At 40.7% G+C, this 72,089-nt stretch overlaps 1 protein-coding gene across 1 annotated transcript; it reads right to left on the bottom strand.

The window, feature by feature from the left end:
• Positions 1-14,844: 14,844 nt before the first annotated feature.
• On the bottom strand, positions 14,845-57,260 carry LOC115144691 (cholecystokinin receptor-like). Its single transcript, XM_065026109.1, has 5 exons — positions 56,893-57,260; positions 48,016-48,264; positions 20,038-20,299; positions 16,404-16,531; positions 14,845-15,984 (listed from the first exon to the last, which is right to left on the bottom strand). The coding sequence occupies exons 1-5, from the start codon at positions 57,062-57,064 to the stop codon at positions 15,419-15,421; spliced, it is 1,377 nt and encodes a 458-aa protein (XP_064882181.1). The 5' UTR covers positions 57,065-57,260; the 3' UTR covers positions 14,845-15,418.
• Positions 57,261-72,089: the final 14,829 nt, after the last annotated feature.

Genomic DNA, 72,089 nt, shown 5'->3' with positions numbered 1-72,089 from the left:
TCCATGTCTCATTTGTCTTAAATCTTAAAAATGCTTCTTTAACCTGTCTCCTCCCCTTCATCTACAATGATCAATAAGGGATCATAGCTTTCACCTGGATTCATCTGGTCAGTTGTTGTCATGGAAAGAGCAGGTGTTCATAATGTTTTGCTCACTCACTGTAGTTGCACCTGGGCGTGCTTGATGAGCTGGCACTCTCATCGTTGCCACGAAATGCCAACTCATGTTTACCTCGGTAGCATGTAGCATTAATTAACTAGGTGTTTTAAAATGTCTTAGATCTCTTTCACCTTTGCATTGTGCAAGATGTTCATTCAATGCCAGATCTATCTATGAGCTGCCAAATGTCTTAAGCGTTATCTGCCTTTGGCTGTGAGACACAGATTTCTCATGCTTCTTGAGTGCTATAAGCAAGTTGTTCAAATCGCAGTAACAGGTTATTGTCCACACATTGTCGCTGGTGGGGAACAGCAGCCAGGGGAAGCAGTAGAGTCGGCTGCTAGCACCGCAGCTACAGAGCCAGTCGTTCTGTTGATACCACTCAGTTTGAAATAATTGTGTATTTTCTGTCCCTTCCTTTGATGTAGGTCCCTAAGCTCAGTTGTTGTTCTTCCATCCCTGGCCCTATTTCGCTAGAAAATCCAACTTTGAAAACGGTTTCAGATGCAATATGTTGGTAATCCTTGTCTAGGATAGGGGGCAGCATTCGGAATTTTGGATGAAAAGCATGTACAAATTCAACCGCCTGCTACTCATCCCCAGAGGATAAGATATGCATATTAGTATATTTGGATAGAAAACACTCTGAAGGTTCTAAAACGGTTTGAATCATGTCTATGAGTATAACAGAACTTATTTGGCAGGCGAAACCCAGAGGACAAACCATTCATATTTTTGCTTTTGAGGTCACTCTCTTTTTAATGGGTTTTCATTGGGTATCCAGATTTCTAAGGGACCTTATTCCAGGTCCCACCACTTCCACTGGATGTCAACAGTCTCTAGAAATTGGTTGAGATTTTTCCTTTGTGTAATGAAGAAGTAACACTGTTCAGAACGAGGCTAGAGTGAAGAGGACTCTTGACCTGAAAGCTAGCTACAGTTTGTTTTCCTCCTGCATTGAACACAGATCATCCCGTCTTCAATTGTATAGATTATTTATGGTATGAAATACCTAAAGTTGTATTAGGTTTACAGGTAACTTTTGAGATACTTTGTAGTCATGTTGCGCAAGTTGGAACCTGTGTTTTTCTGGATCAAACGTGCCAAATAAATTGACATTTTGGATATATAACGACGGAATTAATCGAACAAAAGGACCCTTTGTGATGTTTATGGACATATTGGAGTGCCAACAAAAGAAGCTCGTCAAAGGTAAGGCATGAATTATATCTTTATTTCTGCGTTCTTTGTGTCGCGCCTGGAGGGTTGAAATATGCTCGTCAGTGTTTGTTTACTATGGTGCTATCAAATCAAATCAAATTTATTTATATAGCCCTTCGTACATCAGCTGATATCTCAAAGTGCTGTACAGAAACCCAGCCTAAAACCCCAAACAGCAAGCAATGCAGGTGTCAGATAATAGCATTGTTTGCTTTTGCCGAAAGGCCTTTTTGAAATCTGACATGTTGGCTGGATTTACAACAAGTGTAGCTTTAATTTGCTATCTTGCATGTGTGATTTCATGAAAGTTTGATTTTTATAGTAATTTATTTGAATTTGGCGCTCTGCATTTTCACTGGCTTTTGGCCAGGTCCACATATCCCAGAGAGGATAACAAACCTTCTTACCATCTAATGTACAGTACCTCTTGTTCTCCTGCTTTCTTTTCTCCAAACCACGTCACTTCACCGAGCTGACAGGTGTGTATATTGAGATATACTTTACATAACTCTAGAGGTGTGTTCAAGCCATTAGCCATTAGCCTAGTGTAACATACTTTTATTTCCCTGAAGCATGAATATAGTCAAGTGTTTCAGTCTCTCCAAATTGGAACATTGTTAAAGTGTGTGTCCACGTCAGCCTTTTACGACTATTACACAACATTACTGCCATAAATTCCAGCTTTTAAAAATTCAAGTGTAGAGAGAGAGAGAGAGAGGTGCAGGTGGGGGACATTAAGGGCTCAATTCAATTCGTTTTGCTGAGGTTCAGCACTATATTTAAAGAGAAATTCCGTCTGAGCCGACATATGTAGTATTTATCGTCAATCAGCCTCTGCGAACTCGGGAACATTCCCTTCAAAATGATATCACGCTATAGCGCTGAACTTGAGCAATACATAATTGAATCAAGACCCTTAGAAAGATAGAGAGAGAAGAACAAACATTTTCAGCAAAAGAGAGGGAGAAGGAGAGAGAGAGAGGAGGACATCTAAACGGAAGAGAGAGAGAGAGAGAGAGAGAGAGACAAAGGTAGGAATATTTACAGAAATGAGAGAAGGGAGAAGAGAACAATTTATATAGAAAAGGAGAGTGGGGTACACCTGAGAGTGCATCAGGGCCAGGAGAGAGATAAATGTCTGTCTCGTTAGGCTGATTGGGAGAGTGAGAGTCCATTTGCTTGGAGTGCTGGATCTGACGTTAGTAATGCACCCTGAAGCGGCCCACAGACATAACACATGGGGATGGAGGCAGGAGACTAATGGACACTATGCATCTATTCCAAACGTGTTTTGTTTGTGTAACATTATAGAAAAATACATACTATTTACTGTTTGTAAAGGTAATGGGGAAGGTAATGGGGAAAAAAGGTTCATACTTAAGGCTATGTTTCATTTTTGACATCATGCTATATATATACTGTAGATATTGAAATCCTTCTGTGGATTACACCTGCATCTACTCTGGAAGATTTGACAGGTGTAAGAGTATGACATATATAAACCTAATGATAAGATGCCATGTGCTCTGACAGAACGTATTTATTCTTTAAACGTTATGTTGGAGAAACAAATCATCACCTTAAACCTATTAAGGATCGGCCCCTTTTATCCAATTTTCGCATAAAATGACATACCCAAATATATCAGCCTGCAGCTCAGGCCTTGAAACAAGGATATGCATTGTCTTGGTACAATTTGAAAGGAAAAACATTGCAGTTTGTGTAAATGTGAAATAAATGTAGGAGAATATAACACATTAGATATGGTAAAAGATAATACAAAGAAAAAAAACAGTTTTTTTTGTTGTACAATCATCTTTGAAATGCCTCCAGTATTGTACAATCATCTGTCTCAGCCGCCAGTATTTATGCTGCAGTAGTTTATGCTAGGGTCAGTTTGTTATATCTGGAGTACTTCTCCTGTCCTATCAGTTGTCCTGTGTGAATTTAAGTGTGCCCTCTCTAATTCTCTCTTTCTCTCTTTCTTTCTCTCTCTCGAGGACCTGAGCCCTAGTACCATGCCTCAGGACTACCTGACATGATGACTCCTTGCTGTCCCCAGTCCACCTGGCCGTGCTGCTTCTCCAGTTTCAACTGTTCTGCCTGTGATTATTATTATTTGACCATGCTGGTCATTTATGAACATTTGAACATCTTGGCCATGTTCTGTTATAATCTCCACCCGGCACAGCCAGAAGAGGACTGGCCACCCCACATAGCCTGGTTCCTCTCTAGGTTTCTTCCTAGGTTTTGGCCTTTCTAGGGAGTTTTTCCTAGCCACCGTGCTTCTACAACTGCATTGCTTGCTGTTTGGGGTTTTAGGCTGGGTTTCTGTACAGCACTTTGAGATATCAGCTGATGTACGAAGGGCTATATAAATACATTTGATTTGATTTGAAAAGAATGGCCATAATGTATTATTCCAGCCCAGGTGCAATTTAGATATAGCAGTGTATGTGCAACGTTTTAATCTGATCCAATGAACCAAAAAGTTGTATCAAGACTGCCCAAATGTGCCTAATTTATTTATTAACAACTTTTCATGTTCAAAACTGTGCACTCTCCTCAAACAATAGCATGGTATTCTTTCACTGTAATAGCTACTGTAAATTGGACAGTGCAGTTATATTAACAATACTTTAAGCTTTCTGACAATATCAGATATGTCTATGTCCTGGAAAATGTTCTTGTTACTTACAACCCCATGCTAATCACATTAGCCCTTCGTTAGCTCAACCGTCCCATAGGGGACCCACCAATCCTGAAGAAGTGTTAACATACTCTGCTCAAATAACAAAACACAATTTCAAACACCTGCTGAAAGACAAGTTTTGACAAGTTGCATCCCAATATCATCTCTTGAACTCTCTTGGAAATTGCTTTCACTGTGACAGGACCAGTGTCTTTGATAGATAACTGTTAGAAATGTATTGCTCCAGTTTTTTGAGTAAAGTATGTTACTATGGCAATACATTCTAAAAAGGTTAGGTTTTTTTCTCTTTTTTTTGTTTTGTTATACCTTCGTTTCCTATACTGTACCTATCTGAAAGTCCTGTTTCATTCAACATTGAGCTTTTCCCCAGTCATGGTTGAGAAAGAGTAAGAGAACGTAGTGGAAAGAGAAAACCAACACATATTTCCAACATTGACCAAAATGGGGTCCATTGAGGATTGAGAAACAGGTTTTTGAAGACTCCCATTATCAGAGTAATGTGTGGATGAGCAGGTGGAATCTCATGCATTTATGCACACACACACAAACGTTTCCAAAAGTGCTCTCCCGCACACCCACCCAAACTGACAAAAATGTATCCAGCCCCACTGGCACGGGAAAACACATTTGATACAATGGTTGTGATACAACTGATATTTTGGTGATGCAACAGAGTTTGTCTTGACAAATATTTTTTACACAATCATTGTGCGTTGTCTGTTTTGTCAAATGAGTTGTACATCAGTTGTACAAATTGAGTGTGTACTGGCCCACTGCCTCACTTTAAATGCCCTTCACCTGAGGGGGTACCACATCAAAGGGTGCTTTGAGACCTGACCCTGATGTTAGCATGAAAGGCTGGCCTCTATAGAGCTTTATTTAGTGTTGACCACACGCAAAAGCTTTCAAAAGCCTGGCCTGACTTCACACAGTCCTATAAACTGCCCCAAGAGAGACCCTGTTTTATGGTGTCCGCAGCATCCAGAGAAGTTACATCAAATGAGGAAATACCGTTCAGTGCTGGTTGGATTCAAATCCCCATGAACACGCACACACCCGCACACACAGACACAGACAGAGCCACACACAGACAAACACACACAAAACACACAGTGTATGTTTAATGACAGACCGCCTATCTGAGTTGCCCAAACATTTTATTGCTTTTTCTTTTAAATATAATTTTACACGAAACAGAAATAAACACAGAAAGCTGAAAACATTACAAAGTGGGGACACTGACCAGAAACCTGAAAACATTACAAAGTGGGAACACTAACATTTACACGTAATAATTTACACCAAAAGTTGGCCTGGCATGGACAAATAAGATTGACACAGAAAACAAATACAGTATAACGCTGTCAAAAATGAATGACAGAGTCAATTGTCCAGATTTGACGGTTGCAGGTTACTACACAGACACAGACAGTAATTCTGTCTGAAAAGTACTTCAAAAGTCAACCAAGTAAGAACTGAACCATGTACAAAAGCATCTTATTTTTCCACATCTGTTAGATGTCAGTCAAACTGCACAAATGCGAAACCTATGTTTTGGCATTAACCGAGTAAGTGTTAAGGTTTGGGTTAAGTTTAGGCATTAGGGTTAAGCTTAGGGATATTAATTTTTTTATTTATTCGTTATTTTACCAGGTAAGTTGACTGAGAACACGTTCTCATTTACAGCAACGACCTGGGGAATAGTTACAGGGGAGAGGAGGGGGAAGAATGAGCCAATTGTAAACTGGGGATTATTAGGTGACCGTGATGGTTTGAGGGCCAGATTGGGAATTTAGCCAGGACACCGGGGTTAACACCCCTACTCTTACGATAAGTGCCATGGGATCTTTAATGACCTCAGAGAGTCAGGACACCCGTTTTAATGTCCCATCCGAAAGACGGCACCCTACACAGGGCAGTGTGTAGAAATATTATTCTTATTTTTAATTCTGAGTGATTAAGGTCAAGGTTTTGGGAAAGGGTTAAAACACAAAATAAATACCTAACACTAGGATTGAATCCGTGATGCTTGGAGCCATAGCGCAATGTTTTAGATTATCCTCATCTACATCGTTGCGATCCGACCAAATGAACAGGCACTCGCATTGCCCCTAGTCAATGGTCGGAAATTGCCATGAAAATATACTGAACAAAAATATACACACAATATCCAACAATTTTACTGAGTACAGTTCACATAAAGAAATCAGTCAATTGAAATAAATGCATTATGCCCTAATCTATGGATTTCACATGACTGGGCAGGGGCATGGGTGGGCCTGGGTAGGCCTGGTTATAGGCCCACCACTGGGGAGCCAGGCCCAGCCAATCAGAATGAGTTTTTGCCCCAAAAATGGCTTTATTACAGACAGAAATACACCTCAGTTTCATCAGCAGTCCACGCAGCTGGTCTCAGACCATCCGACAGGTGAAGAAGCCGGATGTGGAGGTCCTGGGCTGGCGTGGTTACACGTGGTTTGCAGTTGTGAGGCAGGTTGGACGTACTGCCAAATTCATTAAAATGACTTTGGAGGTGGCTTATGGTAGATAAATGAACAGCTCTGGGGATTTTCCTTGAGTCAGTATGCCAATTGCACGCTCCCTCAAAATATTTTAGAGTAGCCTTTTATTTTCCCCAGCACAAGTTACACCTGTGTAATGATTATGCTGTTCATCCGCTTAATATGCCACATCTGTCAGTTGGATGGATTATCTTGATAAAGGAGAAATGTTCACTAACAGGGATGTCATGCACTTTATTTTTGAGAAATAAGCTTTTAGTGCGTATGGAAAATGATGGGATGATGGGATCTTTTATTTCAGCTAATGAAACATGGGAACAACATGTTACATAATGAGTTTGTTTTTTTCTAGTATAATTTGGCTTGCTTTAACATACCTTCACCATTCCAAAAACAGGTTGACAGTGTGTAATCCACTAGACCCATCAGAGAGCAAGATGGATGATTCAAAACACCCCAAATACAGTCATCTGCCCTTACTCCTATCTCAAATAAGTCTATCTCAATAACTCAAAATCCTCAAAAATATGGGAAGATGGTGTGAATATTGTCTTTGAAAAATGACCCTCTATAACACTCATTTGATATAATGTAAAAATGACTTCCAAGATTAAGCACATAGACTTTTATACAGGTACCATTGAATGAACCATGTAATGCACATGATATGGCAGCATCCTTCGAAAATATGCTATTGGCTTACTATTATTTGGCAGAAATTATACATCAAATCACATTTAGATTCCCATTTAAGAAGTATTCAATCAATTGCAGTTAATTCGATTTCAGATAACGTCGCGCACAGTATGTGGCCATCCTATCGCCTCTGACCACAGAACATGAGCCATCGTTTTCCGTTCATTTCCAGACGATTCTACATATATCACCCAGGAGGTGATCAACTGCGCACGTCCGACATTTGTGTTGGTCTGTCTTGTCCCTTTGGTTTCCACAGCAGCATGTCCTGGATGAAGAATGGAGTTGTCACTTGATGTATACATTGTCAGTCTGGCTTTGTGTGCAGGATGACTTTTCAGTCAGTTTTTCCATCAGAATTGAACATGGTCACACCACATGACAGACCGTTTCTATATCTTCTCCCTCCGCCCGAGACACACTGGCATTTCTGTGCAAAACTAAGCCACCTCTGAATGAACTATCAGGAAAGCCACGATCATTCAATTCCGCCTTAAATCAAGTTCTCATTTAGACTGCATTACATGCATTACTCTGTCAATGCGAATATCAAGAAGGAACAGAGCAAAGAAAAACAGCAATAGATCCTAAACTAAATAAGAAGCATGCATCATCTGACTAAGAACAAATGATAGACAAATACAACAAGGCAGTTTAGTCATGTATTGTAAATTAATGATGTCCCCTAGGTAATTTAGTTGGTGCCACATGTGGTGCCTCGAAATGTACAAGACAATTATTGAAAAACTAGGCGAAACCAAGGTCGGTTTGTCCATGGCGCCTGCATTTTTCTCATTTTAACACCTATATAAGAAGAGAGACATGGAGTTTATCCTGAATAAATGTTCTCACAGGAACAAGTGACATGTTCACCTTGGCTAGGGCCATTTAAATTTTACATTTCCATTAAGGGTGCCATGTTGATTTTAGAATTTCTAGAATCAGCCGCAGACATTTTAACACCAGGGTCTTATTCTTGCTCCAATTTTCTATTACCAGGAGACATTTCCCTCAATTACATTGGAGAATTGTGTTTGCGTTTTTATATCTTGGAGGATAAGAACATATTATCATCAAAATGCTGTTTGTAGTTATTGTTGGCTTTGCCGTCTTAGCTCCAACCATATCTACCAATAAAACATTGTTCTTAAAGGCAGAGGAAGGTTTGTAATCCGAGAAAAAAATAAAATAGAGAAATATAAAGTTTTTTTTTTTTTAAAAGACAGATTTGTAGACATAACGTTGTTGTGAATGGTTGTTCCTCTTCTGTATGGTCCTCATTTGTACAGCCTTCGTGAAGCTGACACGACAAGTGAGAGGCACAATGCTATATTTGCTATTCATATTGTGCGTAGGGACGAAGTTAAGTTTAACACAAATTATACAGAACTATTCAAATGGATATTGGCTTTGTGTAACCGGAGCAGAGGATCATGACAAAATGAACAGATTGTGGATAAACAAGGTAACATTGAGGCCAGGGAGAGCAGAAAACGAGAGCGAGAGACAGCCAAGTGATGAATTCCCAGTAACACTTTACTTGAAGCCTGCCGTTATAATGCAGTTATTGTAGGGCTCATAAGACTTATAAAGCATTACACCTACAGGCGATAGGTGGAGCGTTACTGAATTCCCTTCCAGGCGTTTTGTCAGACCAAGATTTAAGAGACACCTACGACTGAGCAAAGTCTATTACAAGGTATGTGCGAGTGTATGCATGTGCCCATTGGTGTCAAATAATCCCCCAAGGTCTCCGTGACATCCCGTTAACGAACGTGGACCCATAAGCATATCACAGCAGTGTCTCTATTTGCCGTTCATATATTCAGCGCCTCTCTGCTGAGAGAGAAAAGGTCCGGTGGTGGGGGGTAGGGTTACGACACGGAAAGAGGTCTATTTTAATTTCCTAAAGGTAGAAAAAGTAAGGTGAAACAGCGGGGGCATTGAAATTGTATGATTGTATAATCCTGCATAGGATTTAGCGCTGATCCTGTGTGTGTGTGTGTGTGTGTGTGTGTGTGTGTGTGTGTGTGTGTGTGTGTGTGTGTGTGTGTGGAAATAAATAAGCATGCCTTTGTGTGTGGCCTTCTGTAGACAGTTTCTGTGCATTTCTGATTTCATGGGGTTGGACACCATAAAACAGCATAATTCAAACGGTGTCAGTTCTTTGCCACATTGTGGATTGTTGGAATGCACAGTGTATTACCACACATTAAAAGGAGGATTTAGTCTTTACCATGGCACAGTCAATAATACAGCGAGAGATCAGTACACAGCTATTTGTAAACCATTTTAAGATGAGGAAGCAATGAGATACGCATTGATACGCTCTCCAAAATACAGCTGTTCATCTATAACCATAAAATGGAAGTTTAGTGCATGTTTAAAGCTGAGCTTGATCAATTTGGCTCTGCTATGGCTGGTGGGTGCGGACATCGCGCAAAAGGCACGCGGAGTACACGGCAGAGAAACTCAAGCATGAAGGGTGACTTGGACTAAAACAACTATTCTGTACCCTTCACGCCCTGATCTGTTTCACCTGTCCTTGTGATTGTCTCCACCCCCTCCAGGTGTCGCTTATTTTCCCTGGTGTATTTATCCCTGTGTTGTTCAAGTCAACCAGCGTGTTTTTCCCATGCTCCTGCTTTTCTATCATTTTTTTTAGTCCTCCCGGATGTTGACCTTTGCCTGTTTTTCTGGACTCCATTCCCGCCTGCCTGACCATTCTGCCTGCCCTGACCTCGAGCCTGCCTGCCATTCTGTACCTCTGGAACTCTGAACTGGTTTTGACCTTTTGCCTGTCCACGACCTTTCTCTCCTTGCCAACCCCTTTTGGATTGTTAATAAACATCTTGGACTTTAACCATCTGCCTCCTGTGTCTGCATCTGGGTCTCGCCTTAGTGCCCTTATAGTACCATTTGTAGCCAGAACACCATTGAGCAAAGAGCAAGTTCACCTTCTACTTGCTACAGGTCAATCGCATGGATGGATCTGAAATATTGTAATGCGCAAACAGGTGCATTGCTACATATTTTTAGCAGTAGTTTACCTCCTGACCAAAAAAATAACAAGGCAAATACTTGCTACAGCAGGTTCAACATGGTTTTTCATATGTTCAACGTGAGGATGGTAGATATACTCTGGCTGTGGTACCTTCCCTCAATAAAAATTTTCAACAGCATTTCAGAGGAGGTAATAACTGTCTGTGGGAAACAGCCATACATTACATTTTACACAAGATTCACACGTTTGCAATTGTAACATGTTCCATGTATTTGAAAGGACATGATAACCTCTTTCCAATACATTTTAAGATTATTTAGGGAGAAAAAAACTGCACTCCAAACAAGCGTTTTACAATTCGGGGCCCCCCGAGTTGCGCAACCGGGGTTGTCCAGGTTACGGGAGGGTTTGGCCAAGGGGCCTTTACTTGGCTCATCCTTGTGGTGGGCTGGGCGCCTGAAGGCTAACTTCAGTCGTCAGTGGAACAGTGTTTCCTCCGACATATTGATGCAGCTACCTTCCAGGTTAAGCAGGTGGGTGTTAAGGAGCGTGCTTAGGCGGGTCATGGTTTGGAGCATGTATGACTCGACCTTCACCTTTCCCGAGCCCGTTGGGGAGTTGCAGCGATGAGACAAGATCGTAATTGGGAGAAAAAGGGGGTAAAATACAAAAAAATGTTTTTTTACAATTCAATTTGTGTTAAAATAAAATGTGCTATTGTGTAATTATTGTATTTCCAACTAGTTTTTAACATGTACTGTACATTTCCAGTAGGCTGTACAATTCCGGTAGGCTTTGCCTGGCTACCCATCCACATCTCCGGCCAAATGCCACACCCACTAAAGTTGGAGTCTGGATTTTGCCTTCTTGAATGCGAACACATTCAATCCGTTCTGGTTGGCCCCCAAAAACTGATGGGTTGGGCCTACACATATATTCACGTCAGCACAAACAACTTCATGGGTAGTAGGTTCAGCGATCGAGCAGCTAAATTAAATTCAGGATGAGTCATCAGGCAACTTCAACACTCAAACTATATAATATTGAGGATAACTTCCTAATATTGAGTCGCAACTCCTTTTGCCCTCAGAACACCCTCGAGTCTACAAAGTATTGAAAGCATTCCACAGGGATGCTGGCCCATGTTGACTCCAATGTTTCCCACAGTTGTGTCAAGTTGCCTAGATGTCCTTTGGGTGGTGGACCATTCTTGATACACATGGGAAACTATTGAGTGTGAGAAACCCAGCAGCGTTGCAGTTCTTGACACACTCAATTAAAAGGCACTTAAATCTTTTGTCTCGCCCATTCACATTCTGAATGGCACACATACACAATGTTTTGTGTACTCAGTGTATGCGGCCTTATGCTATCTTTTCCTCATTGTGTGATACAGTAACACGAAAACATTTACATGACATATACAGCACTACATATGATATCAACATTCCATTTTGTATTTGAAATACATTATATGTTCAGGTAATCAGTCCTATAAATAAACCACACAAACAGTGGGTATCATAAGTATTCACCCTGGGATTTTTTCACATTTTGTGGCATTAATTGTAATTTGTTTGTCTTTCATCTACACAAAATACTCCATAATGTTAAAGTGAAAAGATACATCTACAGATGTGTACAAATTAATAAAACTAAATAACTAAGATAGTTGTTGTTGCATACATTTTCACCCCCTTTCTTTAGGCAAGCCTAAATAAGTTCAGCAGTAAAATATATGGACTAACTGTATGAAATAATAGGGGTTGACATTTTTTAATGACTACCCATTCCTCTGGCTCCCATACATACAACATATGTAAGGGCACTCAGTCAAGTACTGAATTTAGCACAGATTCAACTTCAAAGACCAGGGAGCTTTTTGAAAGCCTCATAAAGAAGGGCAGTGATTGATAGATGGGTAACAAAAACAAATCTGACATTAAGCGTTAAGCTTATAATCAAGTTCTCTCAAAGAGTGTAGTGTATAAAGTCAGAACATCTGTTGTCTCTGCCACTGCCTGTCACCAAGGGAGTACCCCAAGGCTCAATCCTAGGCCCCACGCTCTTCTCAATTTACATCAACAACATAGCTCAGGCAGTAGGAAGCTCTCTCATCCATTTATATGCAGATGATACAGTCTTTGTCTCAGCTGGCCCCTCCTCGGATTTTGTGTTAAACGCTCTACAACAAAGCTTTCTTAGTGTCCAGCAAGCTTTCTCTGCCCTTAACCTTGTTCTGAACACCACTAAAACAAAGGTCATGTGGTTTGGTAAGAAGAATGCCCCTCTCCCCACAGGTATGATTACTACCTCTGTGGGTTTAGAGCTTGAGGTAATCACCTCATACAAGTACTTGGGAGTATGGCTAGACGATACATTGTCCTTCTCTCAGCGCATATCATAGCTCATCCACCACATACAACACCCGTTGCGACTAGAACGAGCTGCAACAAACAGTTTTATCTCAATCTCTTCATTCAAAGACACTTACTGAGAGTTGTGGCTCCTTTGCGTGATTTTTTGTTGTCTCTACCTTCTTGCCCTTTGTTGTCTGTGCCCAATAATGTTTGTATCATGTTTTGTGCTGCTACCATATTGTGCTGCTGCATGTTGTGTTGCTACCATGTTGTGTTGCTACAATGCTGTGTTGTCATGTGTTGCTGCCATACTATGTTGTTGTCTTAGGTCTCTCTGTATATAGTGTTGTGTTGTCTCTTTTGTCATGACATGCATTTTGTCCTATATTTCATTTTTTAATTTTAATTCCCTGTCTCCACAGGAGGCCTTTTGGTAGGCCGTCATTGTAAATAAGAATTTGTTCTTAACTGACTTGCCTGGTTAAATAAATAAAATAAAACAAAAAAGTGAATAATTATGCTGTTGATGATGTATTAAACCACGCAGAAATATCAAAGGTACAGTTGTCCTTCTGAACTGAGCTGCATAACAGGAAGAAAACTGCTCAAGGATGTCACCATGGGGACAGTGGTGACTTTAAAACAGCTACAGAGTTAGATGGCTGTTATGGGAGAAAACTGAGGATGGTTCAACAACATTGTAGTGACTCCACAATAATGACCTAAATGACAGCGTGAAAAGAAGAGTACAAAATATACAGAATAAAACATGCATATGTATGCAACAAGGCACTAAAGTAATACTGCAAAGAAACAGGGCAAAGGAATACACTTTTTGGCCTAAATGCAAAGCCTTATGTTTGGGGTACATCTAACACAACACATCGTTGACGATCTGACGCCTTATTTTCAACGATGGTGTCGGCTGCATTATGGTATACGTACGCTTGATATTGGCAAAGACGAAAATAAATGGGATGGAGCTGAGCACAGGCAGAATCCTAGAGGAAAACCTTCTTAAGTCTGCTTTACACCAGATACTGGGAGAGGAATTCACCTTTCAGCGGGACAATAACCTACAACACAAGGCCCAATCTACACTGTTGCTTGCCATGATGAGTTGCTTGCCATGATGACAGTGAATGTCCCTGAGTGGCCAAGTTACAGTTTTGACTTAAATCTGCTTGAAAATGTATGGCAAAACTTTAAATTGCTGTCTAGTCATGATCCCCAAAACCTTGACAGAGCTTGAAGAATTCTCAAAAGAATAATGGGCAAATATTGTACAATCCCGGTGTACAAAGCATTTAGAGACCCAAGATTACTCATAACCTTCTGATGACCAGGTGGCGAATCGCATCTCTGCATGTCTGGCAGACATATCAGTGTGGATGACGGATCACCACCTCAAGCTGAACCTCGGCAAGACGGAGCTGCTCTTCCTCCCGGGGAAGGACTGCCCGTTCCATGATCTCGCCATCACGGTTGACAACTCCATTGTGTCCTCCTCCCAGAGCGCTAAGAACCTTGGCGTGATCCTGGACAACACCCTGTCGTTCTCAACTAACATCAACGCGGTGGCCCGTTCCTGTAGGTTCATGCTCTACAACATCCGCAGAGTACGACCCTGCCTCACACAGGAAGCGGCGCAGGTCCTAATCCAGGCACTTGTCATCTCCCGTCTGGATTACTGCAACTCGCTGTTGGCTGGGCTCCCTGCCTGTGCCATTAAACCCCTACAACTCATCCAGAACGCCGCAGCCCGTCTGGTGTTCAACCTTCCCAAGTTCTCTCACGTCACCCCGCTCCTCCGCTCTCTCCACTGGCTTCCAGTTGAAGCTCGCATCCGCTACAAGACCATGGTGCTTGCCTACGGAGCTGTGAGGGGAACGGCACCTCAGTACCTCCAGGCTCTGATCAGGCCCTACACCCAAACAAGGGCACTGCGTTCATCCACCTCTGGCCTGCTCGCCTCCCTACCACTGAGGAAGTACAGTTCCCGCTCAGCCCAGTCAAAACTGTTCGCTGCTCTGGCCCCCAATGGTGGAACAAACTCCCTCACGACGCCAGGACAGCGGAGTCAATCACCACCTTCCGGAGACACCTGAAACCCCACCTCTTTAAGGAATACCTAGGATATGATAAAGTAATCCCTCTCACCCCCCCCCCCCTTAAAAGATTTAGATGCACTACTGTTCCACTGGATGTCATAAGGTGAATGCACCAATTTGTAAGTCGCTCTGGATAAGAGCGTCTGCTAAATGACTTAAATGTAAATGTAAATAACTGTAATCGCTGCCAAAGATGTTTGTAACATGTGTTGACTCAGGGGGGTGAATACATGTTTTATTTTCATTAATCTTTAAAAAATGTTCTGTGAGAGTGTTTTGTGTAGATCGTTGGCAAAAAGGTCAATTGAATCAATTTTAATCCCAGTATGTATCACAATAAAATGTGAAGAAATCCAAAGGGGTTGAATATTTATGATGCCCAGTGTAGACCACAGACACTTGACAGTCAATAAAGTATTCCACAAAGAGCATAAACACCTGCAGCTAATCAGATAGGAGCAAACAAGCAAAGAAACGCCCAAGCATTCTGTCGGTTGGTCACAACTACCTGTGTACCCAATGCTACAGCCCCCTGTGTTCCCCCTATACAGGGTCCATATTAGGAATAAGTCCTGCTGAGACTGAGGCTGTCCTAATGTGGACACTGTACCCCTATTCCCCTTCACAAATAATCAGTAGGTCCCCGCGGTGCTCACTGTGGTAAAGCTGATCTTGGACATGGACGAAGGACCAATAGTCCCTGTCACTGTCATCTCATCATCCCTGCCGCCCCGCCTCCCCCTGCGGCGCCGACAGCAGGGCGGACGGCAGTGGGCAAAGGTGGTGATCAACGCCTTGCGGAAGCGTGTATTCATAAAACAATAGATAACGGGGTTAACGCACGCCGATGTGTAGCTCAACAGGTGGATGAACGAGATGGGTGCCCCCGAGAGGAGCCGGTGGGCTGAGCTGATGTGGAAAGCCTTCCACGTGTTGGCCGTGTACAGGGGCATCCAGCAGAGGAAGAAGAGGACGGCAGTGACGATGAGCATGCGGATCACGCGCTTCTTGGCCAAGAGTTTAGCCTCCGAGCTATTGCTTCGAGGGTGCTCGGTGGACACTCTGGGTTTGGGAGGGGCCGGAGTAGGGGTGGTGAGGGTAGACAGCTCCATGGACGGTGGCTTCTTCGGCATCTGGATGTAGCAGCCATCATCGTCCGTGTCGTTGGTCACGGTGGTGTTTACTCCGTTCTTCAGTGCTGTGGAATGTACATGGAAGTCTGTAAGTGGGTCTAAATTGGGTGTAAGTGTGTAGGTGAGTGTATGTGTGTAGGTTGAAGAAAGAGTACATGACTAATAATAGCATAAGCAAAGAGTTGATGACATAAGCCTGCATTGTGGGGAACATGCATTCACAAACAAATAGGCCTTATGAAAACAAAGTTACTGTATGAATGCAAAACCCTTACCCTGGCCCCAGCCTTATTATTTCCGGTTTTAAAAACCCTAAACCTAGTCCTTGCTCTCATTGCTTCCTACACAGCACAACCCTATTTCAAAACCCCAATCCCTAACCCAAAACCTTAACTTCACTTGTGTAACTTTCAATTTGTAAGAAACAATTGAGATGTTCAATCAAATCCACATCAGGATGATACATGTGGTGTAGGAGTCTCACCACTGCTCTCTCTGTTTTGGTCCAGCTCAAACTTCATCCCCCTGCACAGCTCTCTGGAGATGAGTCCATAGGCAACGATCATTACCACCCCAGGGATGAAGAACAAGATTAAAAGCAACAGCATGTACCTGAGAAGAAAGGAGAGAGGGAAAATAGGGAAAATGAGAGAAAGAGAGAGAAAGAAGGAGGGAAAGAGGGACAGGAAGCCAGACAGGAAGAGAAAAAAGTGACTGATCATTGTGGTCATAAAATTGCATAATATTTCAAAGGTGGTCATTAACATTTTACCAATTATCTTTACATCATCCAGATGCTATCAACTTGGCCGTATACAAAAAAAAAGTACAAATCCACTATTGTTCCTTCTAAACACTTTGAGAATTAGTAGAGAGGAAGCCCTTATTTTGTGTTGTGTGAAATTCTAATGGGTGCGTGGGTGTTTTCCTCTTAACATCCTCCATGGATGGTTCCTTTTTCATCTCCCATCAGCCTTTGCAGCAGGTTCTCATTCATTCATTAATGCAGCCTCTGATACTCAAAGCTTTTCATCAGTACTCTGTTTGATAGTGGGTCACATATCAGGGGTGGGGGGACACAAGGTGACAGGAAGCAGGGACATACAGAGAGGAAGTAAATAGAGGTTAGAGGTTTCGGTTCATCTTTTTGTTTAGTCTTTGATCCTGATTCTCTATCGTCAGAGAGGAACATGGAAGGGAGCGAGGAACAGGTGCTACACTAATATTTCTGTTTCACATTATTTGAGGATTCTTCATGGCTGGCATCATTTGTAAGCATAATCATAATTACACACTCTGATTTAATAGCCAAGTTGGGGAGTAGCCCGTAATGGACCCACAGTCCCTGCGGCTGTCAGTCCAACACCTTAGCCATTACACCAAGATGCTCAGCCTCAAATAGGTCTCCAAAGTACAAAAGTAAGTACAAGTTGTGTTTCAATAGCATCTTTTCTGAAGTATATTGTAGTAACTAAAAATGATAGGTATTATATTTTGTGTGCTTGTCGATGACATCTACTGTCACCGCTGCTTTCATAATTTTAAAAATATCAATACACATTATAATATAAATCTGATTAAAATGATTTTACCTGCCACTGTAAAGAGAGTGGCCCCTTCCCCAGACCCCTTCCCTTTTTCCACATGTTGTTAGGTTACGGCCTTATTGTTAAATGGATTAAAAACAAAAAATCCTCATCAATCTACACACAATACTCCATAATGTATATAAAAACATAATATTCAGAGACTCAAAATTGAGCTCAGATGCATCCTGTTTCCATTCATCATCCTTAAGATGTTTCTGCAACTTGAGTGGAGTCCACTTGTGGTAATTTAAATGGACTGGACATGATTTGGAAAGGCACACACCGGTCTATATAAGGTCCCACAGTTGACAGTTTATGTTAGAGCAAAAACCAAGTCATGAGGTCAAAGGAATTGTCTGTAGAGCCCCGAGACAGGATTGTGTTGAGGCACAGATCTGCGGAAGGATACCAAAACATTTCTGCAGCTTTGAAGATCCCCAGGAGCACAGTGGCCTCAATCATTCTGAAATGGAAGAAGTTTGGCCACCTGGCCGAACTGAATAATCGGGGAGTAGGGCCTTGGTCAGGGAGGTGACCAAGAAACCGATGGTCACTCTGACAGATCTCCAGAGTTCCTCTGTAGAGATGGGAGAACCTTCCAGAAGGACAACCATCTCTGCAGCACTCCACCAATGAGGCTTTATGGTAGAGTGGCTAGATGGAAGCCACTCCTCAGTAAAAGGCACATGACAGCCCGCTTGGAGTTTGCCAAAAGGCACCTAAAGGACTCTCAGACCATGAGAAACAAGATTCTCTGGCTGATGAAACCAAGATTGAAGTCTTTGGCCTGAATGCCACATCTGAAGTAAACCTGGCACCATACCTACGCTGAAGCATGGTGGTGGCAGCATCATGCTGTGGGGATGTTTTTCAGTGGCAGGGATTGGGAGACTAGTCAGGATCGAGGGAAAGATGTGACGGTTCACCTTCCAACAGGACAAGGACCCTAAGCACACAGCCAAGACAATGCAGAAGTGGCTTCGGGACAAGTCTTGGAATGTCCTTGAGTGGCACAACCAGAGCCCGGACTTGAACCCGATCGAACATCCCTGGAGCAACCTGAAAATAGCTGCATAGCGACTCTCCCCATCCAACATCAGAGCTTGAGAGGATCTCCCGAGAAGAATGGGAGAAACTCCTCATACAGGTGTGCCAAGTTTGTAGCATCATTCCCAAAAAGACGAGGCCGAAATCGCTGCCAAAGGTGCTTCAACAAAATACTGAGAAATGGGTCTGAAAACTTATGTAAATGGAATTGTTATGTTTTTTATTTATAGATTTGAAAAAAATAGGGTTTTGCATTCATACAGTGCTTTGTTATTATGGGGTTTTGTGTAGATTGATGTTGGGAAGAAAAAATATTTAATAGATTGTAATGTAACAAAATGTGGAAAAGGTCAAGAGGTCGGAATACTTTCCGAATACACTGTATATCCCCAAAGGACTCTTGCGGTTGTAGAGTAAAATAAAAATAAGTATAGTCTGGGGGAGGGGTGGGAGGTTCTGACAGGCCACAATCAGTGAACAACTAAACTCAGCAAAAAATAAATGTCCTCTCACTGTCAACTGCGTTTATTTTCAGCAAACTTAACATGTGTAAATATTTGTATGAACATAACGAGATTTAACAACTGAGACATAAACTGAACAAGTTCCACAGACATGCGACTAACAGAAAGGGAATAATGTGTCCCTGAACAAAGGGAGAGTCAAAATCAAAAGTAACAGTCAGTATCTGGTGTGGCCTCCAGCTGCATTAAGTACTGCAGTGCATCTCCTCCTCATGGACTGCACCAGATTTGCCATTTCTTGCTGTGAGATGTTACCCCACTCTTCCACCAAGGCACCTGCAAGTTCCCAGACATTTCTGGGGGAAATAGCCCTAGCCCTCACCCTCCGATCCAACAGGTCCCAGACGTGCTCAATGGGATTGAGATCCGGGCTCTTCGCTGGCCATGGCAGAACACTGACATTCCTATCTTGCAGGAAATCACGCACAAAACGAGCAGTATGGCTGGTGGCATTGTCATGCTGTAGGGTCATGTCAGGATGAGCCTACAGGAAGGGTACTTTCTAAAACTGCTTCCCTAGCCCTGAGTCAATGCGAACTAATCTGTCCTAAAATAGAATTTCTTTGCGATAATGTTGCTGTGGTGCTCCTAAATGTCCGGCTATGACAATTCTGTTCAGTCTTGCAGGGGGAAAAGGGAAGACTTTACTTTTGGGCAAATGTAATGTCAGTGGAACTATATTGTAAATAGCATAAAATGCCTCATTGCTTCCCTGATCAGAAAATCTTTATTTTGAAACAAATCTATTCAATATAAGCAATCAAACATAAAAACAAACCGAACAAACCCAAGATACTTTTTTGTACAAGGGACTGGCAATCTATGTTCCATTGATGCCTGCTTACTTTGAAACTACCACACGAGAACTGACAATTAGTGTCAGGAACTTATCTATGGGACCAGTCAGAAGCCTGTTCTGACCACTGCACTAGAGGTCTCCAGTCAGAAACTCACTCACCACGTCTGTTCTACCCCACCGCTTGGCCATTCCAGGCGGCACATGTGGCCCGTAGTTCGGTCGGGTTTGGGGAAGGACTTGAGGTTGCTGAACACTGGGTAGGGCACCATCATGACCAACGACAACACCCAGATGGCAGCGATGACCCGGTAGGCGTGGGAACGAGTCTGCCATGCCCGCGACTTCAGCGGGTTGCAGATGGCGCTGTACCTCTCGGTCGCAATGGCGACCAGGCTGAAGGTGGAGATGCTGACGGAGAGCGCTATGGGAACGCAGGGAAGGCGGAGGGGTCAATAAGAGAGAGATTAAAATGACAGTATCAACAGTGATCAGACCTGGGTTCAAATAGTACTTCTGTCTGGAGTGCCAGATGTACGGGGTTTAAACTTTTATCACCATTGAGCAAGGCAAATTCAATTAAGCAGAAAACATATTTGAATGAAAACAAATACTATATTACCAGGTGATACACACCTTCTGTATATTTGAGCAGGCTTGACACATCAGAGAGATACAAGTATGCCACCAAAAAAGTGAAGACAAATGGTGAAACCTCTTTAGCTTATCATTAAGTAAAGACACAAAGTACATTACATTCCAGACAAATAGCCTCACACTGATGGAATCGCACCATTGTCGTTCTGTCCTGCTCAATGTTAGACCTCTGAAGTGCATTATAATACCATAGGACACCCTTGTAATTGGTTTCAAACTTGAATGAAAATCCTTTCGTGAAAATCTTCAACCCAAACTGTGTTTGCCTACATAAATATGTATGAAGCTGCACTGAGGGAGTGCGCTCAATCGGTCTGCAGTCAGACAAGGAGTCAGCAGTGAAGATGAATAGCATTAATAAAGGCATACTGTACCTGCACTAAACCGGCAGCCATTACCCAGCACATGAGGCTCGCTCTAATATATTCCACCCACTAATCCTCCCTCCTTAGAAAGATCCACAACTTTAATACCAGACCCACCTCTGTCGTGACGTGCCTATCATTAATGTGATGACATCTATTTTATCAAATCAATTAACTATGTTAATTATTACGTGATTAAATGAATCATGTAACAATTAACTCAATTGTAACTTGGGGCACTACGGACAAAGTTTGTTTAATGAGTTATCGTTTCCCGAATTAACTCAAGAATTTGACAGAATATACCATTATCATACCAGTCATCCATTAATTATTACCTCATATCAGTCTCATTCTAAATGTTGTTGACTGCAAATCTGCACGAACTCTAGTCTAAATGATCATTCAGCGATACACAAATTGGCTTCATTATGTATTTACTAACTAACTAACTAATCGTACAGAATTACATAAACACACAGGATAGATTACAGGTTGATTAGTAACATAATGCAATGAAAAGTCCCTAGTGGACTAACCCAGTATGACGGCTTGTTACATAATGAAAGGGAGGGCAAGATAACGAGAGCAGGACAGACTGAGTAGGCTGGTGCACACATGTGGAAGCTATGCTCATGAGAATTAATACTTTGCACATGAACGACCGCTCATTCGAAAGCAATTGCAATGTATATATTTACGATTGTATGTCTCAGCAATGTACTGGTCTGATGTAAATTTTGTTATGAGTCCTTAGTAAGCACTCTGGCAAAAGGGGAGTGCCATCCTTTTGGCAAAATGTCTGTGCTCACGTCAGCGTGATTACTGACTGGGTAAAACTTTACATGAGAAACAACGAGGTAATTTAGAAGGCTAAAATCAAAATGTAATCTTCTCACAAATAGTTTTATATTGAATCATATATGTTTTCCAACATTTAGATGTAACTCTGACATATACATTGTGAAAGTTACAATGTTTCCGTTATAACGTCTTTAATGATGATCACAGAATAATTAATTATCTGACATGATTATTGTTTGGATCTCCACTGAACTTCCCAAAAGTTTGGATTTCAAAACTAATGTTCCATTGTCAAATCTTTTGATGCTAAAGTTTTTAACATGAGTCTTTCTCTACACACAAATCATTTTGGACTTCTACATACTGAAGGTCCAGAGAGAGAAAGTTTAAAACTGGTTGTTAAAGTCATATAACCGGCCCCACTCCCCCTCTTCCTCTTTGGTGGGAGAGAGGGGGGGCTATCGTTGATTCTCACCCAGGAGTGAGAGTCATGACAACTCATACTCTATTTCACAATCACAGAAATGCTTTGTTTTCACACTACACTTCTCTGATCAGCAGAAGGCTGCATCCACAGAGGCATTCATTTCATAGGCTAATATATTTTGTTTTTGCATGCACAGTCACAGACAGACAGACACAGACAGACAGACAGACAGACAATTTGACCCTCTTGAGGTTTGGAAACCCCAGCTTTATAGTGAGCACTTGGCAGTATATTTTTCTAAGCACTATATGCAACGTGCGCTCCATGCTAAGATAATAGAATTCTACTCTATCCCTCTGAAGTGAAGATTGTAAAGCTATCTGCTCTGTGCTCAAATTACATTTTAAGTCAGCATACAGTACAATAGTATCGCTTTAATCTCTTACAGGGAATTAATTTACACGTCTGAATTTTTTATTTAACCTTTATTTAACTAGTTAATAAGATTTTTTATTTGATTTACAATGATGGCCTACCAAAAGGCAAAATGCCTCCTGCAAAACACACATCATGACAAGAGAGACATCACAACACTTCCTAAAGAGTGACATAAGACAACAACACAGCATGGCAGCAACACATGACAAGATAGCATGATAGCAACACAACATGGCAGCAGCACAAACATGGTACAAACATTGTTGGTCACAGACAACAGCACAAAGTGCAAAAAGGTAGAGACAACAATACATTGTGTGCTAAGCAGCCACAATGTCAGTAAGTGTGTCCATGATTTAGTCTTTGAATGTAGAGATCGAGATAAAACTATCCAGTTTGAGTGGTTTTTGCCGCTCCAGTCCAGTTTGCAGTTCCTGTTGTTCCTGCAGCAAACTGATCACATTCAAGGAGACACACAGAATCGCCTTCAATAAGTCAACTAAATTCAATTAGCTACAGGTAGAAGTTTGACTTGAACTTTGGAGGAAAGGTCTTCTTTTGTTCTATTTCCACCCATGTTTAAGCATCTGCAGCATCTGTATCATCACTTTGCTAGAGACCTGGGTTCAAATAGTAAGCTGTGCTTAATTGTACTTTCTTGGCACATCGGAACCAATGGGATACTCCCAAAAATGCAAACCCGCGAATCTGGCACTCTAGGCAAGCCCAAGAAAATGATCTAAGTAACACTTTATATTAAGTTGCCCTTACTACTATGTAATTAACACAGTAATAACTGGGTTAACAACATAGTAGATACATATGCTTTAGTGTGTACAGGAGTCATAAAAGTCATAAAAGATGGTGCCGACAGAGAGGGTAGTCGCTTCTAGTCCTTAGGAAACTGTGTAGTATTTAGTTTTTTCATGTATTATTTCTTACATTGTTTGCCCAGAAAATCTTAAGTGTTATTACATACAGCCGGGAAGAACTATTGGATATCAGAGCAACGAAAACTTACCAGCGCTATGACCAGGAATACGAATTTCCCGGAGCGGATCCTTTGTTCATACCACCCAAGGCATTCGAACTGATTCCAGAGTCTGTCCAAAACGACGTCGCTGCAGGAGCGATACACACCACCCACCACTTCTGTGTATTTTACTCGCTAATGTCCAGTCTCTAGATAACAAGCTGGACGAAAATAGGGCTAGGGTTGCTTTCCAGAGAGACATCCGGGGTTGTAACAGACTCTGTTTCATGGAAACAAGGCTCTATGGGGACAAGCTGTTGGAGTCAGTACAGCCACCGGGATTCTTTGTGCGTCGCATTGACAGGAATTAACATCTCTCAGGGAAGAAGAAGGGCGGGGGTGTATGTTTCATGATTAACGACTCATGGTGTATATGTAACAACATACAGGAACTCAAGTCCTTCTGTTCACCGGACCTAGCATTCCTCACATACAAATGCCGTCCGTATTATCTCCCAAGGTAAATCTTGTCCATTATTGTCACTGCGGTGTAAATCGTCCCAAAGACAACACCATGATAGCCCTCAAGAAACTCCATTGGACTATGTGCAAACCTGAAACCATATATCCGGAGGCTGTATTTATTGTAGATGGGGATTTACAAAAGCACATTTGAGAATGAAGCTACCTAAATTCTGTCAGCATATCGATTGTAGTACCCGGGCTGGCAAAAACACTGGATCACTGCTACTCTAACTTCTGCGATGCATCCCCCGCCCTTTGTTCGGCAAATCCGACCACAACTCCATTTTGCGTCTCCCCTCCTATAGGCAGAAATTCATACAGGATGTACCCGTGACAAGGACCATTCAACGCTGGCTTGACCAATCAGAATCCACGCTTCAAGATTGTTTTGATCACGCGGAATGGGACATGTTCCAGGTACCCTCAGAGAATAATATAGATTTATACGCTGATTCAGTGAGTGAGTTTATAAGGAAGTGCATAGAAGATGTTGTACCGTGGATACCGCGGCATTCGCTCAAAACTGAAAACACGAACCACAGCATTTAACCATGGAAAGATGACTGGGAATATGGCCAAAAACAAACAGTGTATTTATTCCCTTCGCAAGGCAATCAAACAAGCAAAACGTCAGTACAGGGACAAAGTGGAGTCGCAAATCAACGGCCCAGACATGAGACATATGTGGTAGGGTCTACAGGCAATCACGGAATACAAAAAGAAAACCAGCCACGTCACGGAGACCGACGTCTTGCTTCCAGACATGCTTAACACCTTCTTTGCCTGCTTTGAGGATAATACAGTGCCACCGACGCGGCCCGCTACCAAGGACTACGGGCCTCCCCTCTACTTCTCCGTGACCGACGTGAGTAAGACATTTAAACGTGTTAACCCTCGCAAGGCTGCCGGCCCAGACGACATCCCAAGCTGTGTCCTCAGAGCATGCGCAGACCAGCTGGCTGGTATGTTCATGGACATATTCCCTCTCTCCCTATCCCAGACTGCTGTCCCCACATGCTTCAAGAGGGCCACCATTGTTCCTGTACCCAATAAGGCAACGGTAACTGAACTGAATGACTATCGCCCCATAGCACTCACTTCTGTCATCATGAACTGCTTTGAGAGACTAGTCAAGGATCATATCACCTCCACCTTACCTGCCCCTCTAGACCCACTGCAATTTGCATACTGCCCCAATAGGTCCACAGACGATGCAATCACCATCACACTGTACACTGCCCTATCCCATCTGGACAAGAGGAATACCTATGTAAGAATGCTGTTCATTGACTACAGCTCAGCATTCAACACCATAGTACCCTCCAAGCTCATCATTAAGCTTGAGGCCCTGGGTCTCAACCCGCCCAGTGCGATTGGGTCCTGGACTTCCTGATGGGCCGCCCCCAGGAGTTGAAGGTAGGAAACAACATTTCCACTTCGCTGATCCTCAACACTGAGGGCCCACAAGGGTGCATGCTCAGTCCCCTCCTGTACTTCCTGTTTGCTGATGACTGCATGGCCATGCACGCCTCCAACTCGATCATTATGTTGGCAGACGACACTACAGTAGTAACAACCTCCCACTCAACGTCAACAAAACAATGGAGATGATCGTGGACTTCAGGAAACAGCAGCGGGAGCACCCCACTATCCACATTGACGGGACCGCAGTGTAGCAGGAGGAATGTTTCAAGTTCCTTGGCGTACACATCACGGACAAACTGAAACGGTCCACCCACACAGACAGTGTGGTGAAGAATTTAACTATAGCCCTCACAAACTTCTACAGATGCACAATTGAGAGCATCCTGTCGGGCTGTATCACCGCCTGGTACGGCAACTGCACCATCCACAATGGCAGGGCTCTCCAGAGGGTTGTGCGGTCTAAACAAGGCATCACCGGGGGAAAACTGCCTGCCTTCCAGGACACCTACAGCACCCGATGTCACAGGAAGGCCAAAAAGATAATCAAGGACAACAACCACCCAAGCCACTGGCTGTTCACCCCGCTGCCATCCAGAAGGTGAGGTCAGTGCAGTTGTATCAAAGCTGGGACCGAGAGACTGAAAAATCTCAGGCAATCAAACTGTTAATTAAACAGCCAACACTAAAACTGAGAGGCTGCTGCCTACATACAGAGTTGAAATCATTTGACACTCTAGTCACTTTATTATTAATGCCACTTTAATAATGATGTTTACATAGTATCTTGCAATTCTCATTCCAGATGTATATACTGTATTTTATACCATCTATTGCATCTTGTCTATTCCGGTCGGTCATGGCCCATCCATACATGTATATGTACATATTCTTATTCCATCCCTTTACTTAGATTTCTATGTATTAGGTAGTTGTTGTGGAATTCTGAGATTACTTGTTAGATATTGCTGCACTGTCGGAACTAGAAGCACAAGAATCACGCTACACCCACAATAACATCTGCTAACCATGTGTGTGACCAATAATATATGAATTGACTTGATTTGATTACCAGTCAAAAGTTGACACACCTACTCATTACAGGGTTTGTTTATTCTGACTATTTTCCAAGTTGTAGAATAATAGAGAAGACATCAAAACTATGAAATAACACGTATGGAAAAATGTAGTAACCAAAAAAGTGTTAAACAAATCACAATATATTTTATTTCACAATAGTCACCATTTACCTTGATGACAGCTTTGCACACTCTTGGCATTCTCTCAACCAGTCTCATGAGTTAGTCACCTGGAATGCATTTCTATTAACAGATGTGCCTTGTTAAAAGTGAATTAGTGGAATTTCTTTCCTTCTTAATGCGTTCGAAACCAATCAGTTGTGTTGTGACAAGGTAGGGTTGGTATACAGAAGATAGGCCCGTTTGGTAAAAGACCATGTCCATAATATGGCAAGAACAGCTCAACTAAGCAAAGAGAAACGACAGTCCATGATTACTTTAAGACATGAAGGTTAGTCAATTTGAAAGTTTCTTCAAGTGCAGTCCCAAAAACCATCTAGAGCTAAAATTAAACTGGCTCTCATGAGGACCGCCACAAGAAAGGAAGACCCAGAATTACCTCTGCTGCAGAGGACAAGTTCATTAGAGTTAGCTGTACCTCACATTGCAGCCCAAATAAATGCTTCACAGAGGTCAAGTAACAGACACATCTCAACATCAACTGTTCAGTGGAGACTGCGTGAATCAGGCCTTCATGGTCGAATTGCTGCAAAAAAATGCATAATGAAGTACACCAATAATAAGAAGAGACCTGCTTTGGCCAATAAACACGATCAATGGACATTAGACTGGTGGAAATCTGTCCTTTGGTCTGATGAGTCCAAATTTGAGATTTTTGGTTCCAACCGCCGTGTCTTTGTGAGACGCACAATAATAAGAAGAGACCTGCTTTGGCCAATAAACACGATCAATGGACATTAGACTGGTGGAAATCTGTCCTTTGGTCTGATGAGTCCAAATTTGAGATTTTTGGTTCCATTCTTTGTGAGACGCATAGTAGTTGAACGGATGATCTCTGCATGTGTGGCTCCCACCGTGAAGCATGGAGAAGGAGGTGTAATGGTGCTTTGCTGGTGACACTGATTTATTTAGAATTCAAGGCACATTTAACCAACATAGCTACCTCAGCGATATGCCATCCCAGGTGGTTTACGCTTAGTGGGACCATCATTTATTTTTCAACAGGGCAATGACCCAAAACACCTCCAGGCTGTGTAAGGGCTATTATACCAAGAAGGTGAGTGATGGAGTAATGGATCAGATGACCTGGCTTCCACAATCACCTGACCTCAACCCAATTGAGTTGGTTTGGGATGAGTTGGACTGCAGAGTGAAAGAAAAGCAGCCAACAAGTTCTCAGCATATGTGGGAACTCCTTCAAGACTGTCGGAAAAGCATTCCAGGTGAATCTGGTTGAGAGAATACCAAGTGTTCAAAGTTGTCATCATGGCAAAGGGTGGCTACTTTGAAGTATCTAAAATGTCAAATATATTTAGATTTGTTTAACACTTTTTTGGTTACTACATGTTATTTCATAGTTTCGATGTATTCACTATTATTCTACAATGTAGAAATAAAGAAAGACCCTTGAATGAGTAGGTATGTCCAAACGTTTGACTGGTACTGTAATTAGATTGAATAGGTTTGTTGCGGAATCAGGTATTACACAGTTGGAACAAGGAATGTGTAATTACACATTAATTTGCTAAAGGTTATTCCACCAGTGAAACTACTGATAACACATTATCTTGTTCCACTATGTAAGTAATGTTTTGTAATTACACATTTGAAATTTACCAATGAATTACCATGTTAATAACTAAAACCAAATATTACTGTGTCATAACTAAAAGGTGCCACTACTATAGAATACACATGTAATACCAGGGTTGATAAATATGCTAGAACCTGGTAACAACAATTGTAACAAGGCACATCCTGTCATTAGCTACCGGCCATTTTCAATTAGTTTATTTCTATGTTATGACCTGGCTCAAAGGCTATGCCAAATCAAGTGTGATTTAAGAACAATTTAGTTGCATATGATATACTTGTAACTACCCAGGAGGAAACCACCTTAATCTAAAGTGAAACCCAGTCGGGGATAACCTTCATATGTAAAATGTAAAACCTTTGGAGACAATAGGCTAACCAGGAGAAATTAGGAGACAGAAGAACATTAGGCTTAACCATTTTAGTAAAATGTTCTTATAATGTAACAATAAACTCTGTAATTACAATGTTGTTACAAGGATATACATGTATTTAAAATGATCTTACACAGGAGCAAGCAATTAAGGGGTATTTTAAATTACTTTGCAGTTACAATGTAGCAATCTTTGCAGACAAAAGGCTAACCAAGAGAAATAAGGAGACAGGAGAACATTTTTCAGTTGAACTTTTATTTAATGGATTTGAAAAAGATTCATATTCAAACCATTCAAATTAAATTCCCCATTCTAGACTCAAAGCAATAAGGATGTTACAATGTACTAACACAGGGTGGTGCTAAAGCTAGCTAGCATTTCCCCATCATTCACTAATGTAGCTGCTAGCAAAACACTGCCACAATCTCAGCACGTTTTCCAACTCGGTCAATCAACATTACAAAATAAAACGTATGAAACATTTAGTTAACAGTAGTAGTTCACTATTTTGAGAATTTCATTGCACTTTTGCACATTACAAACTTTATAAAGACTAAAGATTAAGAGACCGAAATAGTATTTGTGACTAGACGGAATACAGCTACAGACAACATTTATAATTAACTACCACAAGTTCTGGACTTAACGTTTTGAAGTCAGAGGATGAGTCACTGTTAGTTTTAAACAAAATAATTGTACATTTTTAATTAATAACATTGACGATTGTTTATTTTCATTTCAAGTATTAATGATGGGTGTACTCTTGCTTTTATGTGTTGTACGTGTGTGCTTACTGTGACTATCAACCTGATATTGGCTACACAGATGAATGAGGACACTACTATGCCACCAAGACTGAGCAATTGGTGGGCCGCCTGAGTAGTGCAGTGGTCTAAGGCTAGCTATGGCACTAGAGATTCTGGGTTTGAGTGCAGGCCCTGTCGCAGCCGGCTGTGACAGGGAGACCAATGGGGCGTCGCACAATTGGCCCAGAGTTGTCCGGTTTAGGGGAAGGTTTGGCCGGCAGCTATGTCCTTGTCCCGTCGCGCACTAGTGACTCCTGTGGGTGCAGTGCACGCTGACACAGTCACCAGGTGTAGGGTGTTTCCTTCAACTCATTGGTGCAGCTGGCTTCCGGGTTAATTGGGCTTTCAACCTTTGCCTCACCCAAGTCCGTACGGGAGTTGCAGCGATGAGACAAGGCTTTAACTACCAATTAGATACTACGAAATTGGGGGGAAAACGGGGTAAAAAAAATACTGAGCAATTGGGGGAGAAGGGCCTTGGTCAGGCAGGTGACCAAGAACCCGATGGTCACTCTGACAGAGCTCCAGAGTTACTCTGTGGAGATGGGAGAACCTTCCAGAAGGACAACCATCTCTGCAGCACACCACCAATCCAGGCTTTATGGTAGATTGCCCAGACTGAAGCCCTTCCTCAGTAAAAGGCACATGACAGCCAGCTTGGAGTTTGCTAAAAGGAACCTAAAGGACTCAGACCATGAGAAACAAGATTCTCTGGTCTGATGAAACCAAGATTAAACTCTTTGGCCTGAATGCCTAGCGTCACATCTGGAGGAAACCTGGCACCATGCCTACGGTGAAGCGTGGTGGTGGCAGCATCATGCTGTGGGGATGTTTTTCAGTGGCAGGGATTGGGAGACTAGTCAGGTTTGAGGGAAATATGACCAGAGCAAAGTACAGAGAGATCCTTGATTACAACCTGCTCCAAAGCGCTCAGGACCTCAGAATGGGATGAAGGTTCACCTTCCAACAGGACAATGCAGGAGTGGCTTCGGGACAAATCTCTGAATGTCCTTGAGTGGCCCAACCAGAGCCCGGACTTGAACCAGATTTAACATCTCTGGAGAGACCTGAAAATGTTTAGCGACGTTCCCCATCCAACCTGACAGAGTGTGAGAGGATCTGCAGAGAGGAATGGGGAAAACTCCCCAAATACAGGTGTGCCAAGCTTGTAGCGTCAAACCCAAGAAGACTCAAGGATGTAATCGCTGCCAAAGGTGCTTCAACAAAGTACTGAGTAAAGGGTCTGAATACTTATGTAAATGTGACTCACCACCTGGATTCGGTCTAACGTAGCAACAATATATTTTTTTACATTTCATAAAGGTAGAGACTCAGAGCTACAAAATGATATATTATATACTGTATTTGAGGAACAATGGGAAAGTAATTCGGCTTTGAAAGTTTATAAACCTGTAAACTCACTTTTGAGAAAATGGCATTTTAGTATTTCGGTGAGAGAGCTCTTCTTTGTCTATACCCATTCAGCATTGTTCACACCCTCTTAAGCTTTAGCCCTACCCATCTCATTTCATTCTCGGAGCGTTGAGAGCGCACATGTGACATTCTGGACAATGATTTGTTTATCTCTGGATAACATGAAAACAGCCTAACCAGCCCTTCTGGCAACAATTTCATTATGCTTTTTTGCCGACGTTTACTGACACAGGCCATATTCAACGGGTGTTGTGCACTTTAGCTTAAGACATGTAGCTAGGTAAACAATGAACCTAGCTAGGTACACAACATGTAAGATCACGTCACATTAGCTAACGAGCCAGCCACCTAACGTTAGCTAGGGAGCCAGCCAGCTAACGCTAGCTAACAGTACACATTAGCTTATAGACATGTAGTGAGCTAGCTAGGTAAACAATTAACCTAGCTCGGTAAACAACGTGTAAAATGTACACATCACGAGCCAGCCAGCTAACGTTAGCTAGTTAAAACAAAAAATAAGAATAACATAATACATGTAGCATTAGCTAGCAAGCCAGCCAGCTAACGTTAGCTATCTAGCTAACAGTACACTTTAGCTTGAAATGAAACTACTTTCTGTCAAAATTAGAAACATGTCAGAATTGCCCTTAGTTTGAAGATATATTCCGGAAATGAGTGGTTTTGCCATCTCTTTAGCCATTATACTCTAATTCCACTGATTTCAAAACTCGATCTTCCAGAAAGTGGAGAGCAACACGTATGCAGCTACATTTAAAAAAAGTGTTCGACAGGATTACCAACACAGACCAATCCAAGCTCCTTTCTCAGCATTTATTTTATTTATACCTTTATTTTACTAGGCAAGTCAGTTAAGAACAAATTCTTATTTTCAATGACGGCCTAGGAACAGTGGGTTAACTGCCTGTTCAGGGGCAGAAGGACAGATTTGTACCTTGTCAGCTCGGGGATTTGAACTTGCAACCTTCCGGTTACTAGTCCAACGCTCTAACCACTAGGCTACCCTGCCACCCCACAGCATGTTCAGCAACATTTGCAAAAATGCATAAAACCTGTTTTTGTTTTGCCATTATGGGTTACTGTGTGTAGATTGATGGGAAAAAATATTTTGAAATGTAACCAAATGTGGAAAAGTCAAGGGGTCTGAAATCATTCCGAATGCAATGTATATTTCTATGCACGTTCAAATACACGAGTTCACGCAACATTAAGTTCGACAAACAAAGACAACAAAGAAATGTACAGTAAACTGGTAAATGCAACTGAATAAACCAAAAGTTATTTATCACAAGTGTAGCGTTGTTTCCACTTCGAGAATGAGAATGGTATAAATGTATATAATATTCAATGAATTAACAACATTTCCATATCCAAACATTCTAAATTTATGGGGAAATATGTTGGGATTAACAGTGCATACTTCACTGATGAATATATATTTCAAGGTGCGTTGATAAACATTGACAAACAATTAACACAATGAAACAAACAGCACGCACTAATTGGCCGGAGTCAGTGCGGAAAAGTAGTGCATCTTCGCCACACACCCCTCCCGACCATCATTAAGTTTGCACCATCATCGGTGCGCCTATAGTGCGTCTTTGCCACACACCACTCCTGACTCCAACACCATCATTAAGTTTGCCGACGACACAACAGTGGTAGGCCTGATCACCGACAACGATGAGACAGCCTATAGGGAGGAGGCCAGACACCTGGCAGTCTGGTGTCAGGATAACAACCTCTCACTCAACGTGATCAAGACAAAGGAGATGATTGTGGACCCCAGGAAAAGGAGGACCGAGCACGCCCCCATTCCTATCGACGGGGCTGTAGTGGACCATGTTGAGAGCTTTAAGTTCCTTGGTGTCCACATCACCAACAAACTAGAATGGTCCAAACACGCCAAAACAGTCGTGAAGAGGGCACGACAAAGCCTATTCCCCCTCAGGAGACTGAAAAGATTTGGCATGGGTCCTCAAAAAGCTGCACCATCGAGAGGTGGTTGCATCACTGCCTGGAATGGCAACTGTTCAGCCTCCGACCACAAGGCACTACAGAGGGCAGTGCATACGGCCCAGTACATCACAGGGGACAAGCTTCCTGCCTACCAGGACCTCTTTACCAGGCGGTGTCAGAGGAAGGCCCTAAAAATTGCCAAAGACTCCAGCCACCCTAGTCATACAATGTTCTCTCTCCAACCAGAGTGCCAAGTTTTAGGTCCAAAATGCTTTTTAACAGCTTCTACCGCCCCGCTCTTCTGTTTATTACACATGCGCGGTCACAATACCTCTACCTACATGTACAACACCAGTCAAAAGTTTGGACACACCTACTCATTACAGGGTTTCTTTATTTGGACAATTTTTTTTTACAATTGTATAATAATAGAGAAGACATCAAACTATGAAATAACATGTATGGAATCATGTAGCAACCAAAAACCTCTACCTACATGAACAATACCAGTCAAAAGTTTGAAAGGGTTTTTCTTTATTTTTACATTGTAGAATAGTGAATACATAAAAAATTAAAGCTGAGTGTGAGGTCCATTAATTAAAGCACTACCTTAAAGTAAACATTGACCATAGTGGTCAACACCATGTCCACCAAGATTCAATATCAGAAAAATATGATTTGTCCAAGTCCCAATACAATAGAATCAAACAATACAATTGTGGAGCCTATTAAGGACTAGAGTATGAATCATGCATGATCGCCGACTGGGCACCTAATCAGGGAGGAGGGGATATATTCAACTGGGTGAAACTAAGGATATAGGCAAGTGATTATTCTAATAATCCTAAAATAAAACAAAGCATGAAGATTACTGTTCATGTATTGTTTTGTCCGGAAACATTAAACACTCAAACAACTCTTTCTTGCAGAAAACAGTATAGTTAGCAGAAAAAGAATGCTCAATAAACATAATTAAAACACCAACTTCAAGCATGCCTTGATCTTAAATCTAGTCAAATCAAATTGTATTTGTCACATACACATGGTTAGCAGATGTTAATGCGAGTGTAGCGAAATGCTTGTGCTTCTAGTTCCGACAATGCAGTAATAACCAACAAGTAATCTAGCTAACAATTCCAAAACTACTACCTTATAGACACAAGTGTAAGGGGATAAAGAATATGTACATAAAGATATGAGTGAGTGATGGTACAGAACGGCATAGGCAAGATACAGTAGATGGTATTGAGTGCAGTATATGGTGTAGGTGTCCTGGAGGGCAGGTAGTTTGCCCCCGGTGATGCGTTGTGCAGACCTCACTACCCTCTGGAGAGCCTTATGGTTGTGGGCGGAGCAGTTGCCGTACCAGGCGGTGATACAGCCCGACAGGATGCTCTCGATTGTGCATCTGTAGAAGTTTGTGAGTGCTTTTGGTGACAAGCCAAATTTCTTCAGCCTCCTGAGGTTGAAGAGGCGCTGCTGCGCCTTCCTCACGATGCTGTGTGTGTGGGTGGACCAATTCAGTTTGTCTGTGATGTGTACGCCGAGGAACTTAAAACTTACTACCCTCTCCACTACTGTTCCATCAATGTGGATAGGGGGGTGTTCCCTCTGCTGTTTCCTGAAGTCCACAATCATCTCCTTAGTTTTGTTAACGTTGAGTGTGAGGTTATTTTCCTGACACCACACTCCGAGGGCCCTTAATGTTTATATCCACGCCCACTACTGTTTCAATTTTTTAAATAATATATTATGCCCAAAAACAGAGGTTGCCATTCCAATGCAATATAATTGAAATGGCCTATGAATTACAGGGGATAGGGAGGAGAGTACTTTCTTGCACAAAGCAGTTTTTTTAGGCGGCGGGAGATCACAGCAGCAATTTAGGAGGCGGCCCACCAGAATCTAAGCAAGGGTGTACACTTATTACTATGAAATCATTAACGGGGCACCACTTGCTCGAAGTCAGCAAGAAACTATAAAATAGTTACAATTATAACTATGGCTAATGTATTATTCTGAAGGCAATTAAGTTCTTAAAATGAAAAGGCAATGCATTCTTCGAGACTGATATTTTATAAAACAAAGAAGATTTATTTCGAAATAACCAGGGTAAAGCAATGAGTTAACAGGATGAATGATTAATGGAGATTTTTGCTCAATTCTGAACTAATATGATAGGCTACAGAATCAGAGACACAGGGAATGGGGATTAGAGGGTCTAAAATCAAACAGTTATTCTTGATTATTTCAGAATGAAACAAGGCAGCGATATTGTAATGGCATTCTTCCTCCTCATCTGAGGAGGAGTAGCGAGAAGGATCGGACGACCAATGCGCAGCGTGGTAAGTGTCCATAACGTTTATTTTAAGACATAAACGGAACACTATGAAATACAAAACAATAAACGTGAAAATGAACTAAACAGTACCGTGTGGCAACAAACACTCACACGGAAACAAACACCCACAACTCAAAAGTGAAACCCGGGATACCTAAGTATGATTCTCAATCAGAGACAACTAATGACACCTGCCTTTGATTGAGAACCATACTAGGCTGAACTCAAAACCCCAACATAGAAAAACACACAGACTGCCCACCCCAACTCACGCCCTGACCATACTAAACAAAGACAAAACAAAGGAAATAAAGGTCAGAACGTGACAGATATATAGAAGAAATATCTACTGAATAAAAATATAAACGGAACATGCAAAATTTCGACAATTTTACTCAGTTACAGTTCATATGTGGAAATCAGTCAGTTTAAATAAATAAATTAGGCCCTAATCTATAGATTTCACATGACTGGGAATATAGATATGCATATGTTGGTTACAGATACCTTAAATTAAAATAAATTGCCTCACAATGGGCCTCAGAATCTCGTTGCGGTTTTTTTGTGCATTCAAATTGCCAGTTGATAAAGTGCAATCGTGTTCACTGTCCGTAGTTTATGCCTGCCCATGACATAACCCGACCACCACCATTAGGCACTCTATTCACAATCATCAAACCGCTTGCCCACACAACCCCATGCATATGGCCTGCCGGTTGTCACCCTGCCACATGTGACTGACGGGCAACATTCGAAATGGTGTTTTTTACATAGGATAAAAGTAGAGACTCAGAGCTACAAAATTGTATATCATACTCTACAGTTGAGGAACAATGGGAAAGGAATTCTGCTTTGGAAGTTGATAAAATTGTAACCTCACTTTTGAGAAAATAGCCTTTGAATGTTTTGGTACCTACTGGAAAGCACTTTTTGTCTACACCCATTCAGCATTGTCCACACCCTCTTAAGCTTTAGCCACACCCATCTCTTTAATGGTTGATCCGAGCATTCTAACAACAACAGTCAAGCACCCAATCTAACTGGCTAATGTTGGCTAGCTACTTCCAGACACAAATGAGAGAACAGTTCACTCTGATTATTTTACTCACCCTAGCAGAGCTGGTTAGGCAGATTTTATGTTATCCAGAACATTGGTGACTGCAATTGTGCTGCTGGCAACAGTTGAGGGTATTTTGCCAACGTTTACTGACACTGTGCTGCTGGCAACAATTTACATTTTTTTGCCAACGTTTACTGACGCCATATTCAACGGGTGTTGAGTGTTAATAAATTTGTCTGTTATTCTGTGCTCTGGCACACTCAGACGAGAGTGCTCTGAAATCGGAGTACACAGCCAGAACAAATTTACCAGCTATGTTTATCGACAGCCGTTATGTCACAGCGACATCATGAACATTCTATTGAAATGGATACTTGCATAGTGGAGTCTTTTGTTATGACATGTAGCTAGCTAGCTAAACAATGAACCATAATCCCAATTCATGACATTACAACCCTGCATGAATCTGCAGGTAGCTAACCAACCAGGTTCAACGTTTGCTTGCTAACATTAGGCTATACCGAGCCAAACAAATGGCTCTGAGATACGAATAATATTACTACACAGCTCATACACATAGCAAGCTAGCTAACATATACAACTTGAAATGAAAACAACTTTCTGACAAAATTAGAAACGTGTAATATCTGAAAATGTAGCTAGCTAGAATATATTACCCGTATACATGGCTGGACACTTCTCGCTCTCTGTCACTGATGCCATGGTTGCCCTTAGTTTGAAGATGTAATCCGGGGACAGGTGTTTTATCCATTTTATCCTTAGCTATCATACACTACTCTAATTCCACTGATTTCAAAACTCGGTCCTCCAGAAAGTGTAGAGCAACACTTATGCAGTTCTACTATGAGATATATTTTTTAAAGCCGAGTTAGACAGGATTGCCTACACATACTGACCAGCTCAAATACACAGAAGTGTGGCAGACCAATTCGAACTCATCTCTCGACATGTCCAGCCCAGTCATTATCTCAGCCAATCATGGCTAGTGGGAAAGTTGCTCCCTTTTTCTGTGGCTAAACCAAATAGGCTCAAAATTTAACAATTGTATTGGTGGATTTAATTCGATTTTCTCATGATGTCAAGCAAAGAGGCACTGAGTTTGAAGGTAGGCTTTGAAATACATCCACAGGTACACATCCAATTGACTCAAATGATGTCAATTAGCCTATCAGAAGCTTCTAAAGCTTTTCTGGAATTTTCCAAGCTGTTCAAAGGCACAGTCAACTTAGTGAATGTACATTTCTGACCCACTGGAATAGTGATACAGTGAATTATAAGTGAAATAATCTGTCTGTAAACAATTGTTGGAAAAATTGCTTGTGTCATGCACAAAGTAGAAGTCCTAACCGACTTGCCAAAACTATAGTTTGTTAACAAGAAATTTGTGGAGTGGTTGAAAAACTAGTTTTAATGACTCCAACCTAAGTGTATGTAAACTTCCGACTTCAACTGTACGCCACTATGTTTGACAGCAGAGAAAACCCCCTAAATTATATTTTTTCAACTTGAAATTTGATGACTTTTCCTAGAGTGACCCCAACATTAGAAAAAGTGAAACATCGCCTTTTTTTCATATTTCCATGAAAAGCTGTACACCACCAGGGTACAACGATTGTCTTAGGGTCATTTTTGATTTCTGAGGTTTACACTGGGGTTTACACTGTTATTGTTTCCCTTCAATAAAAAGCATTCAAAACTACTTTCTGCACATTTCTGCCACTTTCCTAGGCTATACAAGTGCTGTCTCTTTAAAAACAAATTATGTTTACACCTATGCAGTGCCTTTAGTAATGATAAACCCCTACTTTAGAAAATAAAACAATTATGACAGGTATGTTGAAATAAAAACGAGTGGTGTACACTGATTAAATGCTGTCTTTCCGCATTGTGAGGAGGGTAAACCCAGATATTCAAAAGGTTTGAGATAAATGACATGTTTCTTCATGCAAAATAGATTTGGGGTTCAAATTTCAATTAAGCTGATTTATTTTAGGGGTTTAGTGAAGGCGGGAGTGTACAGAATGCTAAGACTACACAAGGGTTAATTAAATGTTGGCTGACAAATTTGTTGGTTACGCTATCCTTATGAACTGCATAGCATATCAATGCATCAAACTTGCTTGTATATAAACTATTCACATCCTTTTTAGCATAGCTAAATGGTATAGTCGTTGTGCATTCTCATTGGACATTGTTAGATAGGGTGCTTTGTAAATTCGCTCTGGCTATTTGTTTGGATTTCAGAACACAGAATATGCCAGAGTGCAGAATAACTGATGAATTTATGAGCGGTCAACTGAATATGGCCCAGCTGAAAATAACATAATTAAAATATGGTCACCAACGCTTTGAATAACAGCAAGCTCTGCGTTATTCTGTGATTTTCTTGTTTACGCTAGCAAGCAGATGAAAAGCAGATGCCCAAACTGCCTGCTACTCAGGCCCAGAAGCTAGGATATGCATATAATTGCTAGATTTGGATAGGAAACACTCTAAAGTTTCTAAAACTGTTACAATTACGTCTGTGAGTATAACAGAACTTATTTGGCGTGTGAAACCCCGAGGACAAACTATCCAGCTTTCTATGGGAATACAGATTTCTGAGGCTTTTGGTTGCAGTTCCTAGGGCTTCCACTAGATGTCAACAGTCTTTAGAAATAGGTTGATATTTTTCTTTTGAGTAATAAAGAAGTATGGCTATTCAGAACGAGGGTCGAGTCTAGTGTGCTGTTGTGTTTGGGGCGTGCGACCAAGCGCTCGCTCCACTTTCATTTTATTTTATTATTGAACATGGTTTATTCTGTCTTAAATTTGATCGATTATTTACGGTATAAAATACCTAAAGTTGTATTAGAAAAGTTGTTTGAAAATGTTTGGACCAAGATTACAGGTAACTTATTAGATAATGTGTAGTCATGTTGGGCGAGTTGGAACCAGTGTTTTTCTGAATCAAATGGGCCAAATAAATTGACATTTTGGGGATATAACGACGGAATTAATCGAACAAAAGACCATTTGATGTTTATGGGAAATATTGGAGTGCCAACAGAAGAAGATCGTCAAAGGTAAGGCATGAATTATTTCATTATTTCTGAGTTTTGTGTTGCGCCTGGTGGGTTGAAATATGATTGTCATGTGTTTGTTTGATGGGGTGCTGTCCTCAGATAATAGCATGGTTTGCTTTTGCCGTAAAGCCTTTTTGAAATCTGACACGGTGACACGGTAACAAGAAGTTAAGCTTTAATTTGGTGTATTGCACACGTGATTGTATGAAAGTTATATATTTTGAATCATTTTTTTTTGTGCTCTGCAATTTCACTGGATGTTGTCGAAACGTTCTGCTAGCGGAACACTCAGCCGTAACGGGCTAGCATACTTTAGCCAGTTAGCTTGGGTGCTTGACTGCCTTTGTGAGGTCAGAGAGCTTGATTCAACCCTGCTCCTTGGCGGTATTTTGGGGTTGAATAATCCTTATGGGAATCATCAGTGGATCCAGAAACTCAAGTCCTTTTGTTCAGCTGACATATAATTCCTTGCAATCAAATGCCGACTGCATTATCTACCAAGATAATTATTTTCTATTATAATCTCAGCCGTGTATGTCCCTCCCAAGCAGATACCTCGACGGCCCTGAAAGAACTTCACTGGACTCTATGTAAACTGGAAACCATATATCCTGAAGATGCATTTATTGTAGCTGGGGATTTTAACAAAGCTAATCTGAAAACAAGGCTCCCTAAATTTTATCAGCATATTGAATGCACAACTCGAGCTGGCAGCATTCTGGATCATTGCTACTCTAACTTCCGCAATGCGTATAAAGCCCTCCCCCACCCTCCTTCAGGCAAATCTGACCACAACTCCATTTTGTTGCTCCCAGCCCATAGACAGAAACTACAACAGGAAACACCCGAGCTCAGGTCTGTACAACGCTGGTCCGACCAATCGGATTCCACGATTCAAGATTGCTTCGATCACATGGACTGGGATATGTTTCGGATAGCCTCAGACAACAACATTGATGGATATGCAAGTTTATTAGCAAGTGCATCAGTGATGTTGTACCCACGGTGACTATTAAAACAGTCCTGCTTTTAATCGTGGCAAGGCGACCGGAAATATGACCGAATACAAACAGTGTAGCTATTCCCTCCGCAAGTCAATCAAACAAGCTAAGCGTCAGAATAAAGACAAAGTAGAGTCACAATTCAACGGCTCAAACACGAGAGGTATGTAGCAGGGTGTACAGGCAATCACGGATTACAAAAAGTAAACCAGCCTATTCGCAGAGCCCAGAAAAATGAAACAACTCTTTGCTCGCTTTGAGGAGAACAAAGTGCCACTGACACGGCCCGCTACCAAAACCTGTGGGCTCTCCTTCACCGTGGCCAACGTGAGTAAAACATTTAAATGTGTTAACACCCGCAGGGCTGCCGGACCAGACGGCATCCCTAGCCGCGTCCTTAGAGCATACGCAGACCAGCTGGTTGGTATGTTTATGGACATATTCAATCAATCCCTATCCCAGTCTGCTGTGGCCACATGCTTCAAGAGGGCCACTATTGTTCCTGTCCCCAAGAAAGCTAAGGTAACTGAGCTAAACAAATATCAACCCATAGCACTCACTTCTGTCATCATTAAGTGCTTTGAGATACTAGTCAAGGATCATATCACCCCCACCCTACCTGATACCCTGGATCCACTCCAATTTGCCCACCATCCCAATAGGTCCACAGAAGACACAATCGCAACCACACTGCACACTGACCTATCCCATCTGGACAAGAGAAATACCTATGTAAGAATGCTGTTCATTGACTACAGCTCAGCATTTAACACCATAGTTCCCTCCAAACTCGTCATTAAGCTCGAGACCCTGGATCTCAATCCCACACTGTGCAACTGGGTCCTGGACTTTCTGACGGGCCGCCCCTAGGTGGACAGGGTGGGAAACATCTCCACCCCGCTGATCCTCAACACGGGGGCCTCCTGTACTCACTCCTGGCCTCCTGTACTCACTCAGATTTACTTTCCTCTGCGTACACATCACGGACAAACTGAAATGGTCCACCCAAACAGACAGCGTGTGAAGAAGGTGCAACAGCGCCTCTTCAACCTCAGGAGGCTGAAGATATTTGGCTTGTCACTGAAAACACTAAGAAACTTTTACAGATGCACAATCGAGAGCATCCTGCTGTATCATCGCCTGGTACGGCATCTGCTCCCCCCACAACCGTACGGTTCTCCAGAGGATAACGCATCACTGGGGGCAAACTACCTGCCCTCCAGGACACCTACATTACCCGATGTCACAGGAAGGACAAAAAGTTCATCAAGGACAACAACCACCCAAGCCACTGCCTCTTCACCCCACTGTCATCCAGAAGTCAAGGTCAGTACAGGTGCATCAAAGCTGGGACCGAGAGACTGATAAACAGCTTCTATCTCAAGGCCATCAGACTGTTAAACAGCCATCACTAACATTGAGTGTATGCTACCAACATACTGACAAATCTTTAGCCACTTTAATAATTGGATGTAATAAATGTGTCACTACTCACTTTAAACAATTTCTCTTTATATCATGATTACATTTAACCTACATTACTCATCTCATATGTATATAATGTACTCTATACCATCTACTGCATCTTGCCGATGCCGCACAGCCATCGCTCATCCATATATTTATATATACATATTCTTATTCATCCCTTTACATTTGTGTGTATAAAGTAGTTGTGAAATTGTCAGATTACTTGTTAGATATTACCCCACTGTCGGAACTAGAAGCACAAGTATTTCGCTAAGCTCGCATTAACATCTGCTAACCATGTGTTTGTGACCAATAAAATTTGATTTGATCTGATTTGACTACTGTAGCTGGAAACTGCAGATTTTTTTAAATGGATTATCTACATAGGCATACAGAGGCCCACTATCAGCAACCATCACTCTTGTGTTCCAACGGTATGTTGTGTTAGCTAATCCAAGTTTATCATTTTAAAAGGCTAATTGATCATTAGAAAACCCTTTTGCGATTATGTTAGCACAGCTGAAAACTGTTGTGCTGATTTAAAGAAGCAATAAAACTGGCCTTCGTCAGATTAGTTGAGTATCTGGAGTTTCAGCATTTGTGAGTTCAATTACAGGCTCAAAGTGGCCAGAAACAGATACTTTCTTCTGAAACTCATTAGTCTGAAAAATGAAGGCCATTCAATGCGAGAAATTTCCAAGGAACTGAAGATCTTGTGCAATGCTGTGTACTACTCCCTTCACAGAAAAGAGCAAACTTGTTCTAACCAGAACGGAAAGCAGAGTGGGAGGCCCCGGTGCACAACTGAGCAAGAGGACAAGTATATTTGAGTGTCTAGTTTGAGAAATAGACGCCTCACAAGAGAGGCGACTCCGGGATACTGGGCTTCTAGACAGAGTTGCAAAGAAAAAGCCATATCTCAGACTGGCCAGTAAAATGAAAAGATTAAGATGGGCAACAGGACACAGACACTGGACAGAGGAACTCTGCCTAGAAGGCCAGAGTTGCCTCTTCACTGTTGACATTGAGACTGTTGTTTTGCGGGTACTATTTAATGAAGCTTCCATTTGAGGACTTGTGAGGCGTCTGTTTCTACCATTCTGACCAATGGGGCTGTGCTCAGTATCAACATAATGATTTGTTTCATACTGATGAAAAATGTACTCTGACTTAGATTGCTGAGAATTGTTTAAGCTAGTGGATGAGGAGAGTATAGTGGGGAAGGAAAAGCGACTGGGGTGGTGGAGGACGGTGTCATGCGGAAGGGGGAAAGATAGGAAAAGGGAGGGGAGGGGAGAAGCTGGTGTGGTCAAAGGAACTAAGGAACCTTTGCCTGCTATATATATATATATTGGTCATGGCTCCTGAGTGGTGCACAAGGGGATTGGCTTGCAGTTCTCCAGCTGTATCCACTGAAATAGCGATGAGCACGCAAGGTTCAAGGCACGAGGGCAGGGGGCACCGGATGGGCTGTAGAGCCGCACACAGAAGATGGACCCCCACCCCACCCCACCCCAATGGTTAGCACAGAGCAACACTTTAAGGGGCATTGCACTAATAATGGCACTGACTAGGAAAACGTTCCCGCTGTTATTAGTGCCAGTCTGCACGTTGAAACTAAAACAATGTAACTAATAATGGCGCAAAAAAACTCCCCTTAGTTATGAATTCGGAGGGCAGGCATTATTAAATATTAAAGCATTTGACCTCTCACTAAAGGCGTCACTCAAAAGTTATACTTAAATCTGAACTAGATTTAACGAAAAATGTAAATCCCCCAAAATTGGAAGGTAGTGTTACGGATACAAGTATCCTGTGGGTGTGTATCCTGTGTTCTTTTCTCTCCTTCTCCCCTCACAGGTGAAAATCATCACTCCCCAATCAGTCACCAATCCAATCATCAATCAGAAGACACACCTCCTCCTGTTTCCTACCCTATCACAGTTCATTTCCCTTGGTTTAAAAACCCTGTCAGTTGTTTACTCTAGAGCTCAATCTCTCTGTAAATGCCATGTCTGTAGGTCTCTGTGGTTCACGCTCTCTTTGTGTATTAACCTCGCTTTTGTTTGAGCACCACCATAGCACTTTGTCCTCACCTGTGAGTATTGTTTTGGTTATGGTGTTTGTTTGTTTGCTGGTGGGAAAAGGGGAAACCAAGACAAGTCGCCCATGGGCATACACTACCCGTAGGTAGACTTTGTTAAATACACTAGTTAGAACTGGGTGGACCACCCACTGTTTTTTTGGTTAGTTAGTTAGCTGTTGTTAAAGTAGGCTAGTCTAGCTTAGGGGTGTTTTTGAATACTTATTGTTTCTTTCCTTGGGTCCAGCTCAGCCCCTTTTCCTGCTCCCCCCATTACCGTGTGTTTATTAATAAACCCTGAGTTTGAATGTAGATTTCAGTAGTCGTGTTTATTTCGTTCACACTTTTACTTTGTCACAATTATAATTTCCATGAGTTATGTTACGGGTCTCATTACCATCCCCCCTAGACTGTCGGGCCAAAAGGGATTTGTAACAGGTAGATAAAAATGATTTGTGACATTGTGGTTACAATGAAGAATGTAAATAAGATGCTGTGTTTTTATTTACAGTAGTGATGGACAGATGGTGGCATTTTGAAAACAGGTTTTCAAACACTTGTAGCGAAATTAACAGGACAATAGACAGTTATAGCCCGGCTACTGTAGGTGTGGAAGTGACACCTGCCCAGTACTCCTCACCCCGCTCTAAACTCCACCCTTAGCACAGTTACCGTACAAAAACAAGCTGTTTATCTAAAAAAACAAAAAAAAACATGACATTGCGACCAAAGAGAACAGACAAAATGTACATCGTTTTCATGGTTCATTATGGCCTATTATAATATTGACCATGTTGTTCAGGTCAGGATAACCAAAACACTTCTTTATTAATGCAACCGCTGTGTCAGATTTCAAAAAGGCTTTACGGCGAAAGCACACTTATGTTAGGTCAGCGCCTAGACACAGAAACCCATACAGCCATTTTCCAACCAAGGAGAGTGTCACAAAAGTCAGAAGTAGAATTAAAATTAATCACTTACCTTTGATTATCTTCATCTGGTGGCACTGCCAGGTCTCCATGTCAGACAACAAATGTTTGTTTTGTTCGATAATGTTCATTTCGATGTCCAAATACCTCCGTTTTGTTGGTGCGTTCAGAAATCCAAAGGCACAATGCGCACTCAACACTAAGACAAAAAGTCAAAAAAGTACAATAAAAGATAGTCGAAACATTTCAAACGATGTTTAAAATCAATCCTCAGGTTGTTTTTGTCATAAATAATCAATATTTCAACCGGACAAAAGCTTCGTCAATGGAAAAAGTAAACAAGAAATGCACGCTCCCGATCACATGCTTGGTTCATGTCTGGAAATTTCCACTGTCCTCTTATTGAACGTGGTGCATCTCCCTCATTTTTCAGAGTAAAAGCCTGACACAATGCCTAAAGTCTGGTCACATGTTAAGGAAGCCATAGAGATCGTGAACTGGGTCCTAAGTCTTTGTATGGTGGATAGGCTTTCAATGGAAAAACAGCCTTTCAAAATAATTGTACTTCCTGGTTGGATTTTCCTGGGGTTTTCATGTGCCATATCAGTTCTGTTATACTCAGACATTATTTTAACAGTTGTGGAAACTTTAGAGTTTTCTATCCAAATCTACTAAGTTTATGTATATCCTAGCATATGGGCCTGAGTAGCATGGCAGTTTAAAGTGGGCACACTCTTCATCCGGAGGTCAAAATACTGCCCCCTGCCCAAGACAGATTTTAAACAATATTTATATTTTTGAGACTGTGGGTATTAAGAACAATCCTGTTGAAGTTGTTTATTTGGTGAGATCAGGAAGGACGGTATAGCACAGAATAACGGTAGCTTTGGAAGTGAACATTTCTATTCGTTTTCTACCTTGAATGTTTAAAACTTGTTATGGATGCAATCCCACTAACGGGATAAGTGTCATCAACAATCGTTGAATAGCATAGCGCTACATTCAATAAATATTACTATAAATATTTATATTCATGAAATCACAAGTGCAAATATAGGAAAACACATCTTAGCCTTTTGTTAATCTACCTGTTGTGTCAGATTTTGAAATGATTCAGCGACAGCAATACAAGCGTTTGTGTAAATTTATAGATCGCACGATAAAACATTAAGTACACTTAGCATCAGGTAGCTTGGTCACGGAAATCAGAAAAGCAATCAAATTAATCGTTTACCTTTGAGGATCTTTGGATGTTTTCACTCACGAGACTCCCAGTTACACAACATGTTCCTTTTGTTCCATAAAGATTATTTTTATATCCAAAATACCTCCGTTTGTTTGCCGTGTTATGTTCAAATCCACAGGAAAGAGCGGTCACGACAACGCAGACGAAAATTCCAAATAGTTTCCATAATGTCCACAGAAACATGTCAAACGTTTTTTATAATCAATCCTCAGGTTGTTTTTAAAATATATAATCGATAATGTATCAACCGCAAATGTCTTTTTACAGTAGGAGAGGGAAAAGTAATACCTATACAAAGTCTGTTGCGCGAGCAAAACTCATGTGACCACTTGACGCGATGTTATCGTTCTGGTTCATTTTCCAAAATAAAAGCCTGAAACTATGTCTGAAGACTGTTGACATCTTGAGGAAGCGATAGGAAAAGGAATCTGGTTCATATCCCATTAAATCCAGCAAAGGGAGACTATGGAACATAGAATAGAAGCTACAATGTCCCCTTGCATAAAATAGAAGCTACTTCCTGTTTTGATTTTCCTCAGGGTTTCGCCTGCAATATCAGTTCTGTTATACACACAGACAATATTTTGACAGTTTTGGAAACTTTAGAGTTTTCTATCCAATACTAATAATAATATTTATATATTAGCAACTGGCCGTTTACAATGGGCACCTTTTATCCAAGCTACTCAATACTGCCCCTGCAGCCATAAAAAGTTAAAATATACGATTGAATATTAAACTATTTGTGAAAAGATGTAATGTCATGTTGGCCTTCTAAACAAGATACTTTTAACTAGTCAGTGGCCACACCCTCGTGAGCCTAGACATTACGCCGGAGTCATGGACCGCCCCTTTCTCAGAAGTGTATAAAACCCACTCCTGACGAAACTTACATTAGACCAGTCCGCATGCAGCTGTGGCTACATGGCTGACAAATGGTTTAAAACTACAAGTCCAGAAAACCAAACCGCGTGTTATGTTGGCTACACTGCTAGAAATTGTTCAACTCTGAGACTATCAATCACTACAGAATAAGAGCCATCCTAAACACAGAATTACTGGTCTGCAGCTAGAAATGACATAAACCTAGGATGAGAGTACTGACATCTGCCGAAACATCTATTCTAAGAACATGGCACGCCTGACGTATCCATTATGAATACAACCCAAGAATTTCTGTCGATTGGCTCTTCAGCAGACGGACCAGCGATTTCATCAGAGACAACAAGACAAACAAATGTATATATGTACATTGCAATTTCTTTGAGAATGAGCGGCCTTTCATGTGCAAAGGATTAGCATTTCAATTAATATAATTATCAACTGTGCGGTAGTGAATCCATTTAGTCTTTCCTGCTCTTTTATGTGTCCCCACCCCTTTCCATTATCTACCAAGCCATCATATCGGTTTAGCCCACTAGGGACGTATCAATATATTGTGTAGTAACCAATATCTACTGTTCATTTGTTACGTATGTTACGTATATTAGTTAGTAAACAAATCATTAAACCAATTTGTATATCACTGATTCATCATTTAGGCTAGAGTTCGTGCAGATATCCAAGAGTTTGCGACATTCAGTAATGGGAACTTATGAGGTAATAATAATTCATTAGTAGAAGACTGTAATTTATATTCAGGAAATCATAACTCTAATTCTCAACATTGTCCGTGGTGCTCCGACTTCCTAGTTAATGAATGTTTACATGATATTAGTTTAATCACATAATACACCTAGAGTACTGATTTGATATAAACACATCTTCACATTTAATGATAGCCCAGAAACGACAACATGGAATTAGATAATTGGTGAATTTGTGCAGTTCGACTGCTTTGCAGACGGTCTGGAGATGGCCACAATCTTACCCATGAAGTAGGTGACCATTTTACACATGGCGGCTCCGAAGATGAAGTCCTCCAGCAGGTTTGGGATGAGCGTGAAGGGCATGCAGAAGACAGCCAACATCAGGTCACTGACCGCCAGCGACAGCAAGAAGGAGTTAGTGACCGTGCGCATGCGCTTGTTGACCGTCAGGACCACAATGATCAGAAGGTTGCCAAAGACGCTGAGCAGGAAGATGAGAGAGTAGAGCAGGATGCGCACAGAGTCCATCTCTGAGAGAGAGAGAGGCAGATGACAATGATCACATATTAAAACATCAGTAAAAGTCGGAAGTTTACATACACTTATGGCGGAGTCATTAAAACGTATTTTTCAATCACTCCACAAATGTATTGTTAACAAACTATCGTTTTGGCAAGTCAGATAGGGCATCTACTTCGTGCATGACCAGTCATTTTTCCAACAACTGTTTAAAGACAGATTATTTCACTTATACGTCGCTGTGTCACTATTCCAGTGGGTCAGAAGTTTACAAACACTAAGTTCACAGTGCCTTTAAATAGCTTGGAAAATTCCAGAAAATTATGTCATGGCTTTAGAAGCTTCTGTCGATGTATTTCAAAGCCTACCTTCAAACTGAGTGCCTCTTTGCTTGACATAATGAGAACATCAAAAGAAATCAGCAAAGACCTCAGAAAAATTATAGCCTTCCACAAGTCTGGTTCATCCTTGGGAGCAATTTCCAAATGCCTGAAAATACCACGTTCATCTGTACAAACAATAGTACGCAAGTATAAACACCATGGGACCACGCAGCCATCATACCTCTCAGGAAGGTTCTGTCTCCTAGAGATGAACGTACTTTGGTGCGAAAAGTGCAAATCAATCCCAGAACAACAGCAAAGGACCAAGATGCTGGAGAAAACAGGTACAAAAGTATCTACATCCACAGTAAAACTAGTGCTATATCGACATAACCTGAAATGTTGCTCATCAAGGAAGAAGCCACTGTTCCAAAACCGCCATAAATGAGCCAGACTGCGGTTTGCAACTGCACATGCGGATAAAGATAGTACTTTTTGGTCCTCTGGTCTGATGAAACAAAAATAGAACTGTTTGGCCATAATGTCCATTGTTATGTTTGGAGGAAAAAGCGGGAAGCTTGCAAGCCGAAGAATACCATGCCAACCGTGAAGCACGGGGGTGACAGCATGTTGTGGGGGTGCTTTGCTGCAGGAGGGACTGGTGCAGTTCACAAAAAAGATGGCATAGCGAGGCAGGAAAATTGTTGGATTTATTGAAACAACATCAAGACATCAGTCAGGAAGTTAAAGCTTGGTCGCAAATGGATCTTCCAAAAGGACAATGACCCCAAGCATACTTCCAAGGTTGTGGTAAAATGGCTTAAAGGACAACAAAGTCAACGTATTGGAGTGGCCATCACAAAGCCCTGACCTTAATCCTATAGAAAATTTGGGGGCAGAACTGAAAAAGCGTGTGGGCGCAAAGTGGCCTACAAACTTGACTCAGTTACACCAGCTCTGTCAGGAGGAATGGGCCAAAATTCACCCAACTTATTCTGGGAACCTTGTGGAAGGTTACCCGAAACGTTTGACCTAAGTTGAACAATTTAAAGGCAATGCTACCAAATACTATTTGAGTGTAAACTTCTGACCCACTGGGAATGTCATAAAATAAATAAAAGCTGAAATAAATAATTATTTCTAGTATTATTCTGACATTTCACATTCTTAAAATAGAATGGTGATCCTAACTGACCTAAAACAGGGAATTTGTACTATGATTAAATGTCAGGTTTGACTGAGTTTAAATGTATTTGGCTAAGGTGTATGTAAACTTCCGACTTAAACTGTACAGTCGTTTTATTTATATTAGTTCAACAATTTTTTATGTACATTTCGTTTAGTTTCAGTTCGTTTTCAGATGCATTTGACTAGTTTTATGAATAGATTGTCAGAGTCCTGTGTGTAGGTGGCAAGGAAGTCAGGCGCAGGAGAGTCAAAAACGGAGTGTAAAATGGAGTCATTTAATAAATGTCCAAGTAACATGCTCCATAACACTAACAAGAACAGACATAAACAAACATGGGTACGAGGACCCGTCGCGCACCTATACAACAAACAACACTGACATAAAACAATCTCTGACAAAGACATGAGGGGAAACAGAGGGTTACACAATACACAACAGGTAATGGAATGGAATAGAAACCAGGTGTGTGGGAAGACAAGACAAAACCAATGAAAAATGGATCAATGATGGCTAGAAGACCGGTGACGTCGACTGCCGAGCACCGCCCGAACAAGGAGAGGCAACGGCTTCGGCAGAAGTCGTGACATAGATTTATATAAAAATGGATTGGATTTACGGTATATAGCACTTTTCTACCAACTGAGGTACTCAAAGCGCTTTTCATAATAAGGGGGAAACTCACCTCATCCACCACCAATGTGCAGCACCCACCTGGGTGATGTACGGCAACCATTTTTTGCCAGAACGCTCACCACACATCAGCTATCAGGTGGAGATGTGAGGAGTGATATATGCCATGTAGGAATGAGGGGGATGATTAGATGGCCATGATGGAATAGGGCAAGATTGGGAATTTAGCTGCACTCTTACGATAAGTGCCATCAGGTTTTTTATTACCACAGAGAGTCAGGACATCTGTTTTAACGTCCCATCCGAAAGATGGCACCTTACGCAGGGCAATGTCCCCTTGCATCTACATGTCAACTGCATTAACTTTACAAGAATCCTGTAATCAAAGTTAATGATGTTTTGACTGCAGTGGACTGCAAGCTTCTGCATTTGCCCTTCACCAACTTCATCCTGCAGGTTTTGTCTGCATTGTGGGAGGCTCTATTGTCAACAAATCATTAGGGTGTTTTTGTTAGACTAACGCGAACGTGACCCAAGGCATGACTGAAACAGGATTTATATGTACAACAGTGGATATACAAATAAATGTGATATTTGAGGCTCTTTCTCTCGAAGTGATTGTACAATGTACACATATTATATTATGAATTTAGTTTGTGAGTGTGTGATATGTTTACTTCGACATTATAAAGAAAACCTTAAACAATAGCAACACTGCCATGTTAATCTGAGCCTTGCTGTTAGAAAACCACATTCGGGTCCGACTTTCGGCTGTCACTTCATTCCTAGACTGTTCATCTACAGTCTACAGCTTTATCCTTTCCACTCAAACGCTCCCAATATCTGCAGTGCTGCTTGTGGCAATGTCATTGCGCTGAGTCAGGGTTAGAATCAGGGTTTCCCAAACTAGGGGTCGCAACCCCAAATGGGGTTGCTTGATTTGAAATTTGGGTCACGAGTGAAAATTTGCACCTGGTAGATCCAGGGTTATGCCAGAAACCTCTGGTTGCTGCACGATGCGGTTGTAATAGCCTAATAAACTGTATGCTTTCCCAAGTCGTAGTGGGAGGGCCGCACACCATATCATCACGACTTAAAGTTTACTTCGATATGGTTATTATATCAATATTTACGCACAAAGGCGTTTCCACAGCCAATTTGTACATAATTAATTTTACAGACACCAAACAAATCCCGCCATGTCGAACAAACAAATGATCTGTCAGCATTTATAAAATTGTACCGAAACCTAATGTTTCCATCACAGCTGTCCTGATTTTATTTTAAACCGTATGAAATTACCTGCATTAAAACTGTGGATGCTAACGTGGTTAGTGATGTTATTTTCTACACAGGATCAATCATACATTATTGTATACCTTTCTGATGCATTTCATTCACTTCAAACCATACTGTCAAAAAATACTGTCAGACTGATTTTTACATGGCGGGGTCGCATTTATTTAAAAAACGGAACATAATTCATGATGGCCTTTATTTTATGTATAAAACGGGTTTTGTTAAAAGTGCTCTCTACTCATAGAAGTAAAGTTGCCTGGAAGATTATTTTGTGTTGCCACACCGGCAGAACCTTTCCAGTTGAAAAAGGTTTCTCCAGGAACACCTCTGAAAAGGGTATTTAAGGAGCCCCTGTGTAAACGTTCGAACCGGAACCCTTTGTGACGGGAGGAGTTCCATTTTTAACTGTTGTAATATAGGAGGTGGCAGCTTATCGGATTAGAGCTGTGGCTTTTAGATAGTTATGTTTGGGCCACTGTTAGCGTAAATGTCATTCCTGTTAAGTTTGTACACTGCAACAAACAAAAAAATCATTGAAAATGTATAGAATTATATATTCTAATATAATAGTAACATTGCTGATTACATTCAGTATTAAAGTGGTAACTAATCCAACTATGGGATTTGCATAGACTTCTGAGGAACTCATACACCTCTGTTAGCCTCATTGATGCTACACAACTGGCAGTGTTAAACCTTGATGACAATACAGCAGAAAAGTTTAAGAGAAATGACATCTACTCTCAAAAAGATATATTAAAGCCACGCCCCTAGTAAGCCAAGCCTCCATTCCATGGTTCCTCCAGGAAGGTACAAATATGAAGCATTGAACAGCCATTGTTCCTTGAGGAACTCTAGGGTTTCCTTGATAATCTCAAGGGTTCCTTGAGTCAGTCCTTATTCTAAGAGTGCAGACTCTGCAAAATTACTTTGCCATGAGCAGCACCACAGATATTGAGATGAGCGAGATGCAAGACTTCGCTCTCACACAGTATCTCCATAAATGCATGGGTTCGCTTCACACCATTACAGCATGATAGCCACAGGACCAAAACAGTGGAGTGAAGTGAAGTTTAGCCTTGTGGTTTAAATGTTTTATTTCAGTTTGATGTTTTTTCAGGATTAGTTTTTGTTTTAGTTTCAGTTTATTGTAATTTACCTTGGATGGAAGCGACAGTTACTGTCAGGCCATAAATTGCTCTGTCTCCGAGACAGCCGAGTCAGCTGAAAACATTTTAGCCATGGAGTCTGCAGATGAAGTCTACATTATAAGAAGTGTGTGTGTGTGTGTGTGTGTGCTTGCCTGCGTGCATGTGTGTGCATGCGTGCATATGCTTGTATGTAAGGGGGGCTGGTGTCGTATCTATGAGTGCAGTTCTATACCTTTTCCCCATAATTTTGGTCCATACCTCTCCTATTTTGAGGAAACGTATCTCCACAGGTTTTCATTTTTTTCTATATTTGATTAATTACACAACTTTGTCTGGTGATAGTTAAGTTGAAAATATATTAACTTTAATAGTGATGCTCTGTGGAAAATGCAATTTCAGCATATTGAGCCATAAAAGTGATGCATCAGTGGAGTGTGAAATATATAGAATTATATAGACTTTGATTTAATTTCCTCCTCTACTATAGTAAAAACCTATGAGAGAACAGCGAATAGCCTGGAACCACAAGGTCTGTCTCAGTCTGATAATAGACGCCTAGTCTACTAAGTATGCACCAGACACAGCCAGCCGTGAGGAGTTTCTCAACTATTGTAATGTTCAGTGGTGCATGACAAGCAGCGGCAAAAACTGATTTGTTCTTATTGTCACTCAAAGAGAGTCGAGCATATAACAATTGCTTGTTTTTTTTATTCTTGTAGATCATAATAAGCTTGAATATGAATTAAAGATGCCTCCTTTAAATGAAATATTACCAAATATAAAATTGAAGGACACCATATTTAATTGAATAATATAATGTGAATGTGTTGAGATCGATGTGGTTGGGGTATCAATAGAAATCACTCCAGCCAGGTGACCGAAAACAGTTTGAGATTCTCCAAAGTAACCACCCTTTGCATTGATGACAGCTTTGCACACTCTTGGCATTCTCTCAACCAAATTCACAAGGTAGTCATCTGAAATGCATTTCAAATAAACAGGTGTGCCTTGTTCAAAGTTAATTTGTGGAATTTCTTTCCTTCTTAATGCGTTTTAGCCAGTTGTGACAGGCAGGAGTGGTATACAGAAGATAGCCCTATTTGTATACAGAAGATAGTTCTATTTGGTAAAAGACCATATTATGGTAAGAACAGCTCAAATAAGCAAAAAGACAACGACAGTCCATCATTACTTTAAGACATGAAGGTCAGTCAATGAGGAAAATGTCAAAGAACTTCAAGTGCGGTTGCAAAAACCACCAAGCGCAATGACGAAAGAGGCTCTCATGAGGACCGCCACAGGAAACGAGGACCGAGAGTTATCTCCGCTGAAGAGGATAAGTTCATTAGAGTTACCAGCCTCAGAAATTGCAGCCCAAATAAATGCTTCACAGAGTTCAAGTAATAGACACATCTCAACATCAATTGTTCAGAGTAGAGTCCGTGAATATGGCCTTCATGGTCGAATTACTGCAAAGAAACAACTACTACAGGACACCAATAAGAAGAAGAGACTTGCTTGGGCCAAGAAACACGACCAATGGACATTAGATCAGTGGAAATCTGATGAGTCCAAATTTGAGGTTTTTGGTTCCGACCGCTGTGTCTTTGTGAGACGCAGAGTAGGTGAACAGATGATCTCTGCATGTGTGATTTCCACCTTGAAGCATGGAGGAGGAGGTGTGATGGTGTAGTGGGGCTTTGCTGGTGACACCGTCTACGTTTTTTTTAGAATTCAAGGCACACTTAACCAGCAATGGCTACCACAGCATTCTGCAGCGAAACGCCATCCCATCTGGTTTGCGCTTAGAGGGACTATAATTTGATTTTCAACAGGACAATTACCCAACACACCTCCAGGCTGTGCAAGGGCTCTTTGACCAAGAGTGATGGAGTGCTACATCAGATGACCTGGTCTCCACAATCACCCGACCTCAACCCTACTGGGATGGTTTGGGACGAGTTGGACGGCAGAGTGAAGGAAAAGCAGCCACCAAGACCTCAGAGTATGTGGGAACTTCAAGACTGTTGGAAAAGCATTCCAGGGGAAGCTGGTTGAGAGAATGCCAAGAGTGTGCAATGCTGTCTTCAAGGCAAAGGGTGGCTACTTTCAAAAAATCTCAAAAATATTTTTATACAACACTTTTGGTTACTACATGATTCCATATGTGTTATTTAACTATAATTCGATATAGGGGGTGCTCTTTTAATTTTTGGATAAAAACATTCCCGTTTTAAACAAGATATTTTGTCACAAAAAGATGCTCGACTATGCATATAATTGACAGCTTTGGAAAGAAAACACTCTGACGTTTCCAAAACTGCAAAGATATTATCTGTGAGTGCCACAGAACTAATGCTACAGGCGAAATCAAGATGAAATTTCATACAGGAAGTTCCCCAGATTTTGAATGCGCTGTGTTCCAATGTCTCCTTATATGGCTGTGAATGCGCCAGGAATGAGCCTATACTTTCTGTCGTTTCCCCAAGGTGTGTGCAGCATTGTGACGTATTTGTAGGCATATCATTGGAAGATTGACCATAAGAGACTACATTTACCAGGTGCCCGCTTGGTGTCCTCCGTCGAAATTATTGCGTAATCTCCAGCTGCGTGCATTTTTCCATTTGGTTCAGAGGAGAAACCAAACTGCCAGGAATGATTTATCATCGAATAGATATGTGAAAAACACCTTGAGGATTGATTCTAAACAACTGTTTGCCATGTTTCTGTCGATATTATGGAGTTAATTTGTAAATAAGTTAGGCGTTGTAATGACTGAATTTTCGGGGGGTTTTCTTAGCCAAACATGATGAACAAAACGGAGCGATTTCTCCTACACAAATAATCTTTTTGGAAAAACTGAACATTTGCTACCTAACTGAGAGTCTCCTCATTGAAAACCTCCAAAGTTCTTCAAAGGTAAATGATTTTATTTGAATGCTTTTCTTGTTTTTGTGAAAATGTTGCCTGCTGAATGCTAGGCTTAATGCTATGCTAGCTATCAATATTTTGAAAATCTGAGATGACAGTGTTGTTAACAAAAGGCTAAGCTTGAATATATTTATTTAATTTCATTTGCGATTTTCATGAATAGTTAACGTTGCGTTATGCTAATGAGCTTGAGGCTATGATTACGCTCCCGGATACGGGATTGCTCGACGCTAGAGGTTAATAGTTTTGATTATTCACTATCATTCTACAATGTAGAAAATAGTAAAAAATAAAGAAAAACCCTTGAATGTGTAGGTGTGTTCAAAGCTTTTGGCTGGTACTGTATATTAACTTTTGTTTGTGCCTAGATAAAGAACCATTACATTATGTGCACACTGAATGAGTGGTCACCAAATGTATTTTCAACACTTTCCCTGGATGCCACTAGTCTTGTTCAACTAAACATTTAATCTGTTTTATCCGAAGTGTCCCCACTTGCATCACCGAACAACTAGCTTTTGTGTGGCATTGACTAGTAAGACGCTTCAGGAAGGTGTCACCTGTGCCAGCAAGGCAGAGTTTGCGCCAGGAACGGGCCGACTCGGGAGGAAGTAGTACTCTCTAAGCAAGCAGCATGACGTCCTTTACATGTGCAATGTCATTTTGTTCCAAAATTTGATTTATTTATTGTTTTTTAAGAGGCAATTACTCAAAAATGTCAAACTAAAATTGGTTTGAACACACAAATCTTCAGGGGTCATTTTGCAACAAAAACAATTCTGCCCACTTATTTCCCTTTAAAATGTGTTTGCCTTAGGATAGCCAGCATGCACATATCTAAATCTTACCAAACTTTACTTTTTTTCTGTCAGAAAATATACATTTCCATTAAGGTGGGCGTCTTCCCCCAAGTTACCCTATTGTTCAATGTGGTGTGAACAACCTGCTGCTGTGACAAACAATGCCAAATATTGTAAATGATTTTCTTCACAACCCATCATATAATTTAATGGAGGAATTAATCTCATGTAATTAATTCAATGATAGGAAATTATTCAAGAACCTCAAAACAACAGAGATAGTTATAGAGAATCTTTAGGAATCTTCCAGTATTACCTTTTTGTCGTGCGGATGGTGGTTTTGTGATGACAGACGCATTGGTACAGGTGGTATTGGTAACTTCCTTGCTCATATTTCCAGATGCGTTCATGGATGATTTGCTCTGCAGGCGTGGCAGACAGTCCAGGAATGTTGACAAGGAAGTGTCATTCGAAGTTTGTAATGCCATGTTTTGTTTCTCTGTTCTTCAAACTATTAAAATTAATCAAATAACTTTTCATCCTTATCAGTTGTATCTCTATGAAATAACTATAAAAGTTGCAAAGTGCATCAGAAAAATGCCCATGGTAGCATATCTGGTCCACAGGATTATTTCCAATTTACTCTCCTGTCGTTTTGACATAGAAACATTCTGTAGGCGAGCTGTCATATATGTCAATCCACTGACAGTCTGCGGAAAGATGCAGATCCATGAGTAGAGTCACCGGGAGCACACTGGCATTACTGTTGTGTGGAGACCTGAGAGATTTTCTGGCATATAGAGAGAGGGTGTGTGTTTTTATACTGAAGGATATCTCTCTCTCTCGCTCTCTCTCTCCTCTCTATGCATGTCACTATATAAACACGCGTTGGAGAGGGGTGTTTGGGATGAGGGGCCATGCAGTTACTTAACTGCAGCACAGTAGAATATACTGTAGCTTGATGCTGCCTCCCAGTGGAAGTTACAACACTTTAGCCCAGTGGTCGCCAACATTTTCTGAGCCAAGATCACTTTTTGAGTCCAAAGCAAGCCGAGATCTACAATTCAGAATAGTTTTTAAGCATATTGCCTATGATTAAATTGCCTATGCTTAAATACTTATTTTACATCATAATTTGCAAATAAATTCATTAAAAACTTTCAGGATTTTTTTTTCTCATTTTGTATGTCAGTTGAAGTGTACCTATGATGAAAATTACAGGCTTCTCTCATCTTTTTAAGTGGGAGAACTTGCACAATTGGTGGCTGACTAAATACTTTTTTTGCCCCACTGTATTTGATAAAACTCTGTATTTAACAAGTCTACCAAGGTCTTAGTTTTGTCCTCACACAACATTTTTCATTAAACTTTTTCACCCCGGACGCTTTATCTGGACATAAATCTGTGGGATCTCCTCCGGCCGAGGAAAAAAAGCTAAGTAACATTATGCCTTCCCGTTGCGGTCACTGTAATCTTAATATACAGGAGAACTGTTGCCTTATGGTGAGGATAGCTGAGTTGCAAGCTTGGTTTAAGACAAATCGTTAGGCAAGGGCAATTTAAGTTTTGGAAAGGATGGTAAAGTGTCTGTGTCACAAGTAAATACAGGTATTGTGGTTAAAACCCCTCTACAATTTTCTCATGGCTTCTGGTGACTTTCATTCAGCCTATAAAAACTTTCAACCGGTTTTCCCCTCTAAGCATCAGAGCCTGATCTTCTCGGTTCTCTCCTCCACCAGTTATGGGTCTGAGCTGCTGAAACAGCCTACCATTAGCTTGGACAAATTAAAAACACAAGTCATTAGCGACTCCATTACCTGTAACATTGCTTGAAAATAATCATCCAGTGATCATACATTGTTTACCAGGGGGTGGGGCTACCGATCTAAAGATGTTACTGGCTGAGGCTAAAACTGGCGTGTATAGATGGTATAAGGATATTGTTATCCACGGCGGCAACAACAATGCTAGGATGAAACAGTCTGCTCAATCACCTTTTATAGCTACTGTTTACAGGCCTCCTGGGCCATATACAGCATTCCTTATTGAGTTCCCTGAATTCCTATTGGAACTCGTAGTCATGGCAGATAATATCCAACTTTTTGGTGACTTCAATATTCACATGGAAAAGTCCATAGACCCACTCCAAAAGGCTTTTGGAGCCATTATCGACTGGGTTTTGTCCAACCTGTCTCCAGACCTACTTATTGCCACAATTATACCCTGGATCTCAGACAACCCAAAGTTTCCTAGATGCCCTTCCAGACTCCCTCCACCTCCCCAAGGACATTGGAGTACAAAAATACGTTAACCACCTAACCGAGGAGCTAAACTTAACTTTGCATAATACCCTGGATGCAGTCGAACCGCTAAAATAAAAAAAACTTTGTTCAAAAAATTAGCTCCCTGGTATACAGAAAATACCAGAACCCTGAAGTAAGCTTCCGGAAAAATGGAACGAAAATGGCGTTCCACCATACTGGAAGTCCTGCGACTAGTTTGGAAAGACAGTTCCGTATAATATTGAAGAGCCCTTACTGCTGCTGAATCAGCCTACTTTTCCAACCTGATTGAGGAGAATTAAAAACAATCAAAAATGTTGTTTTTATACTGTCGCAAAGTTAACCTCTCTGGGATATGTGGAACGGTGGCGTCCCACCTCGCCAACAGCCAGTGAAAGTGCAGGGCGCCAAATTCAAAACAACAAAAATCGAATAATTAAAATTCCTCAAGCATACAAGTATTTTACAAAGTATTTTAAAGATAACATTGTCGTTAATCCAGCCACAGTGACTTTACTGCGAAAGCACCACAAACTATTATGTTAGGTTACCACCAAAACACAGCCATTTTTCCAGCCAAAGAGAGGAGTCACAAAAAGCACAAATAGAAGTAAAATTCACTAACCTTTGATGATCTTCATCAGATGACACTCACAGGACTTCATGTTACACAATACATGTATGTTTTGTTCGATGAAGTGCATATTACATATATTACATATATATTACATATTACATATTACCTATTTCAAATTTTACATGTTCAGTATTTCTAAAACATGTGGTGATTGTGTAGAGAGCCACATCTATTTACAGAAATACTCATTATAAGTGTTGATGGAAATACAAGTTATACATGGTATTAGAGATATACTTCTCCTTAAAACCTGTTGGGGCTAGCCCTGAATACTGCCCCTTCTGGAGGAATTCGGCACCCATATAAACCATGATAAATTTTTGTCAAAAGTTTCTAATATATGCATATAAAAATTATTATCGAATAGGAAACACTCTAAAGCTTATAAAACCGTTTAAATTTTGTCTCTATGTAAAGCAGAAGTCTCAGGGCATGCATTCTCCCAAAGTCTCTCTTGTAATGAAAAAAGTTGCCACCACTTCAACGTCATCGTATACACACTTCCCAAGCAGTTATAACCATGGAAACAGTTTCTACGTCTTCAGCGTGAAGCCTGCTTTCGATGAGGCGTGTAACTGTGAGAATCGCGCGCTCACGAGACGTTCAGCGTGCCCAAACGTCCCGGTGATGCAAAAAAAAAGTTTCACCAATGGGAGCTGGGAAATTTCTCTCTCTTTCCCTCAGGATGGACTGAACAACGTGTGCTTCTCTGTTCGCCCTCACGATTGCTGTAGACCTTTATAACATGTTAAGGCTTAATTATAAACATAGTTTGACAAGTTTACTCGAAATATAATGTATACTTTCGACGTTTTGGTGCGCATCCACTTGAAATTTGCATACATTTCGACCGAAAAGTGTCTAGTTTGAGAACGGAAAGACAGAGACTTGAAAACTGAACGCTAACTTGGTGAGTATTAACCCTTCCAGGTCTTCTGAAGGAAGAACAGCCATGGTAAGGGAATATTTATGTCTTCATTTTGGGTTTCTGTCGACTCCAAGATAGAGGAGTCAGTATGCTAAATGAGAGCGCCGACTCTCTATTATAGCCTAGTGAACGCCAAATGTAACGTTAAAAATAATTGTAACATAGCGATTGCATTTAGAAGAAGTTTATCTTGCCATACATATGTAAAACATGCATATTTAGTCAAAGTTTATGATGTGTATTCCTTGTTAGCTGACGTTATCTGCCGGAGCTATTTTATTTCTCCTGACATTGCAGTAGCATTTTTTGAACGATGCATAATTGTAAAAACAGATTTATGGATATATATTGCATATTATTGAAAAAAAATGAATGTACTGTATAACATGTTATATTACTGTCATCTGATGAAGATTTCAAAAGGTTAGTGAAATGATTTTTCTTTTAATCCTGCGTTTGTTGTTTGCATATTTTTTCCTACTTGGCTAAGCTAATGAGGTATGTATGCAGTGGTGGTTGGACATAAATATGTGCTATGTTTTCGCCGTAAAACATTTTAGAAATCTGACTTGCTGGGTAGATAAATAACTTCTTTATCTTTCATTTGAGCCATTTTTCAAGCGATTCTGTGGAGGTTAAATATTTTTAGGATTATTTCTTGCGTTCCCTGCGCCACATTACAGCTCAGGGGGGGTGGGGGGAGTTCCCAAAGGGGAACTAGTAGCTCTGTCAGATTTCAAAATAACTTTATGGAAAAAGCATAATCTGAGTACAGCATTCAGACAACAAAGATGCCCAAAAGATATCCGCCATATTGGGTAGTCAGGAATAGTATTATAAATATTCACTTACCTTTGATGATCTTCATCAGAATGCACTCCCAGGAATCGCAGTTCAATCGCAGTTCAATAAATGTTTGTTTTGTTCGATAATGTCCATAATTTATGTCCAAATAGCTTCTTTTGTTAGGGAGTTTGGTAAACAAATCCAAAAACGCGTTTAGGTCCAGCCGAATGTCAGACGAAAAGTTCAAAAAGTTCCTTTACAGCCCGTAGAAACTTGTCAAACTAAGTATAGAATTAATCTTTATGATGTTTTTATCATAAATCTTCGATAATGTTCCAACTGGAGAATTCCTAAGTCTGTAGAAAAGCAATGGAATGAGAGCTAACTCTCTCGTGACCCATTTCACAGTAGAATCCTCAAACAAAGTCTAAAGACTGCTGACATCTAGTGGAAGCCGTAGGAAGTGCAACATAACCAATATCCCACTGTATCTACAATAGGGGCTGAGTTAAAAAAAACTACAAGCCTCAGATTTCCCACTTCCTGGTTGGATTTTTCTCAGGTTTTCGCCTGCCATATGAGTTCTGTTATACTCACAGACATCATTCAAACACTTTTAGAAACTTCAGAGTGTTTTATATCCAATACTACTAATAATATACATGTATTCGCATCTGGGATAGAGTAGCAGGCAGTTTACTCTGGGCACCTTATTCATCCAAGCTACTCAATACTGCCCCCCTGTCACCAAGACGTTAACAAAAAAAATGACATTCTCCAAGTGAGGATGGCTTTCGCTTTAGCAGTGATGAATTCATGAACTACTTCGACAAAAAGATAATGATCATTAGAAATAAAATTATGGACTCCTCTTTGAATATTTGTATTTCTCCGAAATTCAGTTGTCCTGAGTCTGCACAGAACTGCCAGGACCTAGGATCAATCGAGACACTCAGGTTTTTAACCCTGTACCTCTAAACCTTCCAACTGCCTACTATACCATTTCCAACAACACTACTGAAAGAGCTATTAACTGTGCTCACTAAATTTGGCAGTAATAAAGCCTCTCCTGAAATGTAAAAAAAAATATCGGCCTATATCGAATCTCCCATTCCTCTCAATTTAAAAAAAGCTGTTGTGTAGCAACTCACTGTCTTCCTGAAGACAAATAATGTATACGAAACACTCCAGTCTGGTGTTAGACACCATCAAAATACTGAGACTGCATTCGTGAAGGTGCTAAATGACCTTTTAATGGCGTCAGACCAAGGCTCTGCGTCTGTCCTTGTGCTCTTAGACCTTCGTGACACTTTTAACACCATTTGTGGATGGTTTGTTCTCTGACAAATGAATGGTAAGTTAATGTTCCTCAAGGTTCCGTTTTAGGACCACTATTGTTTACTTTTAAATTCCGACAAAACAGAGATGCTAGTTTTAGGTCACAAGAAACAATCTGACAATTAATCTTGATGGTTGTACAGTCATCGCAAATAACACAGGGAAGGTCCTTGGCATTTCTTCTGGACTCTGATCTCTCTTTAGACGAACATACAAGAATGTTTCTTAGGGCAGCTTTTTTCCATTTTCGTAACAATGCAAAAATCTAAAATGTTTTGTCCAAAAATGATGCAGAAAAACGAATCCATGCTTTTTCACTTCTAGATTAGTCTACCGCAATGCTCTACTCTCCGGCTACCTGGATAAAGCAATAAATAACACAACATTTGTGTTTGTGTACTCTTATAATCTCCACCCAGCACAGACAGAAGAGGACTGGCCACCCCTTAAAGCCTTGTTCCTCTCTATGTTCCTGCATTTCTAGGGAGTTTTTCCTAGCCACTATGCTTCTACATCTGCATTGCTTGCTGTTTGGGGTTTTAGGCTGTGTTTCTGTATAAGCACTTTGTGACATCTGCTGATGTAAAAAGGGCTATATAAAAATACATTTGATTGATTTATGGATATTTATGGCACTACTTGTTGGACCAGGGTCTATAGGGCTCTGGTCAAAAGTAGTGCACTAGACTAGGGAATAGGGTGCCATTTGGAATGTACTTACTCCGCTGCCTGTCCTATTGTGTACTACTTTGTGTTGAGTCAGTGACCAATCAGAGAGGGCGCTAAGCATCCTGGGTAATGACGGGAGTGACAGTGATGAAAGGAGAAATCCATTTAATTGGATCATTTTTTTAGGACCAATCTGAGTGGGAGTCTGACGGAGAAGCCTTGTAAATCACAGCAGTGTGTGTGCACAGACATGCATCTGTGTGTGTGTGTGTGCGCCTGTGTGTGTGTGATGCATGAGCACAGGAGAGTGCACCTTTATTCTGAGAATTTACCTTCATCATTAGGTCTTTCATCCATCTATTATTTGGATGAAGGGATATGTCATCTTCTTTGATCCTTTCTGTCTGTGTCCGTATTCTCTGCTGGAGGCATAAGCAGCCTGATGTCTGAGCAAAAGTTAATGAATCCCTCTGATGTAATTGAATAACCATAATTTTATGAATAAATAGCTACCGATTAATGTTTGAAAATGAGCACAGAAGTAAAGGGGCTATCGGCGATTCAAACAACAACAAAGCGATCACCCTGGTCAAATTCCCAAATTGATGTACCAATCCCAGATTTCCCCTTCAATAGATAGAGGTTCAGAGTTTGTGTATTAGGCTATTTGCTTATTCTCTCTCTCTTCCCTAGTTAGCTTCGTCCATAGTAGGTTCTGTCTTACCTGGTAGGTTCAAATTTGGACGAATACTAAAAGTGAAAAGGGAGTAGATTTAACACACATCGGTCTTGCTCTTCGCTGGCGTGTAATTGCCACTTTATTCTCCCCCACAAAGAAATCGGAGGGGAGACTATGGCTCTGTCGCCGTCCGTTCGTACATGAGTAATTCCAAACTTTGAACAAGCATATCTCCTGTCCCATTTGAGCTTGAAATGGTGTCACTAATTGGCGAATGGGGAGGTGCTGCATCATTCGCAGGGGATGACATCTTTACTGTTGCCTTGTTATTAATTAAAGCGATTGAACGGGATCTTAAGCACTTACAAATTCATAATATATATGAATTGCAGGATTTTATTAAAAAACATTTTCCAGGATGTAACATATCATACGAAATGGTTGGAGCTGTACACAATCGTGTACAATTCCCGTGAATCCGTTTTGGCTCGTGAGCAATACTCTCAAAAACTCTGCTGCATCACTTTAACAATATGATTTTAACTGGCAATATATCTAGATAAATGTATTTAAAATGAATAAAAGCACATGACTAAATATAGACTTTTGTATTATTGTATAGTATTTCTAAGATCAGCATCACACACAGTCATCATAATCTTCTTCAGAGGAGTCTTCTGGGGAGTCAGCCCATGCAGCTGCAGCCATGGTGGTCATCTCCATGTTATTGGAACACTGCATTATACTGCCCTCTGGTGGTGGGATCCACACAGGACAGCATTTTCCTGCAGGTCACAGGGGTGACATTCAGTAACATAAGTGGACCACTAGACCCAACACGCTATGCACTTGTGGAGATCTGAGAGGATTTGACAGGTGCAATCAATATGATAACAACTCCACCTTGCCCTCAGAAAGGTTAAAGTTTTTTAACTTTGCTTATAGCGATCAAATAATCCCAAAAGTTTTAGGTATCCATTTGGGATTGGTCCAAAGTCTCCCAACAACGATTTCATAACACATAAAAGGAAATGTAAAACATGGATATTGTCCTCTATTTGTTTAGATTATTTTAGCTGAACTAGGAAGATTGGTACCATACCTTTATCTTTCATAACCCAACGCCCACACAACCCCATGACAACCAAAGTGAGAGACACGAACAAGACGATGCGCATGATGTTCCCGATGACACTGAGCTTGTCTTTAGAAAAGGCAAAAAATACAAAAAAAAGTGTTAGGTAATCTGTTGGATGTCTACATTGTTATGCATTTCAAAAATAATTGCAATATAAACAGAAATGTAAATGTGATGATAATAGGTTAAAACGTCTCCCCAGCAGTGTGTGAGTGAGATTTAAAAAGTACAGCATTTCTTTTGATGAATAACTTTACGTTAAGGGGATTTGTTCATTCTGAAATGTCATGACTCTCCTGTGAAAATCCAAAGGATCAGGTTACAGTGGGTCGAAGTTGGCCAGTTTTATGATGGAACTGTCTCTCATTTACCATGCAGGCTTGAGGGGAAATAACCCTTTTGTTAAAAGGAGATTGGTGTTTTGTGATATCATTAAGGACAGTATAAGCAAATAACTGTAACTCTACAAATGTATTCGTCCCAGTTATCAGATTTACATTTAGATGTTGTAAAACTTATATGATTTAATATGAACCAATTTGTGAGAAGATGAAATGTGATTTTAGCCTTCCAAATGAGATAATTGTTTTTCATGTAAAGTTTTACCCAGTCAGTAACCACGCCCACGTGAGCACAGACATTATGCCAAAAGGATGGAACACCCTTTTTGCCAGAGTGCTTATAAAGGACTCCTAAATAATTAACATATTAGACCAAGCAGGCGGACGGTGTTGAGACAGATGTCACGAATGGTTAGACTATACCAGACCAGCGTGACAGACAGCGTGAGCTGAACGTTACGAAATGGGTTAAAACTAAAGACCAGTATATGTGCACCGCGAGCTGAATACTTTACGAAATGGTTTAAAGACTACAATACCAGAAAATAGTAAGACTCTGAAACTCTCCAGAAGAAGAAGACTACACAGGAACATTCTGCAGCTGTTTATGCACAGTTAGCCTAGGAAACTTGACCGAAGACGAGAGACAAAGAACAATTTCCTCTCACCACTATAGGTATCTCTCGGGTATCTATGCTAAACAAACAGAGCGAAGGACAAGGCCCGCGGAACACAGTGTGGTACACCTCTGAAAGATCCGTTCTAACAGACACAACCAGACTTTCTGTCAACTGACTCCCCAGGAAATGGACAGGGCGTTTTCAACAAAGTAAGAGGACAAAGACATACAAACGTAAATATGTACAATGCATTTGAGTGGTTGTTAGGGTGCTAAATATCCACATTTACGATGAGCACATTATTTAACTGTATGTACAATCGTTGAATTCCTTTGTCTCTCCTTCTCCCTCTCTTTCTTTCCCCACCCCCTCACCATAACAACCACTCATTCAGATTTAGAAATGCAGTGCTCTCTGCTGCCAATGACTGGAATGAATTGCAAAAATCTCTGAAGCTGGAGTCTTAAATCTCCCTTTCTAACTTTAAGCATCAGCTGTCAGAGCAGCTTACCGATCACTGTACCTGTACACAGCCAATCTGTAAATAGCACACCCGACTACCTCATCCCCATATTATTACTTACCCTAGATCTTTCTATTTTTATTTTATTTCATGTTATTGACTATATGTTTGTTTATGTGCAACTTTGTGTTGTTTTTGTCGCACTGCTTTGCTTAAACTTGGCCAGGTCGCTGTTGTAAATGAGAACTTGTTCTCAACTGGCCTACCTGGTTAAATAAAGTGGAAATAATAAATACATAAATTGTGTAACAAGCCGTCATAATGGTTTAGTCCACTATGGACTTTTCATTGCATTATGTTAATATTCAATTATATCCTGTGTGTGTCTTTATTTCTGTGTGATTATTTCATTAGTCAGTTAATAATTAATTAAGTCAATCTGATTCATCATGGAGACTAGGGTTCGTACAGATTTCTAGGATATTACGACATTCAGAATGAGACTGAAATAGGAGCAAATGATTGATGGATGACGGCTAGGATATCGAGATATTTTGATATTTTGAGTTAATTCGGGAAATGGTAACTCATTAAAATGAACTTTTCCCGTGGTGCCCCAGATTACTACTTAATAAATTGTTATATTATTAATTTAATTGCGTAATAATTACAAATAGTTAATTATTTGATAAATAGCGTTCGATTCGCATTAATGGTAGTCATGACAGAACTTAGTGAGTGGGAATGTCATACCTCCCCTGCTTATTCTCATTCTCTTCACCGTGCTCTACCACAAATGTCCTCTATCCTGCTAAACAGAACCTTTTCATCATTGACCAACTGAACAGTCACTCATGGATCAAACATCATTGATATTATAGCAAGTCAGTTTGGGTGAGGTGACCGAGATTGAAAAAGTACATTATTCTTTAATGAATAGCTATAATTAAAGGTGATTTGGTCATACAGAACGTATAGTGAGTGAGAGGGTCATACTGTACCTTCCCCTGGCTTATTGTCATTCTCTTCCCCACGCTCGACCACAAGTTTCCTCTCACCTGCTAAACAGAATATATTCATCACCCACTGGGCACAAACTGAAAATACATTGGATTTGAAAAAAGTTATCAAAGTAAAATGTTTTTTTTTTGGGGTAAAATTTCAATCACAGGATTATGTCATCATAGTAACCAATTTTCAACAGATCAAAACCTTGTATAAAATCTGTTGAATTTGTACCTTTGAAACAACGTCAGATTTTCAACGTTTTAACCAGGCTGGGCAGCAACTATCTATCTACAGCTAACCATGTGGTCTCTCAAATCCAGGGTTTTAAACCAAGCGCAGCTTCAAAACGTGTTATTTATTTTTATTTAACTAAGCATGTCAGTTTGAGAACAAATTCTTATTTACAATGACGGCCTACCGACGAACAATGGGTTAACTGTCTTCGTTCAGGGGCAGAACGACAGATTTTTACCTTGTCTGCTCGGGATTCGATACAGCAACCTTTACTGGCCCAACTCTCTAACCACTAGGCTACCTGCCAGCACCTTAAGAGATCTCTTAATAACTAAATAGATTCACTGTTGCTATCTAAGTCATTCCAAAGCTTAGGTTTAACAGAGCAAATTAAATGTAACCATACTTTATAAGTCATATATCATCAATAGGGCTAGAGCTACATAGCATTTCAAAAGTAATCAACAGCTTTGTTTCAAGTCAACCCAGAGTTAAAGTAAAAAATAAACAATACATATAGGCCTAGTGTTTCAAGCTTTGGTTGATTTCAAATGTTATCTCCAAGTTGATAATTAATATGTTGGATTCGCGTCTCCATCTCATCCCAAAATCTAAGTAAAAAATAGGACTAAATAAATTTTAATCAAACATTAAATGCACTTTAAATAAAATGAAAGGAGGACCAATGCACTCTTCATATAATTGATTAAAATACCTTTATTGTACGGAAACAAAGATAAAAACCTTTCACCTTTCAGTACTACTATAAAATAGATGGCTCTCCACTTCCGACTGTACATTTGTTTATGTGTAACTCTGTGTTGTTGTTTCTGTCGCACTGCTTTGCTTTATCTTGGCCAGGTCACAGTTGTAAATGAGAACTTGTTCTCAACTGGCCTACCTGGTTAAATAAAGGTGAAAAAAAGAACAAAAAATCAGACCTCTTTGCCCAGTCATATTTAAGGTTAGAACATATCTATTTCACTTTTTATGTGTATAGTATTGCTCTGGAGTGGTGCAGCAGTCTAAGGCACTGCATCTCAGTGCAAGAGGTGTTACTACAGTCCCTGGTTCAATTCAAGGCTGTATCACATCCAGCCGTGATTGGGAGTCCCATAGGGCGGCACCGTCCGGGTTTGGCCGGGGTAGGCCGTCATTGTCAATAAGAATTTGTTCTTAACTGACTTGCGTAGTTAAATAAAGGTAGAAAAATACTGGGTGTTGTCCAGTGAATTCTGTAACCACTCCTTCAAATCAGGGTGGATTGGAAAATGCTGTTCAAAAGAGGACATTCTATTATTACATCTGATGAAGGCCATGCAGCCAAAACACGTCAGAGTTTTTACTCATTGTTTCCATTTGAACATGCCATTCAAATAAAGGCATTTTAATTAATTATATGAAGTGCCTTGGCACTCCTTTCGTTTGTATGATCAATTGACCCATTTTACCAAAGAGCACCTTCTGTCTACATAAACCTACTATTGTGTACCTTCTGCAGAGCTTCATATCCTTCTGTTTTCTACAAGTTTCATTTGATTTAGTCCTATTCTTTAACTTAGATTTTTGGTTAAGATGGAGACATGAATCCAACATATGAATAATTATTTAGCAGACAACTGGAATTAAAGCCAGACTAAGACAGCGGTAGAAAAGATTACATCTCCTTCAAATGTTGATATTTGGTTGCGTTGATAACCAAACACACTTCAGTATCACAATTGTAATACAGTAAATATCCAGGCATTAGACACATCACCTTAAAAATGTTAAGATTTAGTTGCGTTGTCAACCAAACAATTCAATATGACATTTGTAATACAGTAAATAGCCTAGAGTTAAAGCTATCTTACAAACTAATTTATCAGTATTTATTCAACCTTAAAATGAGTAACACATCCACGGCCACATTTTGAGGTCAATGTGACTATACATTTCTTATGTAAATCATAGAAAGCGTGCATCTTCAAGACAACATGGAAAGGTCGCTGATCTGTGGAGAGCTTGTTATAATAACGTGCAGAATCTCAAACACCATTGATCACTTGCACTAACCAACTTTTTTTGAATTTGGTTGTGCTTTTAAATGGTTAAAAGCACGATAACACATTGGGAATTCAACACACGTCTAGCTATCTTTTTGAGTGGGTTAATACAATTTTGAAATCTCATTGATCAGCATCTCAACCAAATATTACCCACATTTCCACTTTGAAATGACGTGGTGTGCCCAGTGACCAACTCAACACTCACGGAATCAAATATCAATGGTGTCTAAGTAAAGCTGAGTTTGTGTCCGACAAAATAAGTTAACATTATAACCTTTGACTGATGCAATATGTATTACAATCTGAGAACGGTGATTAATGAACTGCTTACCTGAGACGATAACCTTGATGGCATGACTTACATAACTGTGAATTCCACACCTGTATAGACCATAATCTGGATTGGATATGTTGACAAAAACTAGAAATTACATCCCTGTACTGTCTGTCAAATCTCTCCACCATGTTTGAACGTGAGCATTAATGTTGACAGCAACGCAATGCATTTCTTCATCCAATTTACACCATGAGACTGATGATAATAATGAGTTGGGACAGAAACCAATAGAACAGTTAATCTTCAGGTGATCCCCCGGTGAAACATTCCACACACTGTTCCGTGCCACTCTAATTTCTGGGAAACAGTCATAATCTTCTCCTAAAGACAAATGTGAGAATGAACTGAAATCAAATTATTCTGAACACAGTGGACTTGATGCTAGAACTTACATTGTGACATGTGTGTTCCCTATTCTTGCTTATATAAAACAATCCAAAGGAAATTACCGAAAGCGTTAGACTGTTTTACATTATCATCAGCTACATTTTGCTAAGGGAATATCAAATCAAATTGTATTTATCACATGCGCCAAATACAACTGAAGACATTTCCGTGAAATTCTTGCTATCCAGCCCTTCCCAACAATGCAGAATGTATGTGTGTGGTACAGAGATTGGGTAGTCATTCAAAAATCATGTTAACCACTATTATTGAACACAGAATGAGTTATTATGCGATTTGTTAATTAAGCACATTTTTATTCCTAAATGTATTTTGGGCTTGCCATAACAAAGGGGTTGAATACCTATGGACAAGACATTTTAGATTTGTATTTTGTATGAACGACAAAACATTTCTAAAAACAAATTCCACTTTGACATGATGGGTGCAGGCTGTAACACAACAAAAGGTGGAAAAAGTCCAGGTGTGTAAATACTATCTGAATGCACTGTATATATATATGCAGAGTTTTAGTCGGAAGTTTACATAGACCTTAGCCAAATACATTTAAACTCAGTTTTTCACAATTCCTGACATTTAAGGTAAAAAAAATATCCCTGTTTTGGGTCAGTTAGGATCACCAGCATTTTAAGAATGTGTAATGTCAGAATAATAGTAGAGAGAGATTTATTTCAGCTTTTTTTCAGTCCTTAAGCCATTTTGCCACAACTTTGGAAGTATGCTTGGGGTCATTGTCCATTTGGAAGACCCATTAGCGACCAAGCTTTAACTTCCTGACTGATGTCTTGAGCTGTTGCTTTAATATATCCACATCATTTTCCCTACTCATGATACCATCTATTTTGTGAAGTGCACCAGTCCCTCCTGCAGCGAAGCACCCCACAACATGATGCTGCCACTCTGTGCATTACGGTTGGGATGATGTTCGTCGGCTTGCAAGCCACCCCCTTTTTCCTCCAAACATAACGATGGTCATTATGGCCAAATAGTTTTTGTTTCATCAGACCAGAGGACATTTCTCCAAAAAGTTTGATCTTTGTCCCCATGTGCAGTTGCAAACCGTAGTCTGGCTTTTTAATGCGGTTTTGGAGCAGTGGCTTCTTCCTTGCTGAGCGGCCTTTCAGGTTGTCGATATAGGACTTGTTTTACTGTGGATATAGATACTTTTGTACCTGTTTCCTCCAGCATGTTCACAGGATCCTTTGCTGTTGTTCTGGGATTGAGTTGCACTTTTCACACCAAAGTATGTTCATCTCTAGGAGACGCATCTCCTTCCTGAGTAGTATGATGGCTGCATGGTCCCATGGTGTTTATACAGATAAACGTGGTACCTTCAGGCATTTGGAAATGGCTCCCAAGGATGAACCAGACTTGTGGAGGTCTACAATTTTTTTTTCTGAGGTCTTGGCTGATTTCTTTTGATTTTCCCATGTCAAGCAAAGAGGCACTGAATTTGAAGGTAGACCTTGAAATACATCCACAGGTACACCTCAAATTGACTCAAATTATGTCAATTAGCCTATCAGAAGCTTCTAAAGCCATGGCATCATTTTCTGGAATTTACCATGATGTTTAAAGGCACAGTCAACTTAGTGTATGC

Source organism: Oncorhynchus nerka, linkage group LG2, assembly GCF_034236695.1.
Source record: "Oncorhynchus nerka isolate Pitt River linkage group LG2, Oner_Uvic_2.0, whole genome shotgun sequence".
Taxonomy (NCBI): domain Eukaryota; kingdom Metazoa; phylum Chordata; class Actinopteri; order Salmoniformes; family Salmonidae; genus Oncorhynchus; species Oncorhynchus nerka.
This window is presented reverse-complemented; position numbering and strand designations above follow the sequence as displayed.

Bases quoted from the DNA above. Each gene is read 5' to 3' on its own strand.
- LOC115144691 (XM_065026109.1), bottom strand. From the start codon at position 57,064: ATGGCATTACAAACTTCGAATGACACTTCCTTGTCAACATTCCTGGAC. The intron at 48,265-56,892 runs GTAATACTGGAA...TCTCTCTCTCAG, and splicing joins ACCATCCGCACGACAAAAAG to AGATGGACTCTGTGCGCATC. The intron at 15,985-16,403 runs GTGAGACTCCTA...TACATTCCACAG, and splicing joins CCAAAACAGAGAGAGCAGTG to CACTGAAGAACGGAGTAAAC.